The following is a 70,376-nucleotide window of genomic DNA, read 5'->3' as shown; positions in this document are numbered from 1 at the left end:
CCAAAGAAGTCTGATAAAATGCTGCACTCATATTCTAGGAAATTTGAGCTGTTACTGCAGAGGGAACCATCTCACTGCAGCATTGCTACAGGTGTGCTTTCACCAGATATAGCAGGACTCTTGCCTCAAGGTGTAGTACAGGCAATTATATTACACACACACAGACCGTCATGTCACATTAAGCCACAGTTTTAAAACAACTTATGGTTTATCCAGAATGAGAAGGGTGCCAGCACTCACTTCTCAAAATTCAACCTTGTTCCCATGTATCCTAAACAAAGTCAAATGAACCATTGTGTTCATCTAGCCCACTACTGTCTGCACTAACTGGCAGCAGCTCTCTAAGGTTTCAAACAGGGAGTCTCTCCCGCAGAAGGTGGGCAGGAAGAGGAGCCACTAGGAAAGGAGGGATGATAGACTAGGTGGGCCTGGCAACAGGGATCTCCTTAAGTTCTTACTGCTACTGTGGGTGCAGGTAATGATGGATGGTATGGAGGAGGAAGAGCGTTAGCACTACTGCTGGCACTGCTTTAATACCAACATTAAATAATTCAATGGATAGGTGGTAGTAACATTACTAGGAGCATTATCACTACCACAAACAATAATCACAACAATTAGTAGCAGAATTATTACTAAGAGCATTACTGCTACACTAATACAGGCACACACACCCCCCACCTTACACATGACCAACTTGACCGCGTATATGCACAGAGCCAGGAAATAAACAAATAGATGGTGGGACAGAACTGAAGAATTTTTGTGGCTCGCAACAAGACCCTCTCAGGAGCTCAAAAAGGACTTCAGTGAGGGCGGAAGAAACCCCAGAGAGACAAGAAGTGCAGGGGGTACAGTAGTGCGGCCACCGCCACCGCTTTTTCACGTGTCCTCCAGCCTCCAGACAGCCCCAAAGCTTCAACTCTAGTTGAAGAGTATTGCATGGAGAGTGTGTGGGAAAGAGTACTGGAGAGCAGGGGGTGGGGGGGACAGGCAATTAGAGGCTTTTTAGAGGGTACTCCCCCCCCATGTGATTTTCGCTTATGCATACAGGGGTCTAGAACGTAATCCCCGCTTAAGTTGGGGGGGATGCCTGTAACACAAACAGCTATAGGCATACCACAGAAATATTGCAGGTTCTGTCCTAGATTACCGCAATAAAGCAAACATCACAATAAAGCAAGTCACACAAATTTGTTGTTTTCTCAGTGCATATAAAAGTTATACTCACTCTTGGGAAATTATATATAATGAATTTTTTTAAATGTTTAAGATAACATTTGTTAAAAAACTAAAAGCTTTTCTGTTAGGTATTTTAGGACAATTGCCAAAAGAAAAACGGAACCTATTTATGTATGCTACAACAGCGGCAAGAATCTTAATAGCTCAAAACTGGAAGACTGGAGAAGTACCATCAAAAACACAATGGCAAGAAAAGTTGATGAGCTATGCAGAAATAGTAAAGTTAACGGACAAATTGCGTGAAAAGGACAATAGTGACTTTGAAAAAGAATGGGAACCTTTTACAATACATTTGCAGAAACAGCAAGAAGAAATTATTATTATTATTATTAATTATTAATTATCAATTATTATTATTATTATTATTATTATTATTATTATTATTATTATTATTTATATACCGCCCTATACCTGGAGGTCTCAGGGCGGTTCGCAAAAAAGATCAGAATATATAAAATCAAAATAAAATAACCCAATACAGTGGTACCTCGCAAGACGAATGCCTCGCAAGACAAAAAACTCGCTAGACGAAAGGGTTTTTTGTTTTTTGAGCTGCTTCGCAAGACGATTTTCCCTATGGGCTTGCTTCGCAAGACGGAAACGTCTTGCAAGTTTGTTTCCTTTTTCTTAACACCGTAATACAGTTGCGACTTGACTTCGAGGAGCAACTCATAGAACGCGGTGTGGTAGCCTTTTTTTGAGGTTTTTAAAGACTTTGGTGATTTTTGAAGCTTTTCCAAAACTTTCCCGACACCGTGCTTCGCAAGACGAAAAAAATCGCAAGATGACAAAACTCGCGGAACGAATTAATTTCGTCTTGCGGGGCACCACTGTAATAACCCCCATCAATCACTATGTCATTGTTTATGTATTATTCTTATTATTCATCTGGTATTTTAGTTGGTTACTCTTAGTCTCTCTCTCTCTCTCTCTCTCTCTCTCTCACACACACACACACACACACACACACACACACACACCCTACACTCTGTTTCTGTTTATTACATTACTATACCGTCCTTCACCTGGCAGATCTCAGGGCGGTTCACAGCATAAAAACACAAAATACACAATGAGAATGAGAATAAAACCAAGCAAGCAACCAACCAACCGCTCCCCTTCCCTCAGGTAGACTGCCTCTGCCCACGGAGGCTCCCTCCCTCCCTCATTCTGACATGACTCAACAGACCTTCAGTTTCTGAGCAGCACAATTCAATCGTCGTTGGCTGGATTTAAATAAACATTTACAACTTTATTTACAGAGAATAAGAAGTTTAACAATTTGACAACATATTACAGTATACAAACAGCAGAATGTATCATTTGATGTAACAAACCAGAAATGGTAATTGAGAAAAGTCAACAGGGAGGGGGGAAATTGGAAAATGTATGTTTAGTAATGTCATTGGATATTTGGTATGAGAAAAGATACTTAATAAAAATTATTTTTATATATATATATATATATATATATATATATATATATATATATGTTCACTATACTGAGGTCCAGCGATTCTCAACATTTTTGAGTCCATGGCTCCCTTGCAGATTCCCTGTAGGAACCACTTACACTGGGGTTCCATTACAAGACACACGTAAGTGGGGATTCCTCATTCCGCCCGCCGCCCCCACCCCCCCAGCACATTCAGTCCCACCCCCTTTTTGCACCATTGCTGCTAATATTACCCAAGTACAGGCTCTGGAGTAAACTAAATGCCTTATAGATGCCTCCATCTCTGCCCCATTTTTATGAGCTGAAAAAACTGAGGTAAAGGAATAATGATCAAACCTACCAAGAGGGCTGGGGCAACCTCAGAGCTTCAAATTCACCACTCAGCTATGAAGCTCCCTGGCTGCAAACTTGGGGACCAGTCACTGCCTCTCAGCCAGACCTACGTGACAAGGTTGATGTGCAGACAGAATAGGGAGGTGGGCAGAAAGAACCACGTACACCACTTTGGAGCTCCCTGTAGAAAAGATGGGATATCATTGTGATAACACACACAATAGCCCTAAACACAACCAAGCAGGAAGTTTTCCTGCACATTCCCCTTTCAAATCAACAGGAACCCAAGCAACGCTGCTGCTCTGCAAAGTGCAATAAAATGACGTATACCAGTACTAGTAGTTCCTTAGCAGCCTCATTATGAAAATTGGATTTTATTCAACAGTAGTTCTATCCAAGAGTAGGACCACTGGGATTAATGGACATAGAATCATAGAACTGTAGTTGGAAGGGACACCAAGGATCATCTAGTCCAATTCCCTGCAATGCATAAATCACAGCTCACAAATCCCAGGCAGATAAGTCATCAGTAGTGTGATCCTATGTATATGTAGTCCAAAGGAAGCTTCATGTACCATCAAAAGAACAATGGCAAGAAAAGTTGATGAATTATGCAGAGTTAGCAAAGTTAACGGACAAACTGCATGTAAAGGACAGCAGTGATTTTTAAAAAGAATGGGAACATTTTACAATATATTTGCAGAAACAACAAAAAAATGGACTTGTTGGCAGGATTTAAATAAACATTTACAATCTTATTTACAGAGAACAAGTCAATAGGGAGGGGGGAAATTGGAAAATGAAAGTTTAGTTAGGATACTGGATATTTGTTATGAGAAAAAAATCAATAAAAATTATTTAAAAAACAAAGTAAGCTTTATGGTGTGGAACAGACTATCTGGGAAGGTGGTGGACTCTCCTTTGTTGGAGGTTTTTAAACAGAAGTTGTATGGCCTTCCAACTCCGAATCCAATTTTATGATTCTATTATTTCCTCTCAGCCTAACCTACCTTACAGTACTGTTGTGAGAATAAAGGGAGGGGAGGACAACATAGACCTCAGCATGAAAGGACCCAGTAGGACTCCATGATTCTGTTTCCACATGGTCCAACTTTTCTTCCTAATTGTCCAATATTCAATTGGGTGAGGGGTTATAATTCTCTAATTTCCCTCTTTCTTTTGGGGTCCCTCAAGGATTCATTGCCAGTCCTCAGCTCTCCTCCCTCCACAACCTGTGCCTGCGGGACTTCATCAAACCCAACCCAGGGAACCCCCCTCCACGCTGCTGAATCCCCTTCCTCTGCAAGGAAAGGGCAGGGGAGCCACTGCGCACTCTGCATATGATTAACTTAGGCCCATTCACGGCAATGGGTCTGCTCTGAGCAGATCCTCGTGGGATGCAACCCACTATTACTATTGGGGGCTCTACTTAACAGCCCCCTCTTAAAGCATGCCGGCATCCATGACCTCATCGCCATACCTGTGCCACCACCGGGAGCGTTATTACTTCTGGAGGCGCCAAGCAGCAGCCTCACCGGGAGCATCGCCACGCGTGTGGTGGCACTCACTACCCAGCATTCTCGCGAGGGACATCCTCGCCATCGGTGGCACTACTTAGAAGAGTAGCCCGAGCATCGTGGCCACCGGGAAGCCTAACCGTGGTGGCCCATAAGGAGCAGCGGCAGGAAGGACGGCGGGAGAAGCGTGCAGGGGCGCCAGCGTGCATCTCCCCACCCCGAAGGAATCGCTACTGGGCTCCAGCAGGAGAAGCTCTCTCCCCCCCCGCGCGTGCGCTTTTCCCGCGAGGAATGGGCGGAGGGTGCGGGCCCAGACTCTACCCCCGCTTCCCCAGCCCCCTTCCCCGGCCCCCTCCTCTCCTCAGCGACCCGGTTCCTCTCTCCGCGAACGAGGCGTAGGTGCCGCCGCCGCCGCTTTTCTCCTCACGAGTCGAACTCACCTTAAGGCGCGGCTAGATGCGCCGCTTTCTCCGCCGCCGCCGCCGCCGCCTTCACCTCAGCGCTCGGCGGGAGAAGCAGCAGCAGCAGCAGAAGCCGCGGCAGCAACTCTCTCTTGAGGAGGAGGGCCTCGCGCAGGCGCACTAAACGGACCCGGCTGGGAAAAAGCGACGCACCACTCACGGCACCCGCGCTGGCTGCAGCTCGAGGGAAAGAGACGGTAGCAGCGGCGGCGGCGGCAGCGGCAGCCCAAGCGCATGCGCTCTACGCACCTACCACGGGCCGGCTTTGCCGCGATGACATTATCAGACTACAATTCCCATCGACCCGCCCCTTACGCGCAGCGACCAAGGCGTGAAGGGAGTTGCAGTCCAGGGAGGGAGGCCCCACCCTTAAAGGTATAGTGTCCGCAAAGGGACAATGATCTTCTTCTTTTTTTCCAAAAACGGACGAAGCCCACCTTAAAAAGGGGCGGGGATAAGAAGGGCGAGGAGAGCAGGATGCCCTGAGCGCGCCTGCTACGGAGCGCCGAGAGGAACCAAAAAAGGCAGGCGGCGTGGATGGGAACGCGGACGCCAAACGCCTTAAAGGGGAGCGACGTCTTTGTTCGCCGCCTGAATGTGCGAATGGGTTGGAAGCAGGCAAAAAAAAAAAAAAAAAGACACGTGTCGGTCCTTCTCAGGGCAGGGGCTGAATTAGAAGCGACGAGGCTTGTATAACTGAGCGAGGCAGAAGAAGTTTTCCTTACCTTTATATATTGCATAAAGTATTCATTATTTTGCATCAGTGTTAGAGTTAAAATTTCACACCCACACCTAACCATTTGTATGCTATGAATGAGTGAGTGAGTGAATGAATAAATGAATAAATAAATGCATTCCTGCACCTCAAGATAATAGTTCATGTATGTGATGTTGTAGTAGACTGTAGCCCAGAGATTGGGGTGGTGTGCATGCCACAATATTATCCTGCTTTGCATACAATTATTGTCTTCCAGCAGCATCTTAAAAAGCAGAGACATCACCTTACCAACAAAGGTCCGTATAGTTAAAGCTATGGTTTTCCCAGTAGTGATGTATGGAAGTGAGAGCTGGACCATCAAGAAGGCTGATCGCCAAAGAATTGATGCTTTTGAATTATGGTGCTGGAGGAGACTCTTGAGAGTCCCATGGACTGCAAGAAGATCAAACGTATCCATTCTGAAGGAAATCAGCCCTGAGTGCTCACTGGAAGGATAGATCCTGAAGCTGAGGCTCCAATACGTTGGCCACCTCATGAGAAGAGAAGACTCCCTGGAAAAGATCCTGATGCTGGGAAAGATGGAGGGCACAAGGAGAAGGGGACGACAGAGGACGAGATGGTTGGACAGTGTTCTCGAAGCTACAAACATGAGTCTGACCAAGCTGTGGGAGGCAGTGGAAGACAGGAGTGCCTGGCGTGCTCTGGTCCATGGGGTCACGAAGAGTCGGACACGACTAAACGACTAAACAACAAATTGTCTTCCAGAATGACTCACATCAATTAAAGACACAGGGAGAGAAGTTTTTTTTACACATGTATAGAACCTGAGCCTACGATGGAGGGGCTCATAGCATTAGCATCCAAAGAGGGTCTTGCTTCTCCCATAGCCACAAACTGGTATACCCAGACAAAGATCAGGCTGTGTCTCCCACATGGCTTATTTGGTTCTAGCTTCTGGCTCACACACCTCAGCCCAGGCTTTTGTCTTTCTAACTACCTCTGGCACAGAGCCACTTCCTTTGTTACCTTAATGACCCATACTTTAAGGGCCTTTACATACCAAGAATTATGGTGCTGGAGGAGACTCTTGAGAGTCCCATGGACTGCAAGAAGATCAAACCTATCCATTCTTAAGGAAATCAGCCCTGAGTGCTCGCTGGAAGGACAGATCGTGAAGCTGAGGCTCCAATACTTTGGCCACCTCATGAGACGAGAAGACTCCCTGGAAAAGACCCTGATGCTGGGAAAGATGGAGGGCACAAGGAGAAGGGGACGACAGAGGACGAGATGGTTGGACAGTGTTCTCGAAGCTACAAACATGAGTCTGACCAAACTGCGGGAGGCAGTGGAAGACAGGAGTGCCTGGCATGCTCTGGTCCATGGGGTCACGAAGAGTCGGACACGACTAAACAACTAAACAACAACACATACCAAGAAACTTGACAGCAATTGAATCCTTGTTGGATCCAGGAATTAAGGGACTCAAGCATACAACCTACCCTCCCACAAACTCACATTAAGGTTGTTTGAGCTGTCCAGGGTTGCTTTTGCTATCTGTCAGAACATCAGATTTATGCAACCAAAGGAAATTTAAAGCCCTAACTTTTCTAAATTGTATGGCAACCTTATTTTGTTATATGCATCAAGAAGATCATGTTTATAATCCCCTTCAATCTCATGGTAATATGTGGACATTTTTTTATTTATTTTTTGGAGTGAATAATTTGATTTGATTTTCAAGCAACATACTGTAGTGATGTGTTGTGAATAATGTTTCGTATATATATCTGCAGAGACAAACAACAGACTGTGGATATTTCATCACATCCCTCCTGGCTGCTGTAGGAAAATGGACGCTGGACTATATGGTCTACTCTGGTCAGGTAGTTCTGAAGTAACATATTACTGCTTGAAGCATTGCAGTGCTACAGAGGCAAAGTAGTGATGGTTGTGCGAACAGAAAATGGTCAAATGGCACATGAAGACGACAACAAAGCCACATACACAACAGGCAACAGCTGTTTATCTCTCCTCATTCACTGTCCCAGACTTCTTGGGATCCTCCTGATTAGCCTCCCTGGTCCTTTTCTCGACAGGAACCCACATTTATGCAATTAAGTGTCTCATTAATTTTCCAGACACCTGCAGTTATTTACTCCAGGCACCACTAGACCTTGAGTTTTTTATGTCCCCCTGGGAAACATCCCTCTCTCTGCTTTGGCATCAAGACTCAGAAAGGATGATCTGTATGTATGCTGCAACATCCCTGACCAATAACATCTTCCCTAGAAGATGGAGCAATCTTGTTTTCTGCTCCTCTGGAGGGGAAGACCTGTACCCATGGATTCAAATGATAAAAAATGGAGATTCCGAGTAAACATTAGGAATAACTTTTCTGATGGTAAGATTTATTCTGGTGGGAAGAGCTGTTCAACCTTGTAATGGACTACCTTGGAAGGTGGTGCACTCCTCTTCACTGGTTTTTAAGCAGAGGTTGGATTGGCATCTGCCAGAGATTCTCTGGCTGTGATTCCTGCATTGCAGGGGGATGGACTAGATGATTCTCTGGGAATCCCATCCAATGCTACAGTTCTATGAGTTTATGAATCCATCCTTCCCAAAACACGTCATGAACCAAAATATAGCCGTCCTTCAAAAATTTACACCTCCCCATGTTTTGCAATGCAATTCTCTGGCTATGTCATGTGCCTGCCCTCCCCAGGTGCATATATATATATATATCAAAATCCACACAGTGAAAATAACATATGCAAATATTAAGGTAAATTGCTTGCAAAAAGTTGCACATTAGGTGTATGCATGAACAGGCAGCTGACTTTTTGCGAAGACGTTTTTTTAATGCAAGTTGATGTGGAAATGTGCAAACTGGAAAAATTAGGGAGAAGAACTGAAATTGAAAGGGCTATCCATCTCCTACAGAATAATATAAGGAAGACGTTTACCTGGTCAGAGGAATTTCTCGTACAATTTTTTTAAAACACATAAATATCAACATAGAATAATATAATTGCAGAGTACTGGCAAGCCAGGTGTCCCCCTTAGTTTTGTCTGGCAGGTTCTTCCTGTGTAAGGGAAGAACCTGGCATTTGTCCTTATTAAAATTCATTTTGCTAGTTTGGGCCCAGTTCTCCAATCTGTTAGGATCATCTTGAATCCCGATTGTGTCTTCAGTGGCATTGGATACCCCTGGCACAAGCCAGCACTAACTCCACCCTGGCTAGCTCAGCCCAGCTTTGACTTCACCATTCCAGCTAGGTGATCCAATTCAGCTGCAGGTGCTGCCAGTAACTGCTGAATCAGGGCTTCAGTCCTGTAAGGAGGCATTTAGTTTCATGGATGTCTGTACAGTATTATTATTTTTTTAATTAATGGTGTAATTTTTATGTTCTAAACATTGTACGTTGTCTCATTGTTGTGGGATAACCAGCCTCATATAAACAACATAGGTAAAGGTAAAGGGACCCCTGATCATTAGGTCCAGTCGTGACCGACTCTGGGGTTGTGGCGCTCATCTCGCTTTATTGACCGAGGGAGCCGGCATACAGCTTCCGGGTCACGAGGCCAGCATGACTAAGCCGCTTCTGGCAAACCAGAGCAGCACACGGGAACGCCGTTTACCTTCCCGCCGGAGCGGTAGCTATTTATCTACTTGCACTTTGACGTGCTTTTGAACTGCTAGGTTGGCAGGAGCAGGGACTGAGCAAAAGGAGCTCACCCCGTCGCGGGGATTCGAACCACTGACCTTCTGATCGGCAAGTCCTAGGCTCTGTGATTTAACCCACAGTGCCATCTGTGTCCCATAACCAACATACTTAAGTCTAATTAATGCATGAATTGGTTAATACCACAGAGTAAGCTGTCCTGCCAGGCTTAGCTATGTCACTTCCTTTACCTTGGGAACAAACAGGTAAGCAGTCCTATTGTCCCCCTCCCCCAGTCTACCTGAGAAACCCAGCTGATTTCAGCTTATTGCTCTAGCTCAATCACATGGCTCTCACCAGCCACTCTTGTGTTCTGACCTATACCAATAAATTAAGAATGTTTACCACTTTGTAACAAAGCTAAGTTTTCCAGTTTCTGCAACTTTCTGACAGGTGTATGCAGTGCTATTCTTATAGAAAAAGAGCTGCCGGAATTCACCATGAACACCTTCCTCATTAACTTAAGAGTAGCAATGGCGCCTACCTGAGAGGTGCGAGAACTGAGCACTTTCATCAAAATAAAATAAAGAATTCTAATTGTTGGAACACCCTTTAGCCATTTCTTGGAATCTTTCTTAGTCACAAACAATTGAAATGTGCCTTTCGTTTTGCTTTCAGTTTTTAATGCTGATGTCTTCTCCCCCCCCCCTTTTTTTTAAATTTTTTACCATCAACCAAAACACAAACAGTGAAATCTCCCAGGCGGCTGATACATTGCATATACATAATCAATAATAACATATAATCAACCATATGTACAATTTTATATATGTTAACACTCCTTCATCCACAAGGTTTATTTAACTTTTAACATTTTAATTGCCCCAAATTGTTCAAACCTACCAAAATAATTCATTATCTTCTCAAACCAATCCTCCTCTTTCTCACTGACCTTAAACCCTTTCATTCTGTGGATCTTCACAGTTAGATATTCTAAAATTATAATATTATCCAGTTTTTTCCTCCATTGGTTCACCCCTAGCTCTTCTGCATTTTTCCAATTACTCGCTATAACCTGTCTGGCTGCAGTTACCATCAATTTTACTCATTTACATTCCTCTTTTGTTTTTAACTCAGTGCTACTCAGACTAATAAGAACCATTAATTTAGATATTCCCACCTTCCTACCCACAATTCCCGATATTTCTATACCAATCTGTTTCCAAAATTCATTAACTAATGGACAATCCCACCACATATGACTGTATATTCCCATCACTCCACATTTCCTCCAACAATTCTTACTTCCAGATTTTGTAATATGATATAACTCCTGCCAACCTAGCAGTTCAAAAGCACATCGAAGTGCAAGTAGGTAAATAGGTACCACTTTGGCGGGAAGGTAAATGGTGTTTCCGTGCACTGCTCTGGTTCGCCAGAAGCGGCTTAGTCATGCTGGCCTCATGACCCGGAAGCTGTACACCGGCTCCCTCGGCCAATAAAGCGAGATGAGCGCCGCAACCCCAGAGTCATCCGCAACTGGACCTAATGGTCGGGGGTTTCTTTACCTTTACTTATAACCTTATAGGTGTATAATATCATTTTTGTACCAACTTCAACCCATTCCTGGATTATCCTAGAGGTTGCAACAAAGAGTGGTTGCTGAAAGATTCTTTCCCATTCTTCATCTAAAATCTGTTCCTGAATTTCTAACTTCCAGTATTCTTTCAAACTTTCCTTTGGTGATTTCTCCTTGTCTAATAACACCTTATACAATTTTGAAACTATTTTGGCCCTGTCTGTCTTATATCCTTTCACTAATTCTTCGAAGGGTGTAATAATTCTTCTACCACATTTTTTAACTTCTTCTGTGATAATCTCTTCTTAATCCAGAAGTTAACTCTTACTCCAGATGCAAATTTCAACCAGCGGACATATCACCACAGTCATGATTTATAACAGTCTCAAAAGTAATTGGAGAAAGGAAGGCTTTGCCGCTTTGAATAAACATTCACAAACTTTTTATTGATAATAATCAGCTAAATAGTTTGAGGATCTATACAACTGTGTAACATGCAGAAAACAGCTTTTTAGAGAAATCAAAGACTGGAACTGAGGGAGTCGGGTGGGGTGGGGTTCTGTGGGGGGAGGGAGGAAAAATGGGGGGGGAAATAAGGATATGTTTCTGGATAATATGTTTTGTTTTAATTTTGAATAAAAAAGTTATTAAAAAAAAGAGAAAGGAAGGCTTTGTTGACCATATACCCTAAGGGCTGACATTAAGGACTATTATGTGTTTGGGCAACAGGAAGATTCCTTGGCTCTATGTCACTCGCCCCCATTGGGTTCCCCGAAGCTTCTTGGTCTCCCAGCACGGAAAGCCACTTTTCCAGAGCATCAGAGCTTGATCTCTTGTTCCCTCTGCTTTTCCAGAGCAAATATGATCGCCAAGATTTATGGCTTGGCTATCATTAATCATGACATAATTATCTCTGTCAACAACCTGTTGACAGGTGTCTAGTCCACCATCTTTCTTTCCAAATGTCTGTAAGGAACTTTGAATGGGGAAATATTGAAACTCACTTAGAAGGGCATATTGTAAAGCCCTAACAGTTTATAATTCCATGCTTCACTTTGCTGCATATTTTGACTCTTTCAATCTTTGTTGGGGTTCTCTCACCAAAAAGCACTTGCCCCAAACTTGGACCTTAGCACCCGGTAATTCACACACACACACCAACAGCTATTTCATAACATGGCACTATATAACTACAGAAATACTTTAATATAAAATGAGTTGTCTGAGAAATAAATGAAAATGGCTAATCTTATTCAGGTAAGAGTTTGCAAACAGAACTGATTGCTTTGAGGAAAATAAAAATGACCTTTTCCTTTATATATTGATACAATAAAGCCCACGAACACTTAACTCCATATACTTTGATGGGAATACTTTGTTATTTATTTTATTTAGCCAGTTTCATTTAAAAAAACTTTTCTTTATTTTTCTTATGGATATGATTGTCGTGTGTAGTTTTTGTTTGTTTCTGTATGATTGAAATATCCAGCAAAACACACTTAATAAATAAAACAAGCATGCAGTGTTCTGCATTTATAATATTTCTGGCCTATCAGGAATGCACATACCCTTTGGAAATCATACAAATGCAAATTGTTGTTGTTGTTAATAAAAAACATTAGTAATAACAACTGGTAATAATAATATCAATCAGTTTGTAAGCTTTTAGGAGAAAAATATATGTGCTGTGTTCTGCATTTACAATATGTATGATCGAGCCAGGAATGCTGACTCCTTTGGACATGATTCAAATGCAAACCAGTAATAATAATATCAGTAATAATAATATCAGTAATAATAGTACTATTAACAATATTTTCTACCAGCCTTAAGTCTTCAGGAATCAATAAATGTGTTTTGGATTTAGTATATCGCCGGCCAGCCAGGAATATGCCAGATACCTTTGGAAATTATTCAAATGCAAATCCGCAACGATAATTAAGTCAGGAATAATAACAGCGCTACTACTACAAATTATTACCGGTTGGTAAGTCTTTAGGAAGCAAAAACGAGAAAGTCTGAAAGAGAAGAGCTGTATCACGCCCCTCGCGCCTTTTCCTAGTCTAAAAAAGCAAAATGAGGCGGGAGATGTATTTGCATGGAGGAAGACCCGGGCGGTAGACTTTCTCCTCTTGGAAATGCCTGCCCCCCCTGGACACCCCCTCCTCAAAAAAGAAATAATGGGGAAACACATTTTTGCACCTCCCCCCACCCATGTTGCTCCTGTATTTGTGTGTACACATACAGACGCATGTGAAACCTTCGTAAGCTTGATCCTCCTCCGCTTTCTGGTCCATACCGGGGGGGGGGGAGAGAAAAAAGGAGGGCGCAAAGAAAGAAAGGAGCCAGTGCTCCAGGCTGGGATTTGTAGTCTTGGCCGGGGCGGAGCACCTTTCCCAAGCTGGTCCAGCAAACTACGTTACCCAGCGCCCCCCGCGGCGGGGACGCATGAGCAGAGCGCCTGGCTAGCTCTGAAAAGACTCTCTCTCTGTAGCTCGTAGCACATCAATTCTTTACTTGCTTTGGAGAGAACTAGAAAAAAAAGGTGGTGGTAGTGGAAGGAGGGGGGAATCAGTCGAGCCCTACCGGCAGCAGCCAGAGGAGGTGGTGGTGGAGGAGGAGGAGGAGAAGGAAGAAAAAGCCCGGCCGGCCCGAGTAAGCAAGCTAGACGCGCTTCTGGGGGGGGGCTTCTTTGGTTTGGTGGTGGTGGAGAAGGAGAAGAAGAAGAAGAAGAAGAGAGCAGGCCGCGGAGGGCGGAGGCAAAATCGCGCACACAAAGGCTCCTTTCCCTTCTCCAAGCGCGCCGCTCCGGCGTTTCCTTTTTGCGCTTCCTCTGCTGGCAACAGTGTAACAAAAGGGCGAGCGCGCGGCTGCCCTGCCGCAAACGCAAGGAGGGCTCCGTGCGCCCTCGTTCTGCGCCGGACTCCCTCCCTCCTTGCCCGCCATCTTTCGAAGCGGGGAGAAGGGCGAGCGATCCCGCTTTCCTCCGGCCCGCGCTCGCACAAAGGAACGGCGGGCGGGGAGAAGCTCGCCTCTCCACCAGCCCAGGCCCCCCGTGCGCCCGCCGCTTGCCTTGCTGCCGCTGCTGCGCGCCTGGCTCCGCTCGGCTGGAAGCAGCGCCGCTTCCTCGTCCAGGCGGCTTCAGCGAGCGCCTTGGTTTGTCTCCTGTCGCGTCGCGCTCTGTTTCCTCGCTTTTCTCTCGGGGTGTGTTGTGTTTGTTTGTTTTTTAATTTTCCTGTGTGGTAGTCACTTTAGAAAACTCAGAAAAGATTCCGGGGGGGGGGGCTTTTCTCTTCTTCCTTAAAAACCCTGTTGCATATGGAGATCTCTTTTAGGGGCGATTGCAGTTGGTTGTGTGGTTGATTGGTTTGTTTATTGCATGTATATCCCATCTCTCCTCCAAGGAGCTCATGGTGGCTTACATACCCGTGACCCCATCTCCAAATTTTATCCCCAGCAGCAAACCTGTGAGATAGGTTGGGTTGAGACTGGTTGGCCACAAGGTCATGCCCACCCGGTGAGCTTTATGGCTGAGTGGGGAATTTGAACCCTGGTTTTCACATGCCCAAACCCAACACCCTAAGCACTATGCCAGACTGGCTCTCAATATGGCTCCATTACTCCCCATCACCAGCTTGGGCTCTGCACTCTCAATTCCACAGTCAAAAGGTCCAAGGACCCGATTTTGATGTGTGTTGTACCTGCTGATTTAGACCTGTTTGCCTGGTAGGTAATCAGCTGATTTTATTGGGACCCCCAATCCTAACTATGTCTATATTATGGAAGTCTGTTCTCTTGCCTTCAGTGTGGCTTATTCCAGTGGAATTGTGGTTAGGATTGCAGGCCAACTCCTTAAAAAAAGAGACATGGACAGGGATGCTGCCTCAAGCACTCTGCCCATGTTCTGGGGCAGCATCAAGGAGACTTAAGACTTGTTGGATTTACTTGGTTGTTGTTTATAATCGCTTCCAAAATAAGAATTTCAAACTGAGGAGCAGGCCGCCTCTGAACATATTCAGATCTCAAGGATTTGTTTTCTGTACCAGAACTGAACTAATTTTGCAATCCTTTTGCATAAAAAAATTCACTCCTGGCTCTTCATTTCATTTCAGTAGCCTTTTTTTTGGGGGGGGGGGGAATCCTTGTTTTGTTGCTATTGTAAAATAACTAGGAGTTGGAAACACCTTGGTCCACTGAAGATTGCATGGATATCTAACAGTAGATCCCAATTAACTTGGGATCCTGTGGCTCAGTGCGTATATCACCTGCTTTGCATGCAGAAATGCTCAGCTTCAATCTCTCATGGCATCTCCAGGTAGAGCTGGGAGAGCCTCCCTGTCTGAAACTCTGGAGTCACTGCCAGTCAGTGTAGGCAGTACTGAGCTAGACTATCCCTTTATTAGAACCAGGAGGTCTGGAACCTTATTTTATTTTGGAGAAAAGGCTACATCTGCTTTGCATGCACAGAATAATAGAAATGCAGAATTGGAAGTCCCAGGTCAGGCTGGGAAATACCCCTATCCCTACCTGGAGAGCCTATGCCCGTTAGTGTAAAAAATACTAAGCTAAATGGGACCATACTAAGGTATTCCTGTTTAATTTATGCAGAACCACAAGGACTAGACATTTTTAGGAAAAGGGCCATGGTTCAGTGGTAGAGCATCTGTCTTGCACATAGAAGATTCCAGGTACAGTCCCCCACAGCTTCTCCTGGAAGAGGTGGGAGAGTCTCGCTGTCTGTAACCCTGGAGAACTGCTGCCAGTCACTGTGGGCACTATTGAGCTAGATGGACCAAAGACCTGACTCTGTGTATAAAGCAGCTTTCATATTTCCCTCCCTCTGCCCACTCCAGCTGCATTCAACTTTATCAGACCCACAACCCACCATGAACACAATTCTGCACTGGGGGACCCATTTCTTAGTTTATTTCCCATATATAATTGTGGTGGTAGTGCTGCTGTTGCAAGCCACCATTGATCAAGTTGCAAGGTGGAAGTTGCCTATGACCTGCCAGTTGAAGCCTGATGCCCTAGAGCAGTGTTGTTTTGTTTTGAACACATGTTGTTCCAGAGTTTAGGTATGGCAAATGTTGTGTCCTCTTCCTTGGATAAGGAGAGCCCGCCTGACGCACTTGTAGCATTCTTGTGGAAGCCTGGTTGTGATATCTAGTTCCAGTTCAAGGCCAATAAGATTGTGTTGCCGGTTACATTGATCTCATTGGGGTGTCATCTCTGCCCAGAGTCTCTGTTGACTTAAACTGAATGGTTGTGCTTATTAATTGTGTGATCCATTGCTGGAAACCATAGGAGGGGAAAGTGCTCTTGTGCTTGGGTCCTGCTTGCAGGCTTTGCATTGGGGCATCTGGTTGCCCTCTGTGAGAACAGAATGCTGGACTAGGTGGGCCCCCTTTGGCATGATCCAGCAAGTTCTTATGTTCTTCCTTATTCCTGGAGGCAGGATGCCTCTGGTTGTCACTTGCTGGGAATCACAAGTGAGGAGAGTTGCTCTTGCGCTAGGGTCCTGCTTATGTGCTTCCAGATCTGGTTGGCCACTCTGAGAAGAGGATGCTGGACTTTGATGAGCCCCCTTTGGTCTGGAGGCTTGTCTTGGGCATGCAGGTTTTGTTGTCTCTGTATGCAAGGTGATGGGGAACAGCGATTGGAAAGTGTCATTGTATTTATGTCCTGCTCATGAGCATCCCATTTTGGGAATCTGGTTGGCCGCAGTGGAAACAGGGTGCTTAACTAGATTAGCCCCTTCGGCCTGATCCAGTAGGCTCTTCTTATGTTCTTACTTTGCATCTAAGCAAGTGTGTTTAGGATTGCAGGCTTATTGGGGGTGAGAATCCCCTGCAGAAATCCATTAATGACAAATTCAACAACTTTGTGTCAGAATTTGGGGTCTGTGAGAGGGGGAGATGGTGGTCATGATGAGGGGGTATGGAGACAGTGGTCAATAATACTAGGAACAGTTCATTATCCTTAGAATCATAGAATTGTAGAGTTGGAAGGGATCATAAAGGCCATCTAGTTCAACCACCTGCAATGTGGGGCTTGAAACAAGAACTTTGAGATTAATAATCTCATGCTCTACTGACTGAGCTATCCCTTCCAAGCCAAGCTTATAGCACCTGGTATTCCTGGTATTCCATCCAAGTACTAACCAGTCCTGACCCTGCTGGTGTGTTCAGGGTGGTATCCGTATATATATATATCAGTGGGGGTCCTCTTTTGTATATCCCAACCAGTGTTCAAAATCAGCCATGCGCCAGGCACATTTTGCACCTAACTATTTCCCACTTGTGACCAAGTGAGGTTGCCTGGGTGCCAGGAAGGTGCTTGATATCTCCACCATCTGGAGGTGCGTTTCTGAGGATCATTGGATCTTGACTGTTTTCACACATTAATACTACATCCTGTGGAATTCTATCAGTTACATTTTATCTGCACAATCAGAATAAATTTCAGGAACCAAAATGCTTTTTCTGTGCAGCCTAAGCAGGAGCAGTGAACAATTATAGCTAATTGTTGAAGCTTGTCTTCACTTACCCCACTCCACTGCCCTGCTCACAGTTGTGAAAAATATTCATATGTTATGAATGGACTGTGTCATCATTTAGAAAAAGAGCTAGGAATGGTCCATGTATGTGAAGTGTTCCTGGATAATGTGACTTTTCTTTAAGTTCTCAAAGTTCTTAGCCTAGCTCAGGGTTGTCATCTGAACTAGCCAGATGTTTAACTGATAATCAAATATGTTAGTGCATCATTTGAAAAGTAAGACTTTAGAGTCATCTTGCCCAAAAATGACAACTAGACATTCTGTCTTGGCAACTGAAGCTTTGGTTTAAGGAGACATTTGGCCGCTACCTTATACACCTGAGTTTCTAACACTGCAACCAGGCACTGGGAAACAAACTGCCAGAAGGAGTCATTCCTAAAAGAAGTACAGTACCAGTTCCTGGGTACCGCAGGAGGGGAGAGTACTCTTGTGCTCAAATCCCATTTGTGGGTTTCCCATAATGAGCATCTGGTTGGCTACTGTGAGGACAGGATGCTGGACTAAGATGGATCATTGTTTTGATCCAGCAGGCTCTTCTTATGCTCTTAAGCAGGTTGAAACTTTGTGTTGGGTCTAAATCAGCCTTTCCCAAGCTGTCACCTTCCAGATGTTTGGGACCACAATTGCCATCAGCCCCAGCCTGTACAGCTCTTTAATGCTGGGGCTGATGGAAGCATGGCTGTTCCAGTTGAGGACTGATGGGGATTGTCAGGGAGGGCACTGATTGAACATAAAAAGAAGAGCCTTATTGAATCAGGCCAATCACCATCTAGTCTAATATGCCTTTTGCAGTAAGGTGACCAGAATTGCTTACAATTCCTGGACTAAGTTAGCTGAATTTAAGCTGCCATCAAGGGTTTAAATTAAGTCACTGCTAGCTTGCTTTTGACCTCTTCAGCCTTGTCTATTTCAGTGGGATCTGAGTTCTACTCACTTAGTCTGAATCCAAGACATTGTGCACTTCCAAGGGTGTTGTGTTCATTGAAATACAGTTATGGACTCCGCTAGTATAGGTTCTTGGTGTTTACTGGGAAGCTTATTTCGCTGATTGATGGTTCCCCAAGACTTGCACCCAAATAAGGCTACAGTTCTATATTCACATAGAATTAAGTTCCATTTAACTTAGAGGCATGTACTTGCAAGTAAATATGCACTGTGCCAGGCTCTTTGTGGACAGGTGGCCTCAGCTTCCTCTGACACCTTCCTGCCTTCCTCCTTTCAAAGAGAAGAAATTCACAGAGGATATCAAGGGGTACCATTGCTAGCCATGATGGCCAGGCTCTGACTCCATGATTAGAGGCAGTAATGCTTCTGAATACTTGTTTATGGAAACTGCAGAATGGGAGAGTGCTCTTGGACTCTGGTCCTGATTGATGGTTTAGGGCACCTGGTTGGCCACTGTGAGGACAGGATGCTGGAGGAGATGGGTAACTTTTGGCTAGATCTAGCAAACTCTGCTTAGGTTCTTAGAACGTAATAAGAGCCTGGCTGCTGGATTGGACCAAAAGCTTAATAATAATAATAATAATAATAATAATGAATGCCCTTTTACATGCATTTCAAGGCAATTTGCAAACACACCATAAAAACAATAAAGAGCTAGTTTTAAAAACGGCACTAAAGAAAACCCAACTAAAGACGTTGGGGGAGCAATCACAAATAGCAGCTACCGAGGTTGCAAAGCCAGGGCCAGTCTTCCCAAGTCCTTAGCACATGCAAGAGCACAAGACCAAGCAGATGGCTCTGGGGGATGTGAGCTCAAAAGTTTCTTGGCCAAGTGGGGATTTGAACCCTGCTGCTGGCATTCGCTGGTACTTTGTTTATGTGAGATGCTTTGGGTAAAGGGTAGCTTATGATAAATACTTTTAATTACAACATAATGTTAGTCATACTTGGAGTAGACACACAAAAATTTATGGCCATGAGTAACTTGTTTCCATTAACTTCAGTGGGCTCTACTCTGAGTAGAATTTACTTGGGCACCACCCAAATAAATCCAATTTGATCTACACTTATGATTTAGATGTGATCTTATTTGGGCTGCTCACCATTACAGATTCAACATTTTATAGTTGGTTTTCAAATAAGTAATTGGTTGATATGATTGAGCACATCTCTCTCCCCATTGCCTTATATATAAGCTCTCTCAATTGCTTTGATTTCTGGAACTGGCACTGTTAAAGATGCCATGTAATACCCATTCCATGTCATTAAGAAATTCATCTTCTAGTGTGATGGCACCTACACTTTGGAACTCCCTGCCTAATGACAGGTGCCCTCACTACACTTTTTGGTGCCTGCTCAAAACAGTTTTGTATAGATAAGCCTACACAGGTATCTAGAAGGCTAGTGAATTTTTAGGTTGTTTGCTGGTTTTATTATTATTGTTATTTCATGTTTTAATTTTTTTTTTAAAGTGTTTTAGTATTCTTGCAAACTGCTTTGAGGTTTTTTAAACAAGTAAGCAGTACAGTATATAAGATTGTATGAAATAATAATACATTGTTGGCATGTTCTTACTTTTAGCTGTTAGTAGTCTAGGAGTTATATTGGCGTGTTCCGAGTCTGATCCATGTTAATGTCTTGCCCAATATATATATATCCACCTAGCTTTCTTTCAATGTTGTGAATTTGTGCTGGCTGTGCTCAGTATGTGTTTCAGGATGGTAAGAAAAACGTAGTAGATTGGATTCTTTCTCTACACTTGGGTGGTTAGAACACATTTTTAAAAACCTCTTTGTAGTGTAGTAAATACAGAAGGTTGATGCAGTGTTAGAAGCTCAGATATATAAGCTAGGCACCAATATAGCTCCTTAAACCAATGTAATAGTCACCAAAACGGAATGCCTAGTTGTGATTTTTGGGCCAGACGGATCGAAAATCCTATTCTTCAATAGAATGTTTTAGCTCCTGAAATTCATTCTAGTTGTGCAGATAAAATATGGATAGAATTTTATAGGAGGTGTTGCTAGTGTGTGAAAACAGTCAAGATCCAATAATCCCCAGGCATGCACCTCCAGATGGTAGATGCACCAGGTGTCATCCTGGCACTCAGGCATCTTCAGTTGGTCACAAGTGGCTGAAAGCAAGGTGCAAAATGCTCCTGGCTACTTTTGAATGCTGGGTTGATGTCTGATTTTACAGAAGTCACAGAGGAGCTCATTCCCCACTCTATTTCCTGCCACTGCATCATCATTGTAAGGAGTCAAGATGTAATTCCAGTCTCTGAGCAAAGCAAATTTCCTCCCAGTCCTTCTCCAGAAATAGGCTTTTGTGCCATCAGTTGCTATGAACAAGGCCAGTTCTAAGGATTGCCCCATAAATGTGATTGCCCTGCCAGTTGTGCTCTTGTATGTACAAAGAGCGGTGGTGTGGCTTAGGGTGCAGCCTTGGGCTGGCCCTGGCTTTGCAGGCTTAGTAGTCAGCTATTTGTGATTGCCCCACAAGCTTCTCCCTTGTATGCAAGAAAGGACTCGTGGTGGGGAACCGTCCTCCTTCTCCTCCTCCTCCTTCTCCTTCCATGTCATAGAACTGGAGGGCCTAATGAGATTTGGCTCCTTGTGATCAAAAGATCGAGCACTCCACGATGTGTCTTCCCTCCGCCCTTTTCTAGAAATCATCGACTGATGTTTTGCTGTCCTCTCCCTGCTCTCCAGGCTGCATGGCTGGTCCCTGGGAATGGGATGCCCATCCCATCCAGGGATCGTAGAAAGACAACGATTCCTTCCCGAGGACCTGCTGCGGCTGCCTTGAACGCCAGCAAGTCGAGGAGGAGGCAGGAGAAAGATGTCTGCTGCCACCTCAGCCATCCAGGCTCCCCAAGGCCCTGCGAACCCACCTCCCCCAGAAGTCACCAACTCAGCCAAGCCTGGGCGGAAGACCAACCAACTTCAGTACATGCAGAATGTGGTGGTGAAGACTCTGTGGAAACACCAGTTCGCCTGGCCTTTCTACCAACCTGTTGATGCAATTAAATTGAATTTACCAGTGAGTAATGTTTCTTATTTCTGAGGTGTTTCCCCACTTATTTAAAGGCTCCGACAAGGCGTCATCTGTTGTCATGAGGAATCGTAGAACCCATTGCAATGCAGAAATCACAGCTATACAATTCCCAAAAGATGGTCTTCCAACCTCTGTTTAAAAACCTCCAACAAGCGAGAGTCCCCAATCTTCCAAGTTCCATTGCCAAGCAGTTACCGTCAGAAAATTCTTCATATTGTTTAGTCAGAATATCCTTTATTGTCATTTGAATCCTTTGGTTCAGGTCCTCCCCTCCCAGAGCAGCAGAAAAGAAGCTTGCTCAGTCTTCCATAGGACAGCTCCTTAGATAAAGGCGTTTCAGAGCAAGGTGTCACCAGTACGCTGATGACACACGCAACTTTACTTCTCCCTGACATCTGAATCAGGAGAGAATGTGAAAGCTTTGGACCTGTGTCTGGATGCAGTAGTGGACTGGATGAGGGCCAGTAAACTGTGTTAGATTCCTGCGAAGGCAGAGGTTCTTAAGGTGGGTGGGTCCCATGTCTGGAGATAGGGCAACCCCACCCAGAACAGGTAACTTACCTATCTCTGAAGGAGCAAGTGCGTAGTTTGGGGGTACTCCTGGATACATTGTTTTCACTAGAGGCCCAGGTGTCCTCTGTGGCTAGAAGTGCCTTCTACCAGCTTCATCTGGTTTGCTAATCACAACCATTCCTGGACACTTGGACAGGGATACCCTGGCCACTGTAGTCCATGCATAATCTTGAGCCTGGATCGCTGTAATGTGCTCTTTGTGGAGCGGCCTTGGGCTTGGTTTGGAAGCTCCACCTGGTGAAGAATGCAGCATCCAGATTACTAAGGAGAGAGTCTGGTTGAGAACATGGGACAACCTGCTCTGGCTCCCCATCTACTACCAAGCCTGGTTCAAGGTCCTTGTATTAATTTACAAAGCCCTGAGTAACTGAGGTCCTGGGCACCTCAGGGAGTGCCAGAACCCTTGTATCCCAAGTCCATCGCTGAGATTCTCTGCAGGAACATAATTTCCTGAGTTGGTGAGACTGATTTGGCAGCAAGAAGAAACTAAGTCTCTAGGGTCATCGACCCAATCCTGTGGAACTGCCTGCCACTTCCATCTTAACCTTTAAATGCCTCCTGAAAACTTTTCTGTTCCCTCAGACTTACACAGGAAATCAATACATCTTTTCCACAATAGTTCACTGATTTTTTTAAATCTTAACTTTTTATATGGCTTTATGTATAATGGTTGTAAACTGCTCTGATTTTTGTTGTTGTTATAAAATTGGGATATATAAATATGCTTATAAATAAAATATGCCATCATCCCTGGTCATTTGCCACGCTTGCTGTGGTTTACAGGAGATGGAGATGTATTTACTTAAATAAAAATTAATACACCTCCAATACCTGTAATTTCATAATGTAATGTAATTTTATTTCATAAAATTTATACCCTACTGGAGTGTAAAAAAGAAAGAAAAAGAAAATGCCTCAAAACAGTTTACGAAAAGAATTAAAAATATTAATTCTGTAATGAACAACATCTGGAGGGTCATGAATTTTCTATCCCCCCCCCCATTATACTTAACCATGGTTTGTTTCTTGTAACTATCGCCAAATGCTGCATATGATGGTGGGAAACTTCCTTCAGCATGTGGGCTGCATTCCTGTGATCTGCCTTTCGGAGGCCACAAGCCTTCACCCTGGCTGGCTTTCTGCCACTGGTGTGTGACTTCTTGAAAGGTTCCCTATAGGTCCCTCTAGCTGAAACGGTCCTGCCCCTCCCCAAATAATTAATAAACGAGATTTCCCTCCTCCCAACAGGATTACCACAGAATAATTAAAAACCCGATGGATATGGGGACTATCAAGAAACGGCTAGAGCACAACTATTACTGGAGTGCCAGCGAATGTATGCAAGATTTCAACACCATGTTTACAAATTGCTACATCTACAATAAGGTAAAGGATCTGGACCCGGGGGCTGAGATGTATGTTGTCGGGTGTTGTGTCCTTTTAGTATTATGAGGAAGTCCAGACTATGAAACAAGCCGGACGAGAACTTTAGTGCAAGTGGTGTAAGTCTTACTCTGAAGATAACCAAACACTATTAAAAACACCTAACTGTGCCTACAGTGTGGCAGTGTGGGCCTGCAAAAATGGCTCATTTTGCAGCTCACATTGTGTCCTCTAGTAACCAGCTGGTGGAGTTATTTTGGAGGGTCTCAGGGTTACTGACTCCCACTGTAGAGGAGAGACCTCTGGAGCCCTTGAAGACCTGCTGTGATCAACTGGCTACACACTTTTGAGGATAAAATCACTCAGCTTTATATAATAATAATAATAATAATAATAATAATAATAATAATAATAATAATAATAATAATTTATTATTTATACCCCGCCTATCTGGCTGGGTTTCCCCAGGCACTCTGGGCGGCTTCCAACTGAATATTAAAAACAATACAGCATCAGACATTAAAAACTTCCCTAAAGAGGGCTGCCTTCAGTTGTCTTTTAAAAGTAAAATAGTTGTTTATTGCCTTGACATCTGCTGGGAGGGCGTTCCACAGGGCAGGATCATGACTCTGTGCTTGTTGCAGCTCTGGAGGGATCATGACTCTGTGCTTGATGCAGCTCTGGTTGAAGTACGCATTCCTGCCATGAAGGATGTTTTATGGGATCAGTTTCTCCTCATGCAATCAGCTGATGTGGACGAGATGCTGGTGGCAATGCGTCTGACCACATGCAACCTTGACCCCTGTTCCTCCTGGCTTGTTAGATCTAGCATAGTGGGACTGACTGGTTGGGTCCAGAGTGTGATTAATGCTTTGCTGCATGAGTGGGTTCCTACTGACATCAGGCAGGCACCTTTGATCAGCAGCCTTAGCGCTGTTACAGGTGCCACATAATACTTGTTCCATGTTTGTAAGAATATTTTAGTGTGGCAGCACCTATACTTCTTGCCTATTGATATCGGACGGACACCTTCGCTGTACTTGTTGCAGCACCTGCTAAGAGCTATATTGTTTAGATAAGTTTACCCAGATGTTTTAGAAGATTGGTGCAAATTCTGATCCATTTTTAAAATTCTTTTGAAAGTTTTAAATCCTTGCTGTTAATTTTTCTAAGTGATGATCTTAATTATCTTTTTCTTTCTTTGCAAACCACTTTGAGGTCTTTCCCCACCACACTCAAGTGGTGTATGAATGTTATGAAGCAAACAAATAAATAGATGTGAGGTATCAAGCCTTCCTGTGTGTCCTCCCCATGACCTCCTGCTTTCTCCCACCCCGTCTCCAGCCCACCGATGACATCGTTCTCATGGCCCAAGCCTTGGAGAAGATCTTTCTTCAAAAAGTCGCTCAGATGCCACAGGAAGAGGTTGAGCTCTTGCCTCCAGTTCCGAAAGGCAAAGCGCGGAAGATGGCTAGCAGCGGGCACAGCACAGGTTGGGATGGCATCTGTCATAGAACCATAGAATTGTAGAGTTGGATGCATCCTCTAGCGTCATCTAGTCCAATCCTTCCAATGCAGGAATCACAGCTTAAGAATCCCTGGCAGGTGGACTGTAGAGTTAGAAGTAACCCAGATGGTCATCTAGTCCAATCCCCTGAAAGGCAAGTGGATTATTTATGGATGAAGCAAATAAGGAAAGGGGTGCAGCTCAGTGACAGAGTGTCTGCTTTGCATCCAGAAGGTCCCAAGTTCAATCTCCTGACAGCAGCTTGTAGGACTGCAGAAGTATCCCTCTTTGAAACCCTGGAGAGTGGCTGCCAGTCAGTGTAGACACTATTGAGTTGGATGGACCAAATGTCAGACTCGTATAAGGCATCTTCCTGTGCTCCTATTGAACACAGCACTTTATTCAGAACCACGAGGACTAGAATCTTAATCTTTAGGGGGAGGGCCTTAGATCAGGGATGGAGTGTTTGCTTGGCATGCAGGAAGTCCCAGGTTAAGCTGCCAGTGGCATCTCCAGGTAGGGCTTGAAGAGAACTTTGGCTAGAGAGCTGCTGCCTGTCAGTGTAGACCGTGCTGCGCTAGATGGACTAGTGTTCTGACTCAGTGGAAGGCAGCTTCCTATGTTCCTATCTAATGAACCCCTGTATTCAGAACCGTGAGGACTAGAATTTTGTTCTCAGAAACATTAAGGGCTAGCAATTTTTTTCTTGCAACACTTTCCAAGTTACAGAGAAGGAGGTAAGGTTCAGGTAGAGGATTTTAATTATTTAGAGCTTTTCTATGGCTCTCTTCACTCAAAAAGGCTCACAGGAGTGGCTTAAAACAAGACAAGTCCCTCATAGGCTTACAGCTTTTTAAAAACAAAACAAAAACACCATAAAAACAACCCATGAGGGAAAAGGGAGATGGATGGGAAGAGGAACAGTAAACTTAAATAATATTATTCTTAAATAATAGCTGTTTTCATGATTCAGAAATAGTTCAGGGGTAGGGCTGTGTGATACCTGATTTTCAATAGGACAATATATCACCAGCTAAACATTATGATATTTCAGTATATCACAATGCTTGAAATAAGGCTGGAACTATGTAGAGGTGAATGTGGTAATCCCCTGGCAACTGCTCCTCCCTACAGGTCTAACTCTAAAATTGATAGATTTTTATTTACCTTTAACATATTGTTAAAACTGTTATATTATAGTACTACTGTACTGATAATGTTTAAATTGGCACATTTTCTCTAAAATTAAAGCTGTAGAAGTAATTCAGTAGCATAGATATCAAAGGTAAGGTGAGAGAATGTTTTCTAAAAACATTGTTTCTACGAAACAAGAAAAAAAGCCAATTCACAATCACTGTCACACTTTTAGATATTCAAATATATTTCACTACTGAGTCTTCGTTGAATGTATGCATCCCACAACACCAGTTATTAGATTGTTTGTTAATTTTATTTTCTAAACCAGCCCAAAATAGAGCGAATGAAATGGATAAATTTTAACAGAATAAAAAAATTGCTAAACAAATTTTATATTTTTAGTGCCAGGGGAATCTGCATTTCTTTTATAATCCAGACCAAACCAGAAAGAATGGATAGAGTTTTACAGAATAAAAAAAGATTAAACTCTCTCTCTCTCTCTCTCTCTCTCTATATATATATGCAGGGAAAATTTGATGCATTTAATTATATGAAAATTTACTCATTGATAGCGTGCTTTAACAGTAACGTTACAGATTTCTGGAGAATATATTAATGTTAATAACTTAATAATAAATGTGTGAGAAAGCAAAGGGGTAAGAGGAGAATCGAGAAGAGTTCCAGGGTAAGGAGGAGGGTCTGGAGGAGAAAATGAGGAGCATAATGAGGGAGACAGAGACAATTTTGCGTGCGTACACACACACACACACACACACACACACAGAGAGAGAGAGAGAGAGAGAGAGACAGAGAGAGAGAGAGAGAGAGACAGAGAATACATGCAGATGGGGAAAAGAGGGAAGTGGCCAGAGCAGCGTGTTTTTCTTTCTTTTAATCTGAAGCAACTACGGAACATGTTCTTCAGCAGTTTCTTTGGGACAGGGGAGGTGGTGGAGGGGGGTGGGAGAGCTACTTTAAAGTTAAGAAGAGGAGCTGCTGCCTGCTAGCAGAAAGAGGCTAAGTTAATTTTTATATATACAATGGTACCTCAGGTTACAGACGCTTCAAGTTACAGGCGCTTCAGGTTACAGACTCTGCTAACCCAGAAATAGTACCTCAGGTTAAGAACTTTGCTTCAGGATAAGAACAGAAATCATGCAGCGGCGGCAACAGGAGGCCCCATTAGCTAAAGCGGTACCTCAGGTTAAGAACAGTTTCAGGTTAAGAATGGACCTCCAGAACAAATTAAGTTCTTAACCTGAGGTACCACTGTATAAAAAACTGCTCTGCGTATTCATAAAAACAAAACGCGCACAAACACAGGAGATGGAGAGGGAGGGACACACACACACACACACACGGCAATCGCACACCCACAACCAATAAGCACAGCAGGGGGAAGAAGGAAACGGCTCTAATGCCACAGCAGCGTGTTGTTCTTTCTTTTAATCTGAAGCAACTACGAGGCGTGTTTATCTGCAGCTTGCTTTGGACAGGGGAAGCGGGGGTGGCGGGGAGGGGAAGAGCTACTTTAGAGTAAAGTTAAGACGACCTGCCGCCTGCCAACAGAGAGAGGCTGGGTTAATTAAAACAACAACAACACAAGGTGTTCTGCTGCTTCTCAGAAACGAAACGCACACACAAACATGGGAGTGGGGAGGGAGGGAGACATACACACAGACAATCGCACACCCACAACAAGCATAACAGGGGGAAGAGGGAAGCGGCTCTTACGCTAGAGCAGTGTGTTTTTCTTTTTACTACTCCCCCAGTTTATATTATTACGTGAGAACAGGAGGAGAAAGGGGGCTCCAGATTCAGCAAGAGCCTGGCATCTCTGAGGGAGGGAAGTTCCTGCTCGCAGGTTGTTGAGCTCCACCTGCTCAGGAGACAGAGCACTCAGGCAGAGTTAGAGTTAGGAAAGGTCAGAGTTAGGCTGCATGCACCTGTGCACACACATGATATCTCCAATAACGATTTTTGCCTGCCGCTGAGGAGGCAGGCAGGGGAGACGGCGAGCTAAGGCAGAGAGTTTACCCTGCAGTGCACACAAAGTTTCTAAGTGAGCGATTTTTGCGTCAGCCTGCTGCTGCTGCTGCGACAGGAAGCACAGAAAAGCAGCTGAGGCAGAGTTAGCAATAACAATGGCTGCAACAGGACAGGAAGCAGCGTTGGCTTCCCGGTTTTTGTAATATCATGCTTTTTGACTATTGCACACAAGCACACACACGACTCAAGATAAATTGCCAGGTAATTTTTAAAAAAATGGTTATCACAATTTGCTCTTAATATTGATTATAAGACAATATATTGATATTTCGTGTGGCCCTATTCAGGGGTAGGAAACGGCTGTTGGAGCTTGCTCTTTGGCAAAGCTAATGGAACAAGACGTTGCAGAAGACCTTGCAGTCATGAAAGAAGCGGCACACAAGGAAGAAGGGACGGGGAGGGGGGAGGGGAAATAAGAAAAAAGCAGCAATCTCGGGCACCGTTTCTTAAACAGTATTTATCATCATGACCAGCTGGGGTAGAATGTTTCTGATTGAGCTGGCCTTCATCCCCAAAAGAACCGGGGAGGGGTTTGCTACTTTGACCCTTTTCTCTCTTGTTTTTCTTTTAAAAAAAAACAACAACCAGGAGCTCAGCACCCAGCAGCCTTATCTTCCGTGTCTCCATCAGCCCCCTTCCAGAATGTCCCTCCCTCCGTGTCGCAGACGCCAGTCATCGCTGCCACGCCCGTGCCAACCATCACCGCGAACATCTCCCCCATTGCTGCGGCCCCTGCTGCTGTGCCCCCACTGCCTCCCCCTCCTGCTGCCACTCCCATCATGCCTGTGGTAACTGCTATGTCACCTATTGTCAAGGTAAGCAAAAGAAAATAAACCCAACCCACAGGAATCATAGAGTAGGAAGTACCTTTTATCATACAGTATGTGGTGGACATGTAAAATGGCTAAGAGCATCTGGGAGATGATACATAATGAATTGAAAATAAAAATGTTTAAAAGGAAATTTGTAAAAAGACTGGAAGTTTTCTTTTAGGTATAATTGATGCAGATATACCTAGATATCAGGAAAATCTCCTATGCAACTACAGCAGCCTGACTGGTATATGCTCAGAAATGGAAGGAGGGCACAATACCAACAAAGGAATGGCAGATAATATTGATAGAATATGTAGAAATGGCTAATTTGACTAGTAGACTAAGAGACCAGGACGAGAAAGACTGGAAAAGATTTGCAACATACTTGAAAAATTACTGTAAACTAAAATGTTAGCAGTGTTAGAATAAATTCAGCAGTATGAAGTATATTGAAATAAAACTGAAAAAGAGAGATTCAGGTAGGTTGCCGTGTTGGTGTGACGCAGTCGAAATAAATAAATTAAAAAATTGTCCAGTAGCACCTTAGAGACCAACGTAAGTTTGCTCTGGGTAAAGTGATAAATACGGATGATTTCCAGAGAAGCTGAGGGAAGTTCAAAAAGAGATAATTTGTTAAAACTTGGATAAAAATGTATAATTGTATTGGAAAATTAATAAAAATTTATTTGCCAAAAAAAAAAAAAAAAGTTTGCTCTGGGTATAAGCTGAAGAAGTGTGCATGCACACCAAAGCTTATACCCAGAACAAACTTAGTTGGTGCTACTGGACAATTTTTTTTATTTTATTTTTTATTTTCAAAAAGAGAGAATACGGAATAATTAGAATTTGGAGTGGCAGTGGGTTAATAAAATGAAGCATGGAAGGTGGCGGAAAGGAAAATCGATGATAAATGTATGGTTTGTATTTTGGTTAAATGTCATTGTGCAAACTATGTAAAATTGAAAATGATAATTTAAAAAGAAAAAAAGAGTTGCAAGTGGGGATTGAACCTGAGACCCTCCTACATACACTACCAGTGATCCAAAGCCCATCCAAAGCAAGATTCTAGTCCTCATAGTTCTGAATAAAGGGCCCATGCATTCATCATTTATTATTTGTAGCCTCTCCTTTTAAAAAAATTGTGTGTGTTTTCCTTTGAATTTCAGAAAAAGGGAGTGAAGCGGAAAGCGGACACAACCACCCCAACCACATCAGCCATCACAGCCAGTCGGAGTGAGTCGCCCACCCCGCTGCTGGACTCCAAGCAGGCAAAGGTGGTGGCCCGCCGGGAGAGCGGGGGCCGGCCCATCAAGCCGCCCAAGAAAGACCTGGAGGATGGGGAGGTGCCCCAGCACGCAGGGAAGAAGGGGAAGCTCTCTGAACACCTCAAGTACTGTGACAGCATCCTCAAGGAGATGCTCTCCAAGAAGCACGCAGCATATGCTTGGCCCTTCTACAAGCCAGTGGATGCTGAGGCTCTGGAGCTGCACGACTACCATGACATCATCAAGCACCCGATGGATCTCAGTACTGTGAAAGTATGTCCCCTGTTAGTCTTGATTCATTGTGTTGATAGCCCACCTTTTCCTCCTCCCTTTTCACAGCAATCCTGTAAGGTAGGTTAGGTCAGGCTGAGAGAGGCAGTGGCTGTGAGCCAAGGTCACACCCAGTGAGCTTCATGGCTGAGTGGGAGGATTTGAAGTTCCTAGGCCAACAATCTAACCGCTATATCACTTTTTTAAAAGGCATTTAAAATTTTTCATAATGAAAAATAGGGGTAAGTTAAAAGGAGACTAGGAATTGTTTGCATGCCTGGATAGGCTTGTCCAAACAAAAAGGTTTTAAGCAAGCACTAGATAGGGTGTAGTGAAGGCACCTCCCTGCTGTCAATAGGCAGGGCATTCTACAGTGCAAGTTTGAGTTCTTAAAAGCGCAGAGTGGGCATTATGTGGCACATGTGACAGTGCCAGTTCTATGGACTGAAGCAGTCAAGTGCTTATATATGACCAAGGCAATCTCACTGGTAAACTGGTCCCAAGTTGTTAAGGGCTTAATACACTAACCATAACAGCTTGAACTCGTCCCAGTTGCAAATCCTACTGATTATATTTATTATTCAATTCATGCCAGCCATCCCCCCCCCCCCCAAGGAGCTCAGGGCAGTAAACAGTATACAGTTTAAAATTAAAACAATAACACTGGAGCCTTTAAAAACCATTATAATTAAAAACAGTTACAATTTAAAATGTCTTAAATCCAATGATTTTGGGGTTGCCAGGAACAGTCTTCTTCAGCCACCACAAGCTTGAGTTAAGGGGGTCATACGTCAATGTTTTCAAACCCCTCTTGAAAGTTAATACAGTGGTGCCCCACAAGACGAATGCCTCGCAAGACGAAAAACTCGCTAGACGAAAGAGTTTTCCGTTTTTTTGAGTCATTCCGCAAGACGAATTTCCCTATGGGCTTGCTTCACAAGACGAAACGTCTTGCGAGTTCTTGCGAGTTTGTTTCCTTTTTCTTAAAGCCGCTAAGCCGTTAATAGCCGCTAAGCCGTTAATAGCCGCTAAGCCACTAATAGCCGTGCTTCGCAAGACAAAAAAACCTGCAAGACGAAGAGACTCGCGGAACGGATTAATTTCCTCTTGCGAGGCACCACTGTAATGTTGGGACAAGTGCTTCTCACTATGGCGGGCTTTCCTCAACCAGGAAGCCACCACAGAGAAGACCCTGTCACGGTTCAAAACTAACCAGGCAGCACCCAGGGACTACCATCAGAGGCAGCTGCCAGGCTGATGCTGGCATTGGATGAGGGGGAGTTGTGGCCTGGTCCATCAACAGTGGACTTCTTTTTGCTGCTCCTCCAATGCTTGCTGGAAGATTTCTGATCTATAATCATATAATTTTAGGGTTCAGGGGTCAAGGGTAATCTAGTCCAACCCCCTGAATTGCAGGAATCACAGCTCAAGAATCCCTGATGGATGACCATTCAACTTCTGTTTTAAAATCTCCAGTGAAGGAGAGTCCACCACCTTCACAACATACATGAGCAAAACTCAAATCCCACATGACATACTCTCAGCTGTATCATTTTATTCCTGTAGCATTTCTAAGCATCAAAAGTGCTTGTAAATAATTGTTTTGTTCTCTGCAGTGACTATAGTAGTTTGTTGATGGTTTCCAGCCCTGCCCCAGATTAAACTCTGCCTTAAAAATAAATAAAAAACTTTCTGCATATGTGAATTCAAGTTGCTTAGGGCTTTTTCGACCTGTTACCCAACTTTCCCTCTCCCTGTTCTTCCTTCCCTCCCGACTTTCTTGTATTTGCAGAAAAAAATGGACGTTCGGGATTATCAAGATGCCCAGAGCTTTGCGGCGGACATCCGGTTAATGTTCTCTAATTGTTATAAGTACAACCCTCCAGACCATGAAGTCGTGGCTATGGCCAGGAAGCTTCAGGTAAAGTGATGGACAAAATGGAACCAGAACAGAGACTCAAAAACTGATATGAGAAATAAATAATTTCCTTGTTAAAGGTGCCTATGAGGCCTAATTCCCCTTGCCTGCCTCCAAAATAATGCATTTCTGTCCCTGATTTGGCCTGTCCCAGGGAAGTGACTCAGGCAGAGAAGCGACAAGCAGCCTCCTCATAGGAGCAGAGTCGATCATTTATGCACATCTGCATTGGGGACACTTTTAGAGCAGAGGTGGTCAAGTAAGCCCCGCTGGTGGGCCAGAACTTTTTCTCCTCTCCTCCCATTGGGCAAAATTGTGACAGGTGGGTGAGGATGCCGGCCTGTCAGTCACCTGATGTCACGGTGATATTGGGTGACCTCGTGGGGGTTTTTCGGGGGGGGGGTTGCCTGAGCAGTTGCGGGAGGTGGGGGGAATCATGCAGGCAAAGGCAGAGGTCTTTACAAGCACTGATAATCAAGTGGATGCCTCTGGTTAGCTGACAGGTGAGGCATTTTTAGACCATTTTAAAGTTTTTAAATAACACAATAAAAACTGCTACAAAAAATACAAACAGAATAAGTAGAATATGGAGTCCTCTCTTAAGAGTAATTTTTAGCCCTTACCACCTAAAGGGGACAGTAGCTCATTCCCAGCTCTCACCTGGAATCTTTCCTTTCTCCTCCCAGCATTTGACCCTGAAAGAGTGAGATTTCCATGTACATTAAAAATATGATTATTTAAAACATTCAGTCCATGCTAACACCCATCTTCTCTATTTTCTGTTAAACAATATTTCTTTTAAGTCAAGGTGACTCAGAATCAATCATTTATTTTCCCCACAAAAAGCCTAAGATAGGTTCCTGAATTGTTATTATTGGTACCTGTCAACCATATTTTTTTCTTTAATATTAACTTTACCTCCATTAATTCCCACCAGCATTATTCCATATCAGCTGACAGTAAATTCTTCTGTCTGTGTCCATTTTAAATCTATCCAGTGTGGTCACATATTGGGATAATATTCTATATTTTTCTTACTATATATCCATTAGTCCATGTCTTGTATGTTCAAATTCCATTTCCTGTTGTGTTTCCATTTTCCTGTTGTATTTATGATAGCATCCCAATCTGCTCTTCTAGGACCTTTGATTTTTTTTTTTGTTTTTCCAAGTCTTTTTCCATAGAGAATAGCATAAATTTAGCAGCAGCATTCTCTGAATTCACTCCAAATTGACTGCAGAATATACTTTGTCTGCTAGAACTGAAGAAAGGCCAGGAATGAAGTTTTTCCCAGTGCTTCCCCCCCTCTCAAATCCATCAATGCCATATCCAGACAATTCTCCATATCACTATTTGTGATTTTATCTTCTCCTCCAAATCCTTGTATGGAAGGCATTTCAATTTCAGCATCTGCTTCCTGTAATTTAGCTATTTATCATCCAGTCCTGCTAGCTTTTCATCTATTTGGTTTGAAGCACAGAATTGGAGAGTTGGAAGGAGCCCTCAAGGGGCATCTAGTCCCATCCCCTGCAGTGTAGAAATAACAGCTAAATGTGAGAGGATTCTGCAACTAGACTGCATCAAAGCAGATTATGCCCAGCTGGCAATATATGTCCCATCTTTTTTGGGGGGGGGGGGTGACTCAGCAATGATGCTCTTGTGTTTCACATCCTTGCCTTTGTTCCAAATTGTTTATTTTTTTGAATGGGAGGTTGGGGAACACTGCTTCCAAGGAGAAAGTGGGTAGAGGGGGTGGGGAAACTCATTGTCATGGAAAGTGGTGATGGCCACCAATCTTAAATGGCTTTAAAAGAGGAATAGACAAATTCATGGAAGAGATAAGGCTGTCAATGGCTGCTAGCTATGGATGCTTTAGCTGAGATTCTTTGCATTGTAGTGGGTTGGACTTGATGATCCTTGGGGTCCCTTCCAACTCTACAGTTCTGTGATTCTTTGATTCTATGGCTGTGCTCTTTCTCTATGGTCGGAGGCAATGATATTTTTGAATACCAGTTGCTGGGAACCACAGAAGGAAAGAGGGCTCTTGTGCTTGGACTCTACTTGCATGCTTCCCTTTGGAGCATCTGGGTGGCCATTGTAAGAACAGGATGCTGAACTGGATGTGGCCAGTGGCTTATCTTATGTTCCTAGAAGGGTTGTGGGCTCTCTCTGCCCCCTCTACAAACCTCTCTCTTTCATATGCCCTCTCTCTCCGCACGCAGGACGTCTTTGAGATGAGGTTTGCCAAGATGCCGGATGAGCCGGCAGAGCCCCTGGCCCAGCCCCCACAGACGGCACCGGTTGTCAGCAAAAGCATGGAAAGCAGCCATAGCAGCGAGGAGAGCTCCTCCGACTCGGACAGCTCAGACTCTGAAGAGGAAAGAGCCACACGGCTGGCTGAGCTGCAGGAGCAGGTGAGAGGTGGCCCCATGCCAAAAGTCCTCTTCCACACCATACACAGTTAACCTGTGGAACTCAGTCCTGCAAGGCAGTGATGGCCACCAACTTGGATGGCTTTGGAAGAGGATTGGACAGGTTAAGGGAGGAGAAGGCTATCAATCGCTATTAGGCATGATGGCTTTGGTCTACCTCCACTGTCAGAGGCAATGATGCTTCTGAATGCTAGTAGCTAGGAATCACAAGCGGGGAGAGTTGTTGTTACTCTCAGGTCTTGCCTGCGGGCTTCCCTTTGGGGCATCTGGTTGGCCACTATCAGAACAGGATGCTGGACTAGGTGGGCCACTGGCCTGATCCAGGATGGCTCTTCTTATGTTCTTACGGTCCTTTAAAAACAAACAAACGTTGAGATCTCATTCCCAGTGGGTTCCAGGCCAAGCTCCAATAAAAGCCCCTCTACATGTGAGCTTGCTTGACATTTTGGTATCTATGAAATATGTCTGTGAAAAAACCTAGTGTTCAGCCAGCACACATATGGTTCTAGAAGTCTTCAGTTTGAGAACCACCTCAGCAAAATAACTTATTTTGGAGTATAAGTCACTTAGTCTCAGTTGGGCTGATCTGTAAATTAGAGCTACACTTGCCTCTGAAGAATTTAAATGATCATTTACTTGTTTGAAACAAGGTCCTGCTTTTTAGTGTTTATAAAGTAAACTGCAATGTGGCTAATATTCAGAGGCTTTAAAAAAAAAATAATCCCAAAATATTCCAAACAGTTTTGGCTTACTAGGAACCTTTCTTTCTTTTTTAAAAAATTGGGTGCCTGAAGGCATACAATGTGTGGTTCTTATAATGCAAAAAATACATTATGAAAAAAGAATTGCGAGTGGGGGAAATGCTGCTGGCCCTTGCGTTTTCATGCACTTTGAGTGGCCTGGAGGGCTAGAAAGTTGGCCCTTTTAAAAGGAAAGAGAGGAAAAAATGAAAAGATTCTCAGGATTCCTTGGGAGACCAGAGTGTAATTTTTTGTGTGTTCATGTGGCAAATGCAGATTGCGGGATCCCCTACCCTTCCCCCCCCCTTCCTACCAAATGGATTCGCACTCAGGATGCACGATTAGCTTCCTCGCCTGTCTTCTTGTTCACACAGGACTGTTCCCGATCATTGAGGCAGTGCTACAAGGTCAATGACTCCCGAGACTGGAATGGATGGAATGTATTTGTTTATTTTAATTTTAATTTTAAAATTTTCATTTTCTTATTGCTGTCCGGATATGTCAAGTTGTGTAGCATTAGCATAGCTATATATATATATATATAAAATATCCTATCTATAAGCTGTGTTGCTGTGTTGCATGTGAGATAATTTTTCCGTCCTGCTGATCCAGTAAAGCTCTGGGCTTCAGCTGGCAAGGTGGGATTCTGCAGGTGTTTTGATAATAAATTTGTTTTAAAATAAATTGGGGATGAAAGGGGAAAGAGAGAGGGTGACAAGAGGTCAAGAGCTTTGAGTTCTGATCCTTTTAACAGTCATGGAGGACGGGAATTTTAAAAGCACCTGGATCTGGTCAATGATGAGAGAATGCTTAAAGCAGCACTGGAGAACATCAGTGGCCCATTAGCTGTTTGCTGGACTAAAACTCCCATCAACCCCTGACTATTGGCCAAGATGGCTGGGGCTGATAGTAGTTGAAGTCCAACAAGAAATGGAGGACCACGGGTTCCCCACCCTTTATCCAAGGAGAGGGATTCCACTCTCACATGAGGGAATGTCTCTTCTATATAGAGGCATCCTTCCACCTCTTGCATGCAGTAGTGGAATACTCCTCCTTAGATCAGGGATGGGGGCCTGGGGGCCCTCCAGATGTTGTTGGACCACAATTCCCATCTGACCATTGTCAGTGTGGCTGGCGGGGGTTGATGGGAGCTGGAAGTCCAGCGTCATCTAGAGGGCACCACATGTTTCTTACACCTGGTTTAGATAAGAATTGAGCTAGGTGGCCCGCTATAGACTATTTTGTTACAACAGTTTATATTCTAGAGGGCTTTTTTGAGTTTTGTTGCTCTTGGCATGGCAGGAGAGTAGGAAAAAATGAGATTGTGAGCCCCCAAGGGCAGGGCCTCATCACTGCTTTTAACTGATGCTTATCTTAGGAGTTTTGTTAAAGGATCTGATGATGATTTAGACAAAGTCCCATATTTCAGTCCTCCTCCATTGGGCGGGGGGTGGGGGGAACCTATTGGCAGTACATTCTCTTCCACAGCCAGTGCTGCTGAGTCCATAGAGTGTTTGCAATCCAAAGCGATAACCCAGTGCTCCCACCAGATTTCCTGAGAATCCCACTTTTTTCTTTTTTTTTTAATGATGGGCAAATTTCTAGTCCTCGTGATAATTCTTTTAAAGGTGATGTCTCTGCTTCTTCCTGGGGTGGAGGTGGGACACACAGTGATATTGCTGAACCAAGTCTTATTTGTGTTTTAACACTTTTAAAAGGGATCCCTTGCTCTGTTTTTGTTCCATTTTTATTTTAGGACTATTTATTTTTGTGTGTGTGGTTTTTTTTAAAAAAAATACGAAGTTCCATTCTCACTCAATCCTTAGTGCCTGGGGCAAGTTAAAAATGCAGGGATAGAAAAAACAAAAATGACATTAGAAGGGACCCTATTCTGAATGTTGATGTGTTCATCCATCAGTTGATGGCCAAGCAAGGAAATGCTTGGGACTGGATGTTCACAGACCTCTGGGGGGAAAGACAGCCCCACAAGTGGGTAGGGGAGGCTGCCCGTAAGGGCATCTCTTCTGCTTTGAAGATTGGGGTTCCCAAACCTTGGTCTGTGGACTACCAGTAGACCATGAGCTTCATTCAGGTGGTCTGTGGTGTGTTTGTAAGCTTGTGGTTGAACATGGGAAAGAGCCCATCAGTCATTGTACTGAGAGAGGCTTTTATTTCTTTAGACGCAATGATGGCCAATCAAACCTTCCCACCCACTACCCCCAAAATAAAATAGGAATTTAAAAAGATATCTTCCTATATGCAGTATGGAGAAATGCAAGGTGCCATTATGCTCTGCAGTTTGCATGGCCGCCAGTAGGGGGCAGTGTCAACTACAGCATGAAGAACAGGTGAGCTATTTTAACAGGGAAGGGAAGCACTGCAAAGCACCTACTCCCTACACTGAAAAGGCATGCAACAAGGCTTAGGGGGAGGGGAGGCTCTTCACACAGAAGCTGAGCAAGCTCTTGTGTGAAGCAACACCCCCCCCCCCCAATTAAACACAGCTAGAGTCAGGTTTAATGGAAGGCAGAGTGGTCCTTCATAAAGTGGTTTAACAAGCTGCTTTCTATTAACACCTCCCCCCTCCATTAAATGTGCCTGCAGTGAGGCTTAACATAGAAGGGAGAGGAGTTTCACACAGCTGTTAAGCAAGCCACTCTGTGAATTGCCACCCCCTCCTTTAAAAGGGGTGGGGCTTAGGGCAAGTTGTGGGGGGGGGGGGAGTGTGGATAGGTGAGGTGTAAAGGGAAGAGAGGTTGGTCAGGTATCGCGGATTGCCAAAAGGGGTAGATGGGGTTAGCAAGTAAAGTGAACATGCGCGGTAGCTGTATTGGCGCACAGCTGGGGAAGGTGACAGCAGGGGTGGCAACTCCTAGTACATTATAAAATGAAATTACAAGTTACCAAAAAAAAGCTTGGCTAAACAATTTTTAGCAGGCACCAAACGCAGTGTGTCTTCCTCACTCCCCTGGTGTCAATGCATTGGGAATATATCAGACAGGCAAAGCTGGGCTTCTTGCTTTCCCACCCTACGTCTGCAGGGTTGTTTGAGAACTGACACCTCCATGGGGAGGGGACCACATCTGGTGCCTCTTTGAGGGTTGTTGTTGTTTTTTTTACAGTCAAGTGGTATACAAATATTATGCAATCAATCAATTGGGAGAGGGGGGTATGAAGCCACTGCTATCCATGCAGTTGTAGCCCAGATCATGGCAGGCACATATAGAGCCACCACACATGGGGTGGTGGAGGGGCTAGTTTTTGGTTCTCGCCAATGGTATTTTGCCAGGAGCACTGCTTGGTGGTAGCCCCTGTAAGATCCTGCAGAAGGTGCAGCCAGTGGTGAGATGATTTGTAGATTTGAGAGAACATTGGCAAATATCCCTCAGCCACCAGGAAAGTAAGATAAAGGTAAAAGGGAGAGAATTTCACCCAAATTTGATAGTTGTTGAATGTGATTTCTTTTCTCATTAATTGATGGAGAATGATCAAGGTGGGGTGGGAAATGCAGGAGGGATCCCCCCGGCACAATTTTAGAGTGGCTCATTCCCTCCAAGGGAGCTGGCTCTGGAGCAATATGGCCACCTTAAGCTTTTACTCTTCCATCTTCCCCTGCCAGTTGAAGGCTGTCCACGAGCAACTTGCTGCTCTCTCGCAAGCCCCCGTGAACAAGCCAAAGAAGAAGAAGGAGAAGAAGGAAAAAGAAAAAAAAAAGAAAGACAAGGAAAAAGAGAAGGAGAAAGAGAAGCACAAGGCAAAGGCTGAGGAGGAGAAGAAGGTGAAGGTCACTCAGCCGGTGAAGCAGGCCCAGCAGAAAAAGCCACCGGCCAAGAAGGCCAACAGCACCACCACCGCAAACAGGTAAAGGGGAGATGTGTAGTGGTCTGGGGTCACTGTTTCTGCAGCATGGTCCCTGTCTCCGATGTTACGGCCTAGGACCCTCGTACCTATGGGACCTCCTCTCCTGGTATGCCCCACGGAGGACCTTAAGGTCCATAAATAGCAACACCCTAGTGGTCCCGGGCCCTAAGGAAGTTAGATTAGCCTCAACCAGAGCCAGGGCCTTTTCAACACTGGCTCCGGCCTGGTGGAACGCTCTGCCTCATGAGACCAGGGCCCTGCGGGATCTGATTTCTTTCCGCAGGGCCTGTAAGACAGAGTTGTTCCACCTGGCCTTTGGCTTAGAATCAATTTGATTCCCTTCCCCTCTTTTCCCCCCTTTCTCCTCCTGTGAAGAGGCTGCATCCTAATGTTTTAATGTTGTAACTTAATCTTTTAAATTGTATTTTAATCAACTTGTTTTTATTATTGGTTGTTAGCTGCCCTGTGCCCGGTCTTGGCTAGGGAAGACTGGGTATAAATAAAAATTTATTATTATTATTAAAGCCACCCAATCGGCATTGAATGGGGGCTTTTTAAGTCACTGAAATGTGGGAATTAAACTCTAGTTCCCATTTACAGAGTTACGCAGAAGAGAGCCCAGGTCGTCTGACCCTTTCATTAGTTCCCTTTCCCTCCTATTAAAAAAATATGCAAGACACTCCCTGTTTAAAGCTTAAATAACAAACAACTTTTACTCAGTGTGCTTGCACTTGTTAGATTAAATATACAAGGCAGGCAGATGTTACTTCCATTACTAATACATATTACACCTAAGACAACAAAAGACCGCTGCAGACTGACCTAACCCTGAGGTAGACAGCAGCATAACGGAACATACCTGCTGCTCCAACTGTGAAGACTGTTAATAACTGCCATAACTGAACCAACGGAAAATAACTGCCTCGGCCTGTGACATCACAGAGTTCTATAGCCCTTTGTGAGCGTTAACCCTTTTACTTAGCAATTTGGATGCTTCATCCCACGAAAAAAGAAGCTTCCTCCTGCTCTGTGCTGACTGGAACTAATCTGAAGGAAAGGAGGAGTTGGTCACAGAGGATCAGCTCCCAAGTTTGCATGGGAAAGCCCCCCTGAGGAGGAGGTGGTTTTGGGGGGATTTTTTAAAAAAAAATTATTTTAAAAATTTCTTGCGTTACAAAAGTACGGGTGTTGTCTCTATTTCCATAGAGTCTTTTCTACAAATCAGTTATGTTCAGTGTGAGACATTGATGTTGTACACAGTATAAAATTGGGAGGAGAAGAAAGAGGAGGGGAGGGGGTGGTAAACATAACATTATTTTACTTAAGTGTATAAAAAGTGAGGTTTTGGTATTGGCGTGACTTGGGCCACCTGCTCCTTATAGCACTGCAGCTCCAGCCCTTTGTAATTACTTGCCACATTGTGTGTGTGTGTGTGTGTGTGTGTGTGTGTGTGTGTGTGTGTGTAAGTTTCCCCAAAGTGTGTGACCCATTTGTTTTATGGAATATTAATAGCACATTTGCAGAAATTGTTTAAGGGGGCTGAAACCAATGCTAGCCCTACTCCGTGTAGATTCACTGAAATTGATGGCCATGATGAACTTGGGTACAATAATTTCAGTGTGTCTACTCTGAGTAGAAATTAGTTGGGTACTGCTCCTCATGTTTGGTGCTTGTAGAAATGTTTTCACTGGAAGTGGAAAGCGAGAGGGTTTGGTGAGTAACACAAGCAGGGAAGGCAGCCCCTAGTTATTCCCTGCTCGTGTTGCTCACCAAACCCTTTCTCTTTCCATTTCGCCACAAACCTCCCTCCCCTCACAGTGGGGAGCAAATTAACTTTGCAGGCAATAATAGCAAAGTAACTTTGCAGGCAGCCGAAAAAAGGCGGGAAACAGGTTCCTGTGGCCTATGATTCGGATGAGGAGGAAGAGGGACTCCCCATGACCTACGATGAGAAGCGCCAACTCAGCTTGGATATCAACCGCTTGCCGGGGGAGAAGCTGGGCCGGGTGGTACACATCATCCAGTCAAGAGAGCCCTCACTCCGGGACTCCAACCCCGATGAAATTGAGATAGATTTCGAAACCTTGAAGCCTACCACGTTACGGGAGCTGGAGAGATACGTCAAATCCTGTTTGCAGAAGAAGCAACGGAAGCCATTCTGTAAGTGGAGGGAGCCTTCCAGGAGCCATCCTGAAATGAGCAGGGCCATATCTTAATTATTTTTATCTACCTATATATTGCATTCATATCCCACCTTTCCCTCCAAGGAATTCAAAAAAGCATACATGAGTCTCTTCCCCCTCCTCATTTAATCCCACTCATTTAATTCCCACAACAACCCAGTGAGGTAGGCTAAGCAACAACTGGTCCCAAAGGTTGTAAACAATGAACTTCTTTTATTTTTAGGGGGTGGCCCACTTCTCAGTGCCAGAGGCTATGCTTGCATGCAGAAGGTCCTGGGTTCATTAGAGATGCCATTCAGGTTTAAACCTGGGACCTTCTGCATGCAAAGCAGATGCCCTGCTACTCAGCTATGGCTTTTCCTCTAAACATGGCATGATTCTAATCCTCATAGTTCTGAGGAAAGGGCTGGATTATTTAATAGGAACATAGGAAGCTGTTTTATACCGAGTCAGACCCTTGGTCCATCCGGCTGAGGGACATCTATGCTGACTGGCAGAAGCTCTTTCCCCAGCCTTACATGGAGATGTCACTGGGCATTCAACAAAGCAGGTGCTCTACGATCTAAGGCCCTTCCCTCACTCACAGTGGCATAACATGGGTTGTCAGCACCCAGGACAAGGTCCAAAACCCATCTCTCTTCCTCCATCTCCTCTGTGTTTGCCTTGACCTTCCCCACCAGCCTGTCAAAAGAAGCTTCCTTCAAGGCTGTTCCCCCAGGGCAACTGCCCCAATTGTCCCCCACACTACTCCACTTCTCAGGTTTTGGAGTTGGGGAGATGCAATTGCATAACCCACAAGAGGCCATCTGACCCTCCCCCATCCAGCATCTCTTGGGAGTCATTGGCATGAGGATGCAAAAGACAATGGTTGCTGACTCTTCCTTCTCTCTCCACATGTCACCAATTGTGCCTTTCTCCACCGCAGCTGCAAGTGGGAAGAAGCAGGTGGCAAAGTCGAAGGAGGAGATTGCTCAGGAAAAGAAGAAGGAGCTGGAGAAGAGGCTTCAGGATGTCAGCGGGCAGTTGAACAACAACAAGAAGCCTGCGAAAAAAGGTGAACAAAACCTCCTCCCTTCCTGTATGCATTTACTAACTGCATCTGATTCCCTGTTTTGTCCTCACAACTTTGTGAGGTAGGTTAGGCTGAGAAGAAGGGGCAGGAGAGTGTGACCGCCCCAGTAGACTTCATGACCAAATGGAGGATTTGAACCCATGCCTTCTTGGTCCTAGCCTCTGACACTCCTGATTCCTGCATTGCAGGGGGTTGGACAAAATGATCCTTTGGGGCTTGCAGTTCTGTGATTCTAACCACTATACTGTGTTGGCCATTGTGAACCTGCAGCCTTCCCTATGCAAAGCTTTGCATGCAGGACCACCTCTCCTAATATCAACCATCCTGGCCATTGTGCACATTATCTGAAGCCCTTCTTCACGTGCCTCCTCCACAAGCGAACTGGAGGGTGGCAACACAAGAACAGACCTTTTCTGTGGTGGCTCCCCATTTGTGTGATGCTCTCCCCAGAGGCACTCGCCTGGCGCCTTCACTGTCTATATTTAAGCACCAGATAAAAGCATTCCTCTTCTCCCATGCCTTTGACTAATTAAACAATCTATGGACTTTTAAACTGAGGAGGGGGATGTTATTGTTTGTAACTATGGGTTTTTGTTCATTTGTTTTTATATTTTAAACCACCCTGTGATACTTGGATGAAGGGCTGTATAGAAATAATAATAATAATAATAATAATAATAATAATAATAATAATAATAATAATAATAATAATAATAATAAATGATGTCCAAGTACATAGGAAGATGCTGTTGGATCATGCCAAAGGGAGCCCATCTAGTTTTGTATGCTGTTTTCACAGTGACCACCCAAATGCTACAACTGGAAGCCAGTAGGTAGGATCTGAGCAACAGCAACTCTCTCCACTTGTGATTCCAAATAATTGGCATTCCAAAGCATAACTGACAGTGGTGGAAGAGCATAGCCATCTTGGCTGGTTGCCATTCATAGTCTTCTCCATGAATTTGTCCAACCCTCTTTTGAAGTCATTGAGGTTGGTGGCCATTACTGCCTCCTGCTGGAGTGAGTTAACTATGTCCAGAATTAGACTTCATCACTCCTGGGGATTTTTATTTAGGGACCTAACAGGGAAGGAGGTTTTGTTTTGGCTGCATTCACACAACAGTTTATTCCACTTTAATGATGTTCCCCAACCAATTACAGTTGAGCTTCCACATGGTGTAAGAGCCAGTTTCGTAAATCTAGAGGAACATAGTACATATTTAGCACTCATTTCTGTGATGCCAGAAAAAATCCATTTGCAGCCTCCTTAACCCAGAAAATCATGGGAGCAAAGAGATAAAATGTGGGGCAGTTACACCAACCATACAGTTCTCTTCTGCCATTTTCATAGGGAGAATAATGGGGGAACAGAAGTGTGCATGTGCAGAAAGGGTGGAGGAGTAGCACTGATGCCCAGTGACATTTGTCATTCCACAACTGGTACGAATGAAATTTAGCACAACGTTCCAGTATATTGGTTTAAAAAGCTACAGTGTCATAACTTAGAGGGTAGCTGGAGGTTTTTAAGCAGAGGTTTGATAGCCATCTGTCATGGATGCTTTAGTTGGTATTCCTGCATTGCAGGGAGTTGGACTAGATGACCCTTGTGGCCCCTTCCAACTCTACGATTCTTTGAGTCTATGATCCTTCTAATGCAACAGGTACTGCAATGTGAAACGAGTGTTAGAATATGGGACAGAAGCACTAGTGTTTTCATCCGGGATCCTAATTCAACGTTCCACACGTCTGAATGCACTATTTTTAGCCTAGAGAAGTTGAATCTTAAATATCCAGGCTGAAGATTGCTTTCACCTAAAATGCTATTTCTTTTCTCATTTCTTTTGCTAGAAAAATCTGGCTCCACCCTTTCTGGAGGCCCCTCTCGCCTGAGCAGTAGCAGCTCCTCGGAATCGGGGAGTAGCAGCTCAAGCTCCACTTCGGACAGTAGCGATTCAGAATAAAGCAACAGACCCTTAAACGCTCCCGGACAGCGAATGGACGTCTCACAGGCACTTGCCCCGGAAAGTTCTGCAGCGTCCCCTTTTGCTTCTTCCTCGTTACTATATTTTTTTAAAAAACAAACCAGCCTGCTTTCTTGCAACAGGACCAGCTCTGCATCTCATTCCACCCCTCTACTTTTAATTTTTCTTTTAATTCAGTGTTATAAAACCTTCCAGAATTTAATTTCCTCCCCCTACTTTCCCCACCCAGCTTTTATTAGGTTGCAAGATCTTTTTGGGGTGTGTGTGTGGCTAGACTTTTTAAGGCAAGAACTTTCCCTTGCATATAAGGTCTCTAAACTTTTTTTAAAAATCAAATCATTGAGACGTCTTTTGGTGACCAACAGCAAGAGATGTGGGAACTGGAGAGATGAGTAAAAAAAATGTTTGCGAGATGTAATATTAAAAAAGGGGGGTGTTTTTGGTAACTTTTCTCTCTTACTCTTCCCTCCTCCCCCATGGAAATTCCTTTTTAATACAGCCCAAGGCTCAGCTCAGTGCTGCTGCTGATGCGGAGTGGGGAACTTTATAAATGGGGTGGGGTGGTGGGGAGGAGAACCTCTCTGTAAAACGGTACTGTATCTGAAAGACGTTAGCTTTTGAAGTAGTTGATTGTATTTGTTGCTAGCACTAGTATTCCTAACCTCCAAGGGGCCCAATCCACCATGGAATGCTCCTGGGCATGCCCCCTTCTCTCAAATGAGAGGGAGGTGTACAAAATGCACCTCTCCCATTTGTTTTGGTGGGGTGGGAGTACAGAGACCATGAGCAGACCTTCCTTGTGGATTGGGCCCTGCGTCTACATGTGTGCTGAAGAGCATCATTATATATATATATATATAAATATATTATATATATATGAGGGAAGGAGGAGAAGAAAGCTCACGTACTGTGGATTGTTTTAAAAATGTACCTTTTTAGATATTTCTTTTAAACTTTTTTTTAAGTAAAAAAAATTGATACTAGAGATTTGTGCTTCTGTTATGAGAGGTTGGCTGACCTATTAAAGCTAGCAGATGAAATTGTTGAAACTCAAAAAACAAAAAACTGATTTGGCTACAGGATGGGAAAAGGAGAGGTTGTTGTCGCTCTGGGTGTGTGCATAGAGGAGGTTGAGAGGCATACAATACACATCACAAGCATTAGCTTTAAAAAAAAGTCTGGGAATGGTCCAATCCCATTGTGCACACCTAGAGCGCAGGAAGAACGTCACTGATGTAGAACTCTGGGTGAACCCAATGACCTTTTCTCGGCAATCTGCAAACCTTGGTTGGTGCTGGTGCTGGGGGTAGTAGTCCTTTCCAGTTTTGCTTGCTGTTGTTAAGGCTCTGTGAAGTATTGGTTTGCATCCAACCAAATTCCCCTCAAAAGTAGACCCACTGAAATGAATGGATCTAAGTTGGTTGGGTACCCCTTACTTTCACTTGGTCTGCTCTAAGCAGCACCACATTCACATCATACATTTAAAGTGCTATGAGACCACTTTAAACAGTCATGGCTTCCCACAAAACATCCTGGAAACTGTGGTTTGTTCAGGTTGCTAAGAGTTGTTAGGAGACTCCTCATCCCCTTCCAGAGCTGCAATTTTCAGAGTGGTTTAACAATCAATCCCTCTTCACAGGTAACTGCAAACCATAGTTTTGGGGAAGGAATTGGGGGCTTGGGGTATAAGCACCATGAACAAACTAATTCCCAGAATTCTTTGAGGGAAGCCATGGTGGTTGAAAGTAGCACTATAGTGCTTTAAATATGTGGTGTGAATGTGGCCTAGGACTAGCAATTGGATACACCCCTTGATTTAACATTTGTACAATATTCTGTAGCGATGGCTTTTAAAAAACGAAACCCTCTCACCCTGGTCAGTCTGTTACTTGGGACCTTTTCTATGTGATGTCATTCAGTCTCTTTGCCCTAGGTCCACATCATCCTTTTGTTGAGGTAGGAAGTACCGTGGTACCTCTGGTTACGTACGTAATTCGTTCTGGAGGTCCGTTCTTAACCTGAAGCACCACTTTAGCTAATGGGGCCTTCTGCTGCCGCCACGCCGCCGGAGCACAATTTTTGTTCTCATCCTGAAGCAAAGTTCTTAACCCGAGCTACTATTTCTGGGTTAGCAGAGTCTGTAACCTGAAGTGTGTGTAACCTGAAGCATATGTAACCTGAGGTATCACTGTATTCACATTAGCCAGTGAGGCATGGGGCACCACTGTCCAGTTTTTGTGAGGTCCAGACTTTTGAGAGGTCCGGACAACATATGGAAGCCATCTGCATCCTGAGTAGCTGTTGTGGTGTTCCTCCATGAGGAATGTTTGGAGAGCTTCTAACAACACAAACCCTACTGGATCAGACCAATGGCCCATCTAGTACAGTATCCTGTCCTCATGGTGGCACCTGGGCTTAGGTGATGTGATGCCTTCTGGAGGTGACTGGACTCCAAACTCCCATGGCCTCCAGCTAGTGTGACCAACAGCCAAGGATGCTGGGAGCTGGTGTTCACCAGCATTTGAAGGGCACCATGTTGACTGCAGGAGGCAGTCCTTGGTTGCTGAGAAGTTGTTAAGAGCTACAATTCCCAGGGTGCTTAAACAATCAGTACCTCTTCTCGGGGATGCCCATATGCTACTGGGCTAAATTCAAGGTTATTGCATTAATTTACAGGGCCGTTAATAATCTGGGCCAGGGTAACTTGATCACCTTGAATCCCTTATATCGCTGCCCAATTACTGAGCTCTTCAAGGGAGTTGGTAATCCCCTGTGACTTGGATGCATGGCTCATGTCAACCAGGAGCCATGTTGCGTTCAGTGTTGTGGCCCCAGATTTGTGGAACTCCATTCCAGTTGAGGTCAGACAGACCCTCTCTCCCTGTTGATCTTAAAGTTCCTAATGAAAACTTTTTTTATTATTATTCCAGCAGCTATTTCAATTTTATAGTTTTAACTGATATTTTTTTAAGAAAATATATTGTATCTTTGTTAAGAGACTCATTGTAGTGGAGTGGTATATAAATTGTTTAAATAAACATAAATTGTGATATTGTGATAGGAATAGGGGGTTTCCTAACAACTCCCAGCACCCTCAACAAAGAACAGTGTCCAGGATTCTTTGGGGAAAACTATGCCTGCTTAAAGCGGTATCTTAGCGCTTTAAATTTATGTGGTCTATGTTAGGTCCTATCTACACCATACACTTAAAGCATTACGATACAACATTAAACAGTCATGGCTTCTTCCTACAAAGAATCCTGGGAAGTGTGGCTTGTTCAGGGTGCTGAGAATTTCTAGAGACCCCTATACCCCTCACAGAGCTACAATTTCCAGAATTCCCTGTGAAGAGGGATTGACTGTTAAACCACTCTGGGCACTGTACGTCTGGAAGGAGGAATAGAAGGATTTCCTAACAACTCTCAGCACCCTCAGCAAACAACAGTTCCTGGGATTATTTGTGGGAAGCTATGCCTGTTTAAAATGGTTATATAAGAGTGTGCTGTAAATGTATAGTGAGGATGTGGTTAACCATAGAGCCAATTGCTTAACTTAAGGGCACATTCTTGGCTTAGCGGGTCACTGAGGTGCATAGTTGAGACCCAAGCAAAGCCCCCCAAATAGGAAATGAATTGGGGGGAGGGTGAATCTCTCTTGATTCCTTTTTAAACCCTTTTTTTCTAACAGTGGAAAGAAGCTCTTAAGACTGGAAAGCTACTTCTGTGTTGTGAAAGTGCAGGTTTCCCAAATAAACCTTTTACCTCAAAGGAAGGGGGAGGGGGGGTACACTGGGGTGTGTGTGGGGGTGGGGAGAGATAACAACACTTTTGTAAGATTCATCAATTTTTCTAGAAACTATTTTCTCCAGTCTGGATCCCTGCACTTTTTTCAAAAGACACACTCCATAATTAACTGTCCCTTGTTTTGTTTTTGTCTTCTTGTATATACAAGTAACTTTATTTATTAACACCAATGGTCACTTAAAAAACAAACTATCCTGCATTTTGAAGAGTGACAGAAGAAGAAGAAAAATGCAGATTTGTCTTGGTATTTTTTTTTAAGAAAGAAAAACAAAGTTCTAAAGAATTGGGAGTACTTTTAATTTAAATGTATTTGACTTTAACCAACAGGTGCTATGGCTCTTTGATAGTTTCCTGTGCTGGGTGCTTAATTCCTTATTTGTGTATTCAGGGGTTTTTTCCCCCCAGGGATGCGTTTAGGGTGGGGATTTGTTTGCTTTCTTTTTTTGTACAGACTTTGGACTTGACAGGTATTAGTACCTTCCAGATAAAAGCATGATTTATTTGTATATTCCTAGTTACCCCCCTTTCCAGGTCAGTCTCTGTATCTTTAATTGTTTTAAAAGTAGAACAGTTTGGAAAAAAATAATAATAAAGGAACAAAGACCTGATTTATTTATGTATTTTTTGAAGCAAATGCCACTTCTGTAATACACACGTTTGTAAAGCCTTGGGGGTGGGGGGTGGGCAAATGTGTGATGATCACAACTCTGTTTTCAATTTATTGTGCAGCAGAGTTAATAAAAGTTGTAGGATTGGAAGTTGCAATGCAGAAATCACAACTAAAGAAACCATGACAGATGGTCATTCAATCATTGCTTAAATTCCTCCAAGGAAGGAGAGTCCACCACCTTCAAAGGGAGTCTGTTCCACCATCAAACAGCTCTTACTGCCAGAAATCTCCTTGCAACTTGAAGCTATTGGTTTGGGTCCTAACCTCCAGAGCAGGAAAAAACAAGCTTGCTCCATCTTCCATCATTTCTCCTCTTCTTTGGGCTAAAAACACCCAACTCTTGTAACCATTCCTCACAAGTTAACCTAAGGTTTCTTTGGGGTTGCGAGACCAATCCTTTTTTAAAGCCATTGATGTTGGTCGCCATCACTGCCTCCTGTGGGTGTGAATTCCATAATTTAACCAGGTGCTGCATGAAGGAGGACTTTTTAAAAATCTGTCTTTAATCTACAAAAGGACCACATCTGGCAGCACAGCAGAGGTCCCAAGCTGCCCCAATCTTTACCAAGGTCTACAGAGGAAGGAGGAAGCTTGGGAGAGAAGTAAAATCAAATCTGGGCAGATGAGATTTTGCTGTTTTTTATGCCAAGTTAGGTCCATCAGTTTCCACTCGACCACCCAAGGCAACCAAGATCTTGCTTGCCCTTCATCAGCTAACTCCCACCCCCACCGCACCATGGCAATGCTAAGCTCCAACCCATCTCACTAGGCTTTGCTCCTCAGTTCTTCACATCTCGGTGACTTGGATCTAAAAGGGTTTAGGTTATACTTCCAGTTCCCACATCTCAGCAGTAGGGTCCAAGAAGCTGCCTCTGCAGGGTTGCCAGACCTCCAGCTCTCATCTGAAGCCTCCTTTTTCTGAGCCATAGGTGGCCGGTGGAGGTATTGAATCTTCAGGTGGGAGGGGAGCCTGGGAGGACCTGGGTACAAATTATAGCATAGACACTATGCAGTGTGTGTCCACCTCCCCACGTCTCTCCCCATTAACCATCTGCAGGACCTTCTGGGGTGGCATCACCCTAGGCTTCAGGTTGGGGCCTTGAAATCTCAGCATCTGGGATTCTCTAGACCTGGCAGCTGTTGGTTTCAATGACTGGTGGCAGCAATGCTTCTGCATACCAGTTGCTGGAAACCACAAGGATAGGGGACTGCTCCTTGTGTTCAAATCCTGCTTGTGGACTTCTCATGACCACTTTGGGAACAAAATGGACTAGATGGGCCACTGGCCTGATCCAGCAGGCTCTTATTTTCTTATATTGTTCCAGTCCTGTGGTTCATTTTATCCTGTTCCTCAAAGCTCAGAATGGTGTAGGTAGCTGTATTTTTGCCCCCCTCCACCAGTTGTGTCCTATCAACTACCCTGTGAGGTAGGTTGCATCTTGCAGAGCTACATCTTTCCCCCTAAAATAAAGTAATATTCTAGTCCTTGTAGTTCTAAATAACTAGTCTGAATTAAATAGGAGCATAGGAAGCTGCTTTATGCAGAGCTCAGACCCTTGGTCCATTTAGGTCAGTACAGTCTACACTGACTGGCAGCAGTGGTGCTCTTGAGATTTTAGGCAAGGGGCATTCCCAGCTATCCTTGGAAATGGCATTCGGGATTGGGACCTTCTCCATACAAAGCAGGTGCTCTGCCACTGAGCTGCATCCCCTCCCCTAAATTTAAGTCAGGGTCTGCAGGGGGGTGGAGGCCTAGAGAACCTGATTAACCAAAGTGTGTGACATGGAACATTTGAAAGCTGTAGAGCTGGAAAGAACCTCAAGGGTCACTACAGCTGCTCCTCTTGCGCCCTACCCAAGAGGCAATAGGAACTCCCAGAATGCCATAATTCCGGTGCCTGTCCAAGCTAAATTGAACTGACAATCTCTGCAAAACAGACTTTGCATTTGGCAGTCAGAGTGTGTCCACACAAAGAAGCAATAATTTGCTGCAGCCACTGACACAGGTATCCCTTCTTCATTTTTAATACTGCAAGTGATGAACAAAAGGCATTTGGCTGCAGAGAGAAGTGTACATCTTTAAAAGAGGTTTTTTTAAAACAAAACTTCTGAACTGTTCCCAGCCACTTCCATCCCCAAGACCTAGCGTAGTTCTGTTAGCACATCAACAAGTTAACACAGCAGCAATTTGACAGTCCTGGCCCTAGAAAGCAAAGTCCAAGCTTGCATTCATGCCTGCTTCAGTGTGAGAGGATGAATGGGACAAACTCGTGTCCATGAGAGATAACCTATTCACTTCAATTGCCTGCCTCCCTTAGCAAAAGAGAAGTGCTCATGCAGGTGGGTTATCATATTATTTTCCAGATCCTGCTTGTTTTAGAAGGAGACAGCTATGTGGACATTTAGCAGGCGAAGCTGGCATGGAAATGGGTGGTGGTGGAATGCCTCCTGTTTATAAGCAGCCAGGGGTAAAGGTGTGTTAGAGCAGGTGTTTTGAACTGCACTTCCTACCTCCCCAAAATGGCCCCTATGTGACTCCTCTCCAGAACAGATGATTGGGAATAAATCTTTGCCTACATCAGCACCACTTAAAACAGATAGGGAGATTGTGGCTCTCAATGGTGATGTCAGGTGAATGGTACAGGGTAACATCTGGAAGACCCCGGGCTCCCCACCTTCAAATTCCATCTGTAATGGAGAGTCCTGGGTGGGATAGGGGTGGGTGAGGGAGGACGAGACATTCACTGTTGTCTATCAGGAACAGCCTTTCGCAGAGTAGCAGCAAATGAAATTTCAAAATTGATTTGGACAGATTCAACGAATGTAGGCAAACCTGAGGCCCCTGAAAATCCATTTCCCAAATTGCTTCGGGAACACCATCCAAAAATGCAGTAGAAGATAAATAGAGCTACAACATAAAAATAAAACTTTTTTTTTTAAAGGAAAACCACTTTCTGGGTCCATTTTGGTTAGCCTAGAGATTGGGCTCGCTTGCTCACTCTTAGCTCTTGAAATCACATCACGCTGCAAAACCTGGATTGTCCAGTATCCCTGGGGATGTCCGCTTTGTTCTTATCCCGCACCAAGATCGCCTGGTTGCCATATTGTGAGTACCACATGCTGTGGCTCCTGTTCAGGTACGTTCCTGGTGGCAGAGACTCAAGTTGTTGCTGCTGCTGCTGCCAAATCAGCAAAGAGGCATCCCTGTACCGGAGACGAGCATAAGTCTCGGACAAAGCTTTCTCGGCCAGGGGTGGCCGTCCACTCATCCCCACGGCTACCACCTGTTCACAAAATATGAAGGAAGCCTTGTTGCCATTGTCTTCTGGCTGTGGCTCAGGGCTTATAGGGGAGGTGTTCTGGGCTAGGAGAGAAATGCTGCCAGACACAGCAAGTGCAGGAGGCGTAAGGGCGGCCTGTGGTCACAACAGGAATCACTCCAGCTATGGACACATCATCAGAAGGCGCTTGATTCAAAGGGCAAAAAACAGGCTCCACCCAAGTCTATTAGGCTCCTGCAATCCAGTTCTGCCCTGGAAATTCTCACGAGTCCATATAACGCAGAAGGGTTAAAGGTTACTCAGAACCATGAGGACCTTCATCTTAATCTTAAGGAGAGGGCTGTACCAAGATGGTAGAGTCCTGATACAAGAGACAGCCCATTCTCAAGAGTCCTTTTGCACCTTCCCTTGCATCTCTTCCTTGCTGTGACCTCTTTCAGCCCCCCTCACCCACCTCTGCTTCCTAATCTTGTCTACCTTTTGAACTCACCTGCCCCAGTTTATTGCTTCTTCAGGGACTGGAGAACAAGGAGCCATCAGGACTATTCTGGGAAATAGAGGAGTATGGGTGATGTTCTTTTTCAAGTCAAATGGGGAGGGATTTGATGATTGATTCTTGAACTTGACTAAAGGACAGTTTGGTATTCTCTTGCTTGCTCAGAGGATGGAAGTCAAGCTGAGTGTAGATGACACATGTGTTTCCATGGAGAGAGAGTGCCAGAATGCTGGATGCTGGGACCATCTCCAGAACTGGTTGTGGACTTTTTCTACTCATTGCCAACTGGGCTGGGATCAAATCCAAGTCACTTCTCTTTGATAAGGAAGAATCTGCAGAACAATCAGAGATAGTTAGGATACGAGAATGCAGGAGCATAGCAGAGATTGATAAAAAGCATTCCAGGTTTTTGGCATATGAACATAAGCTGCCTCCTAATGAGTCAAACCACAGGTCCATCTAGCTTAGTACTGTCAACACTGACTGGCAGCAGCTCACCATAGTTTTAGGCAGGGGACATTTTCAGGGCAAAACTGGATTGTAGAAGCCTCAGCACTAATAGACTCAGATGGTCCTGGTTGCTTTGCTCTTTGAGTCAGACTACTGGTCCCGCTAGCTTAGTATTGTCTACACAGGCTGAGAGTAGTTCCTCAGGTTTCAGGGGCAGGCCTTTTTGGAAGTGCTGGGGACTGAACCTGGTACATTTTGCATGGAGAACGACTGTTCTACAACGGAGCCACAGGCTTCCCTCCAAGCACAGTTATAGCCTAGCAGTAGAGCACAAGTTTTGTACACGAAAGGTCCTGGGTCCACTCCCCAGAGGCATCTCCATGTAGGTCTGGGGCGGAAAAGACTGCCAGTACTGAGTTGTTTGTTTTGCTTAATTAACAAACTCTACAGACTTGCTTATTCAGCCAATCGATAAATCTCTGAAGTGGTTTACACACAGCAGTCTGAAATATTTATAAGAAACACAGATAAAACTAACAAACTTTAAGAACAAGGAGACAACAACAAATTATCAAAACAGAGATAAAGTCAACAGATTTTAAAAACAAATGCTAATTATCAAAACATAGATAAAGTCAACAGATTTCAAAAACAAACACTCATGACAAAACAACATGTTTGGCTTGACTCGGCTAAGCAAAAAGCTTGGGGGAAAGTGCCTTGTTTTAAGACGCCTGAGTTTCTTTCCTAGAGGACTTACAAGGAGGATGCTTTTTTAACATGTACTTTGATAAGAACATAAGAAGCTCTTGCTGGATCAAGGCAAAGGGGGTCCACTGTCAAAACAGCATCCTGTTCTCACAGTGGCCAACCAGATGCCCCAATGAGAAGACCACAAGCAAGAACTGAGAAGAACAGCAGCAACTCTCCATCAACTGGCGTGCAGAAGCAGCCTGCCTCTGATACTGGAAGAAAGACCATAAGAAATGCCCTGCTGTTGGATCGGACCAATGGCCCATCTACTCCACCATCCTGTTCCCACAACAGCCAACCAGATTCCTTAATGGGAAAACCGCTAGCAGCACCCAAGTGGAACAGCAACTTTCCCCATTTTTACCAATCCATCTCCTTTATTGGCATGCAGAGCATATGAAAGTACAGTGGTACCTTGGTTTACGAATTTAATCTGTTCCAGAAGCCAGTTCTTAAACCGAAAGCGTTTTTAAACAGAGGCGTGCTTTCCCTAATGAGGCCCCCTGCTGCAGATGTCCTTCCACTGTTCAGATTCTGTTCTTAGACCGAGGTAAAGTTCGCAAACCGGGACACTACTTTTGCTTTTGTGGAGTTTGTAAACCAAGTAGTTCGTAAACAGGTACAGTGGTACCTCGGGTTAAGTACTTAATTTGTTCCGGAGGTCTGTTCTTAACCTGAAACTGTTCTTAACCTGAAGCACCACTTTAGCTAAAGGGGCATCCTGCTGCCGCCACACCGCCAGAGCATGATTTCTGTTCTCATCCTGAAGCAAAGTTCTTAACCCGAGGTACTTTTTCTGGGTTAGCGGAGTCTGTAACCTGAAGCATATGTAACCTGAGGTACCACTGTATAGAAGTCAAAGCATAAAACTGGAGTTGTTCATAACGCTAGTCCTGCTGACAGCAGAGACCCACACTGCAATAGGTGGATTTTGATGCTTTTGCTGTCGACCACAGCAAACTATGGCAAGTTCTTAAAGAAATGGGAGTGACTGGTCACCTCATCTGTCTCCTGAAAAATCTCTATGTGGGACAAGAAGCTACAGTTAGAACTGGATATGGAACAACTGATTGCTTCAAAATTGGGAAAGGAGTACGGCAAGGCTGTATATTGTCTCCCTGCTTATTTAACTTATATGCAGAATTCATCATGCGAAAGCCTGGACTGGATGAATCCCAAGCCAGAATTAAGATTGCCAGAAGAAATATCAACAACCTCAGATATGCAGATGACACAACCTTGATGGCAGAAAGTGAGGAGGAATTAAAGAACCTTTTAATGTGGGTGAAAGAGGAGAGTGCAAAATATGGTCTGAAGCTCAACATCAAAAAAACTAAGATTGGGGCCACTGGTCCCATCACCTCCTGGCAAATAGAAGGGGAAGAAATGGAGGCAGTGAGATATTTTACTTTATTGGGCTCCATGATCACTGCAGATGGTGACAGCAGTCACGAAATTAAAAGATGCCTGCTTCTTGGGAGAAAAGTGATGACAAACCTAGACAACATCTTAAAAACAGAGACATCACCTTGCTGACAAAGGTCCGTATAGTTAAAACTATGATTTTCCCAGTAGTGATGTATGGAAGTGAGAGCTGGACCATAAAGAAGGCTGATCGCTGAAGAATTGATGCTTTTGAATTATGATGCTGGAGGAGACCCTTGAGAGTCCCATGGACTGCAAGAAGATCAAACCGATCCATTCTTAAGGAAATCAGCCCTGAGTGCTCACTGGAAGGACAGAACCTGAAGCTGAGGCGCCAATACTTTGGCCACCTCATGAGAAGAGAAGACTCCCTGGAAAAGACCCTGATGTTGGGAAAGATGGAGGGCACAAGGAGAAGGGGACGACAGAGGACGAGATGGTTGGACAGTGTTCTCGAAGCTACCAGCATGAGTTTGACCAAACTGTGGGAGGCAGTGGAAGACAGGAGTGCCTGGCGTGCTCTGGTCCATGGGGTCACGAAGAGTCGGACACGACTAAACGACTAAACAACAACAACAAAGGACGTCCCTGCAAACAACCCTAAAGCTGGGAAGAGGCGGGCAGGGGGTGCAGAAAGAGAGACGTCGTTCAGCCCCCTTCTTCCATCTTCCTGTCCTTGCTGACGCGCTTAAGGGTCCCCGACTGCGGTCACTCACCTACCTCCCGGCCTCCGTCGGGGCGTACAGCCGCGGCCAGGCTGCAGGGCCCGGCGCCTCTTCGTCCTGCTCCTCCTGCGCGTTCTTGGCGTCCCCGTTTGTCTCTACGCTACGGAGGAGGAGGTGGCAGCGTCGACGGGCGGCGCTCCGAGCCTCTCCGCCCACTCCTGGCAGAGGGAGGAGGAGGGAGAGGCTGGCTGGCAGAGCCGCCTGAGCCCGCCCCCGTCTACCGCGGCTTCAGAGCTAGTTCCGCCCGCGTGCCCTAGCCCACCCTGGCCAGGAGCCCTGGGGGCCGCACTGCAGGTCCCGGAGGGCCACAAGGAACGGGGCGCGGCCAGAGGAGGAGTTGGGCACCTGCGTCTTCCGCGGGGGGGGGGGGGGTCTTTGCAATGCTAAAATCTGCAACAAAGAACTCTCACCTCCCCAGCTCAAACCGCAGTTTCCCCCGATCCGGTGGGGAAGAAGGCCTGACAGTTCAGCCGTTGCGATGCCCATTAAGCTTTGCAGAGTTGAGCTGCCGGGAAGGTTCCACCCCTTATGTAAGATGCTGTAGCGCTGCTGAGTTCTCGTCCCTTTCACCAAATGAGGATGCTGTCAAGTAAAGAGCCCCTGGAAAAGATCCAGTTTTATTAAGAGATCTTATGCACCGAATAAGCGCCAAACAAGGTCGGGACACCATGGATTCTTTTGTAAACATGCCGTTGAAGCATTTCTCCAATGCTTTGTGGTGTGAAAAAGTAAAAATAAAAGCCCATAATGTCAATAAAAGAGAGAATGTAACAATTCAAGAAAACCCGGAGGATTTATACTCTGTGTGTGTGTGTGTGTGTGTGTGTGTGTGTGTGTGTGTGTTCGTTTAGTTTTTTTAAAAAAATTAAGAGCTTGTTTCAGCTGAATCCATCCAGGGAGTTTCTTCCATAACAAGACCAATCACTCAGTATTGTCCACACAGCTCTTCTGAATTTCAGGCTGTGTGTGTGTGTGTGTGTGTGTGTGTGTGTGTGTGCCTTTTGCCAGCCCCATTGAATATGCTGCTGGGGACTGAACCTGGGACCTTCTGCATGCAAAGCGCAGAATCATAGAATTGTAGAACTATAAGGGACCCCAACTGTCACCTAGCCCAACCCCCTACAATACAGGAATCACAGCTAAGGAACCTCTGAAAAGTGGCCACCCAACTTCTGCTTAAAAACTTCCAATGAAGGAGCATCCAACACCTCTTATCGTCGGAAAGTTATCAGAATCTCCTTTCTTGCAGTTTGTATCAATTGGTTCAGGTCCTTCTCTCCAGAGCAGCAGGAAATAAGCTTCCTCCATCTTCTATGTGATTGTGACAGCCCTTTAGCTATATGAAGATGGCTCTTCTCCCAGTTTCCTCTTTTTAGGCTCGATGACATGAGGATGCTAAAAGTATCTTAACAACAACAGCAGCAGAAACAATTCCCTCTAGCAAGAATGCTTCAAATAACGAGAGATAGAAAAAGTACCAAGAAGACGGAACAATACCTGCTAGCCACCAACAAGGGGCAGCAGATCTGTTCTCTACACAAATCTACACAGATGCCCACCTTTGCCAGCTTGGTGCCTTCGGGAGGGACCAATAGGATTTGAAGTCCAAAACATCTGGAAACACCAGCTTGGCAAAGTCTGCTACAATTCATTAAAGACAAAGTGGCTTCTCCCAAATAATTCTGGAGTGTGGTTTATTGAGCGTGCTGAGAGTTGTTAGGAGACACTCCCCCCCATCTCCTCCCAGTTCTACAATTCCAAAGTAGTTGAACAATCAAATCGCTCTTCCCAGAGAACTCAGGGAATTGTAGCTCTGAGAGGGGAATAGAAGAAGAAGAGGAGGAGGAGGAGTTTAGACACAATATCCCGCCTTTCACTCCCCTTAAGGAGTCTCAAAGCGGCTAACAACCTCCTTTCCCTTCCTCCCCCACAACAAACACTCTGTGAGGTGAGTGAGGCTGAGAGACTTCAGAGAAGTGTGACTAGCCCAAGGTGACCCAGCAGCTGCATGTGGAGGAGCGGGGAAGCGAACCCAGTTCTCCAGATTACGAGTCCACCATTCTTAATCACTACACCATGCTGGCTCCCATGGTGTCCTAGAGGGGTGTCCTAGCAACTCTTGGCACCATTAACCAATTATAGCTCCCAGGATTAGTGGGGGAAAGAAGCTATTTAAAGCTGGTTTTGACCTATAAAGCATTAAACAGCTCAGGACTGCAATACCTCAAAGATTGCCTCTCCCCATATGAAATGACCTGGACCCTGAAACCATAATTTGAGGCCCTTCTTCGTATGCCTCCGCTGTGAGAGGTTCAGAAGGTGGCAACACAGGAAAGGGTCTTTTCTATGGTGGCTCTCAGGAAGGCTCACCTGGCACCTTCATTATACATTATTAGGCGCCAGGCAAAAGCTTTCCTCTATAACCAGGCCTTTGGCATTTAACTGTAACCTTTTTAAAGTATGCAGGATTTTAAAATGTATTTATTTTTCCATTTGGTTTTAATGTACCTCTGTGTGGTTTATTGCCATCTGTTTGTTTGGTTGTAAGTCACTTTGGGTTGGCCTGGCCAAGGTAACATGACTAACAAATTAAATAAAACAACAACAGCAACCGCAACAACAGCATGGTATCCAATGCTATTTTTCTAGAAAAAGATGTGATGGAACTCACCATGAATGCCTCTCTTATTCTCTTATAATGGCAATGGCACCCACCTGAGAGGTGCGAGAACAGAGTTTTCCGCCAGAAAAAAAAGTGCTGGTGGTATAAAAGTTTTGTGTAGGTTATGGGAGTTATTTATACCATAGAATGCATTATTATTTATGCTTTAAACATGCTGTACATTGCTTGGAGACATTTGGGTAACAAGCAGTTAAGAAGTCTAATAAATAATATATAATAATAGTCAGTGCTATTTTTCCTCCCTCTTTCTGTTAGTATGACAATGGCACTCACCTGAGAGGTGCTGGAACCCACCTGTAAGGTGCTGGGACTGAGTTCTGGCAAGTTCCCCTTGAAAAAAAACGCCTTGGTAATAATAATAATCCAAATGCCACAGTTGTGTACCTTCAGGAGTTTGCTAATGGTGGGAGGTGTGAGAAGGAAAAGCAGGTGGAACTTATATTTGCACAGGAATCTACATTTCAACCATGCAAATTTCAGAACATTCTGAACACCTGCCCACTTCTCTCTGTCTTCCATCCATCCCACAGCTTCCATTATCAACAGCTACTAACTATCATAATTATGCTCTGCCTCCACAGCTCCTGAATCCCAGTTGCTGGTAACCACAGGAGGGGAAAGAGCTCTTGTGCTCCTGCTTTCAGGTTTCCCATAATGGGCATCAGGCTGGCCACTGTGAGAACAGGAGGCTGGACTAGATGGCCACTGGCTTGATTCAGCAGAACTATTCTTCATATCTTACATTCAAGCAAGCAAGCAAGCAGCAGAATCACATTTCCAGATGCAGGCAAGAATGGGGCCAGTAAAAGTTGTGGTCTGGGGAGATTATTCCCCCCCCTGTTTTATTAAATTTGCTTAGTAACGTAACATTATTATATATATTCTATATATATTCTATATATATTAATGTTATGTAGTTAGGCATTGTAGTATGAATGAATTTTGTTCTGTATTCTTTGTTTTATAGAATGTCTGGGGCAGTGGCGTAGCGTGGGTTGTCAGCACCCGGGGCAAGGCAAGTAATTTGCGCCCCCTAACCCATGGATTTGCACCCCCTAACCCGTGGATTTGCGCCCCCTAACCTGTGGATTTGCCCTAACCCCAGATGTTGCGCCTGGTGCGGCCGGCCCCCCCTGCACCCCCCACGCTATGCCACTGGTCTGGGGAGATTCTTGAGAGACAGAAAACGAGGCCTGGAGGGTTGCATCTGGCCCCTGAACCTGAGAATCTGAACACCTGGGGTAGGGATTCCCACAGCATTTTGTGAATTCACTCATGGGAATAGCTTGTTGGTCTCTCTTTAATGTGATGCTGGAAGATCCATCAGGGAAAGACTTGAGACAATCTTGAGAGGAAATCAATATGTTGAGGCTGCTGGTGCCAATGCAGCCTGAGTTTGGACGAGAGAGAGAGAGAGAGAGAGAGAGAGAGAGAGAGAGAGAGAGAGAGAGACTTTGCCAGAGTCTCATCCAGTTGCTTTAGAAAGCTTTTTATAAACAGTCATTATGTCTACAGCACAGCAGGGAGTTATTCACAGCTTGCTGCCTTACCTGTATGTGAACACAAATATGCCGAATCAATTGGCAGGGTCTGAAAAGCTGCAAACATCCCTTTTCAAGGCAGAACCAGGGAAATGCAGCTGTAGCAATAATTGTTCCTATAATAATAGAATTGTAGAGTTGGAGGTAACCCCAAGGGTCATCTAGTCCAACCCCCTGCAACGCAGGAATCTCAACTAAAGCATCCATGATAGGTGACCATCCAACCTCTGCTTAAAAACCCCCCAACTTGAATCCATTTGTTCATGTCATATCCTTCAGAGCAGCAGAAAACAAGCTTGCTCTGTCTTCCATGTGACAGCCTTTTATATATTTGAAGGCAGCTATCACATCTTCTCTCAGTCTCCTCTTTACCAGCCTAAGCATACCCAGTTCCCTCAACCAGAGTCATAAGGTTTGGTTTCCAGACCCTTCATCATTTTGGTTGCCTCTTCTGCACATGTTCCAGCTTGTCAATATCCTCCTTAAATCGTGGCACCCAGAACTGGATATAGTACTCCAGGTGTGGTCTGACCAAAGCAGAATAGAAAGGTATTTTTACTTCCCTTGATCAGCACACTATGCTTTTGTTGATGCAGCCTAAAATAGCATTTGTGAGTTTTTTTTTGCTGCTGCATCACATTGTTGACTCATGTTAAGCTTGTGGTCTACTAAGACCCCTAAGTCCTTTTCACAAGTACCAATCTTATATTGGTGCAGCTGGTTTTTCCTGCCTAATGGTAGAACCTTACATTTGTCACTGTAGAAATTCATTTTGTTAGTTTGGGCCCAGTTCTCCAATCTGTTAAGGTCATATTGAATCCCAATTGTGTCTTCAGCAGTATTGGTTACCCCTCCCTGTTTCATACAATCTGCAAATTGGATGAGCATCCCCTCAATTCCTTCATCCAAGTCATTTATAAAGATGTTGAACAACAATGGGTCCAGGACATAACTCTGGGCACAAATCCACCTAACTATCACCTTGTCCAGCCCACATTTTACCAGCTTCTCCACAAGAATATTATGGGGGACTTTGTCAAAAGCCTTACTGATATCAAGATACTCTATATCCACAGCATCCCCCTGATCCACCAAGCTTGTAACTCTATAAAAAAAACACAAATGAGATTCGTCTGGCATAACTAGTTTTTGATAAACTCATGCTGGGTCTTAATAATCACAGCATCCTTTTCTAAGTACTCCCAGACAGACTGTTGAATTTCCTGTTCTATGACCTTTCCTGGCAATGATGTCAAGCTCACCGGTTGGTAGTTACCTGGGACTTCTATTTTCTCCTTTTTGAGGATGAGGGCAACATCTGCCCACCTCCAATCTGCAGGGATCCCACCTGTTCTCCAATAATGGTCAAATATTATAGACAGGGGTTCTGAGATTACATCTGCAAGCTTCTTTAGTAGCCCTGGTTGCAGCTCATCAGGCTCTGGAGATTTGAATTCATTTAAAGTAGCTAGATGCATCAGACCAGCAATGCACAGACTTTTAATAACAACAATAATAAATCTGTTGCTTTTCAGCTCCAAAGGGGTCCTGGCACAGATTAGAGCTATAAATGATAAAACATAGTCACAATCTATAGAGATGCGATACAAAAGGGAAAACTGACTGGGAGGGTATAGGGCTGGAAACATTCTTAGTTACAAAGAGAGCTAAAGCAATCTCCCTTTCTGAACTAAAACTGGAGACATACTGTCAGAGCATGCCAAGTAAGAATTGCAGCTCACACACGATCAGGATTGCTGATCTAGGGGTGCCTCATGACTGGAAGAAAGTTGCCTAGAAGAGCGGACACTCATGCAGAGACTCAATGGGAAGTCTCTTCTGCAGGTACATAATTCTACACCTCTGGAAGGGGACTGAGTGAACCAGGCAGATGCCCACAATGCACAGGTGTAGTGGAGTGACCTGACTAGAAGGAGGCAAAGTGAGAGGAGGGGCAAGCAGCCTCACAGCACCCAGGAGCATTTAATGGGGAATTTATGCCACTGGAGAAACAATATTCAGGTTTGAGCACACCAATGGGATGCTCTTTGAGTATTTGTGATGACCTCTGTAACTCCTTGTCAGGTGATGGTGTGTGGAGGGAAAGATGGAGGTGAAGTTTAAGATGTAGCGATGGTCACCAATCCGGATGACTTTAAAGGGGGCTTAGATGAATTTGTGGAGGGTAAGGCTGCCAATGGCCACTAGCCACGATGGCTTTGTTTTGCTTTCACAGTTGGAGGCAGTATATGCTTCTGAATATCGTTTCCGGGAATCACAAGCAGGGAGGATGCAGCTGGAAAGGAGGAGCGATCAGGATGCAGTTCCTCCTCCCTCTGTGCTGGGGGAGAAACAAGCACAAGCGTGCAAGTGGATTCCTATGGGGCTGGAGCCAGGTTGGGCGCTTACCGTCGTGTTTATACCCTGGAAGAAAATGAGCGAGTATTTAAGAAAGAAAGAAAAATGTTGTTATATCTTTCTCTTCCTTTCTTTTATTGGTACGGCATGAGGTGCGTGTGAAGGCGTCATAGCCATACCTGCCAGATCGTACTGTACTGTATTCCGCTGGTGGAGACTGTTCGTTTTCCGAAAAGCTCCTAACTATAAAGTCAACCCACACAGGAATAAAGTTGTCCTTCTTGCTCTGCCTACGCTTCATTCTCAGTTTATTTGGCAGTGTGTCCAGTTAAGCTATTTCCCTAACCACATTTTGATATAACTTACCTGTTTTGAGAACCGTAAGAAACTCGACACATATTTAGTTTCAGTATTTAATCCAAAAGCATGCATTCTTACATTTTTATGGTTCTTACATTTGTAACTACTTTAAAAAAAAATTGTTGAAAGAAAGAGGAAGGAAATGAAAGCTGTGCTCTGGAAACGGGAGAGAGTAGCAAAAATCTGAAAGCGCTCAGGCGCGCGTCCCTAGACAGTCAACCCGGATCCTCAAAGCGCTAGCCGATCCGAGACACGTTAGCCACTTCCTCCTGGAAGTTTACAAAAAAGGGGTTCCTCTCCCCCACTGTACTCCCAGGGCGAGCCTGCAAAGGGTGCCTCTCTCCGCCGTCGGGGCCAAAATTGGAACGCGCCGCCAGGCAGGAGAGAGAACCGGACGCCGCCCCATCTATCTCATCCGGGAAAAGTTCTTGCCTGCGGAGGAGAAGGAGAAAGCAACCCTGAGAGAGAGGCAGCGAAGGCAGGCAGGAAGGAGGAGTCGCGCTTGGCCCCGCCGTCTCCGCTGCGCCCTCCCCCGGCGGCAGGAGTAGGAGGAGCCGTGGCCGGAGCGAGCCGAGAGCCGGGCAGCGCCTCTCCACAAAAGAGGCAGGCGAGGCGAGTGCAAGAGGTGCGCTCCGCGAAGCACTCTTTGTTCCCTGGACGGCGAAGGAAGGAAGCGAAGCGGAGGAGCCTGGAGCTCCCCATTCCGGAGAAGAACACGCTGCCCGGTTCCAGGCTTGGAAGGCGGCCGGATCAGCTTCCTGCCCCAGAGGAGGAGGCAACCAGCCATCCCGGAGAGCCGCGAGGGCTCGGCCCTTATTCCCAAGGCGCCGGTGCGGAGCATGCGAGTCACGGGAGGCGCACCCTGGCCGGACTCCCGGCTCTGAAGCCCCTCCGGGGCGGCTCCCTGGAGCAGCGCTGCCCCATGGCCAAGGCGGCGTCCCGGCCAAGGCGCTGGGAGTAGCGGAGACGAAGCGCCTGTCCCGTCTTCTCCTTTCGCAGGCCTGCCGCTGCGGTTCTTTTTTGCGCTCTCTCTGCCCGGCGCCATGGAGGAGTGGCGGCAGTGCGGGCGCTGGCTGATCGACTGCAAGGTCCTGCCGGCCAACCACCGCGTGGTTTGGCCCTCGGCCGTGGTCTTTGAGCTGGCCCAAGCTCTCCGCGACGGCGTCCTCCTCTGCCAGCTGCTCCACAACCTTTCGCCCGGGTCTATCGACCTAAAAGACATCAATTTCCGGCCCCAGATGTCCCAGGTGAGCGAAAGACGAAAGCCCCTCGGGATTGGGGAGCCGGGAGGTTCGACCCTCGACGGGTGGGGAGAAGAAAGGTGGGAAATCCTCAACGTGGAGGGCAGTTGTCCGGAGACTCGTGTGGTGTGGCAATCACACCTCAGTGGGCTGTCTCGTAGCTGGGAATAAAAGGTTGTGCGTCTCAGTTATGCTCGTAGTAGATCCCTTGCAATGAATGAACATGACTAACTTGTGTCCATTGATGCCAAGGGGTTTGGTCTGAGAGGGAATTAATTGAAAGCAACCCAAATGCTCACACACACACACCCTTTTTATGGGCGCATCCTATTTATGTGTCTTGACTGCTGCCAGCCTTAGTTCCCACCCTTGGGGACACTTCTTTTTGAAATGACTTCTTTTTGAAATGTCCCCTGGTTGAAGCCCCAGCAGGTATGGAGGAGAGCGGCGAGGGGGGGTGAGGCAGGAGTGCTGTTTGACTCAGCCAATGCTACACTGTGGACATTACCCCACAAGGACAGACAGTTGTGTGGGAGTGGGAAGGAAGCCATGGGGGAATGAAGTGGGGTGCAGCCTCCTGATGTCTGAGGAGTCTTTGGTGTAAACACCCTCTTTAAAATGTCTTATGTTCTTGGAGTAAGAAAGCAATAAATAAGGGAACTATGAAACGGGGGGCAAGGAACCCCAAAGTTATACAAAACTTTGGAAATGCAAAGTTAAGTAAATTTGATGGCCGGCTCAAATGAGTTCAATTAATTGGGCAGCCGTTTTGTTTGAAAACAACTATTATTTTTAAGCACTTGTGTTAAAGATACAAGGACGCTCTCTCTCTCTCTCCCCCCCTCCCTCCCTCCCTCTCTCTCACACACAAACACACACACACACACACACACACACACACGAAAAGGGAAAGTGTGCAGTATTTATCTAAAATCAGCCTATACTCCTTTCTTGAGCAGGTTTTTTTTATATATATATATATATATATATATATATATGCATGCAAACGTTCACCAGTCTAATCAATCTGTTACTTGACTATTGCTCTCCTGCAATACCTGAAAGGCTGCCCCATAGAGCAGGGGAAAGTACTTGCTCTCTGCTGCCCCAAGGTGCCATGGAACATAAGTTACAGGAGGGCAGATTTTGGTTGATCATTAGGACTGGCTTTTGAATGATGAGAGAATTTTGATGGAGGGTCTCATTTTGCCTTACCATAAGTCTGCGGACAAACGGCTCCTTTGGCCAGTAAAGCGAGATGAGCGCTGCAACCCCACAGTCATTCGCGACTGGACTTAACTGTCAGGAGTCCTTTACCTTTAAAAAGTCTTCAAGCACAAGCCAGAAAGCATCTGTTGGGGATGCCATACCTGTCTCAAGCACTGGATGCCCTTACAAGAATCCCTACAAAACTCTGAAATTCTGTTTAGTAAGAGTTGTTCAGTTCAGTGACTGGCCTATGTACATGGGACAGATCTTTTATTTAGCTTGGATGCTCTGTGTTTGTTTTTTAAACTTAAAAACAACCTGGTGCTGGTTGTACTGATCTGTGTGCTAACCTACAGTTTATTTCCACATAAAAATATTGATTAACACACTGATGATAGAATTTTTATGGAAATCAGCACTCTGTTTTACTAGCCCTTACCATAAGATCTGTAGCATAACTAATATAACTTGCAGATTTTTTAATGGGGGGTGGGTGGGGTGTTAAGAGATAAGACTGAGAGTGGTGTTTGAGAGATGAGTTTGTGGAGCTTGTGAGATTTGAACCCAGAGCATCATGTTTCCCAGCTCAGTTTCTGACATGCTGTGCCAGATCAGGAGTGGGCAGTTATCAAACTTAGTACTACAACCTCAAGATCTTCTAACCACAGACAGATGCAAAAGACATACAGTCAGAGAACAAGGTGTCTCGGCACATTCTGGGCCCCTCCAACTTATTCTGAGCATTCTTATTATTAATTGCATTTCTATCCCACCTTTTTCTCCTAGCAATGCAAGGTAGTGTGCATGGCTCATTTAATCCCCACAACAACCCTGTGAGGAAGGTTAGGCTGGAGGGCCATGGGTTCCGCAATAGGGCAATAGAGCGCTTTGAGGAGCTTTAAATGTGAAAATCTAGAGTTCCTGATGGATTTTTGTGAGGAGGAACCAGACATAAGACTAGAAAGGTAGGAAACTGAAATTGACCCAGCTAGAAATTTACGATCCAAAAATTAACAGCTGAGTTGGAAAGAGTTTTCTGGACACCGTTGAGGCATTTTTGTGTGTGCAAACAGACCCTCCTGTTTTTAAGAAATATATTAAAACTAGGACAGCATTATCTCATTGCATTCACGTCTCTGCCACTAACAGAAAGTGTCTTGTCTCTTTTGGGATGCTGATCTTGTATTTTTTTTCCTGGAGGGGTTGGGACTCCGCGTTGCCTGGATACTGCTTTGTGCGCAGACAAATTCCCACTGAAGAATTCGAGCTGCAGAGCTCCAAAGCACAGCTGCCCGTTGCGTTCACCCTCTTCCCTCCTTGCAGCCCCAAACCACTGCAGAAGGTTGCATCCATGACTTAAAATCCACAGAACGGGGTTTATGATTAGCTTCTTTGTTTGTTTCAGATGCTTGGCATAGTTTCAGAATCTCCTTGCATTCTTGCGATTAAGCCAGTCACCTCTGGTGAGTTGGAGCCCACAGGTGATTAGGCAAGAGATCTACAGTGGTACCTCGGGTTACATACGCTTCAGCTTACATACATTTCAGGTTACAGACTCCGCTAACCCAGAAACAGTACCTCGGGTTAAGAACTTTGCTTCAGGATGAGAACAGAAATCGTGCAGCAACGGCGCGGCGGCAGCAGGAGGCCCCATTAGCTAAAGTGGTGCTTCAGGTTAAGAGCAGTTTCAGGTTAAGAACGGACCTCCAGAACGAATTAAGTACTTAACCCGAAGTACCACTGTATTGCAAAGTGGCCAAAGAGAACTATGTTACTTCCTTTTATTGTTACTTTTATCTCCAGCTTCGAAAGCAGCCAAGAGCCTTCCCCTGAGTACCAGTTCCTAGCGAATCAAAGAACCAGGAAGTGGACTGCAGCCGTCATTGTTTAGCTGTTTAGATTATTTAGCTGTGATTCCTGCATTGCAGGGGGCTGGACTAGACGACCCTTAGGGACCCTTCCAACTCCACAGTTCTATGATTCAATCAATGATAGTTTACAAACGGGGCAGTGCCTTGGATAAAATCCATTAAGCAAATAAACACTGGACCTTTGCTCAGCTGGAGGGAAGCTCTTCTGTCCTCCTGATTGGTGCTGCAAACTTAAAATTAATCAAAGCAGGGGGTGGGAGCTTTTTTGAGCCAAGGTCCTCATTTCCCTCGTGGACAACATTTCAGGGACTGCTTGCCAGTGATGGGCAGGACCAGAGGCAGAAGTGGGGAGAGCAGTTTATTTATTTATTTTAAAAAAGGTGTCTGACTGCTTCCTCTCTTGTGCATTGCAAGGATTGCACCTTCTGTCAGAGAATCATCTGTGAGGGATTCTTTAGCCATGATTCCTGCACTGCTAGTGTTGGACTGGACCCCTTTGGGTCCCTTCCAACTATTCAGTTCTATGTTTTTCTGTCTCTGAGGTCTAAATCAGGGGTCAGCAAACTTTTTCAGCAGGGGGCTGGTCCACTGTCCCTCAGACCTTGTGGGGGGCTGGACGATATTGGGGGGGGGGGAAATAATGAACGAATTCCTATGCCCCACAAATAACCCAGAGATGCATTTTAAATAAAAGCACACATTCTACTCATGTAAAAACACCAAGCAGGCCCCATAAATAACCCAGAGATGCGTTTTAAATAAAAGCGCCCGTTCTACTCATGTAAAAACACGCTGATTCCCGGCCCGTCCACGGGCCAGATTTAGAAGGCGATTGGGCCAGATCCGGCCCCCGGGCCTTAGTTTGCCTACTCATGGTCTAAAATTGTGCCCAGCCCTGGAAGATATTAAGCTGAATGCTGGATGATTCAGAATAGATAAAGGAAAGCACTTCGAAACTATGGAACTCAGGAGGCAGTGATGACCACCAACTTTGGATGGCTTTAAAAGAGGATTGGACAAAGTCAAGGAGGAGGAGAGGGCTGGCAGGGAAGACCTCTTTGTGCCAACAGGCTTTTGGGAACTGACTGCTTTTAATGAAAGAGCTGGTGCTGTGCTGTTTTTACTGTAATATGTGTGTATAGTTTTACTTTTCACAACGTTTAATTTATATATATTTCTATGTCTTGAATAGTTCTCATTTTTATATGCAAGCAGCCTTGAGTCCCAGCAGGAAAAAAGGGAGGGAATGAATGAATGAATAGAATATGCCAGTCAATGGCTACTAGCCACGATGGCTATGCTCAGTGTCCACAACTGAAGGTACTCAACAATTCTGAATACTGCATGTTGGAAATGGGAGAAAGGGAGAGAGCGGTTGTTTTGGGGTCCTGCTTGTGCATTTCCTATTGGGACACCTTGTTGGTCACAGGATGCTGGACCAGATGGGTCTCCTTTGGTCTGATCCAGCAGCAGGGCTCTTATGTTCTCCTTCCACTGTGAGAGGCAGTCAATGACTCTGAACGCCATTTGCTGGGAATCACAAATGGGGAGAGTTGCTGCTGTTCTTCTTCTCAGGTCTTGCCTGTGGGCTTCTCATTGGGGCATCTGATTGGCCACTCTAAGAAGAGGATGTAGGACTCTGATAGACCTTCCAGCTCTTGTTAGGTCTTCTGATTCTGTCACAGACTGCATATATTTCATTCCGATGAACGATGTCTTTCCTTAGGACTTCTTGTGGTCATTTATGGTGACAGCCAGAATATATATGTATATATATGCCTGGAAGCATTAGTAGGCACATCCTTTCCAAGCCTGTTTAGCCCACATCAGCACATCAAGGCCAGGCTTCTTCATTTCTTCATCATTACTACTTCACTTCCACTCTCCACAATGCTTTCCCAGAGTAAAGTAAGTGCAAGACCCAGGTATGTGCTCCATGGAGCTTACTATCTGTGTTTCAGTGTGGGTGGCTTGTTTTTGAACTTCCAGAGCTGGGAAAATTGGTGTGTGTGTACATGCGTTCCATTTTTTATGTGTGCGGGTGTTTATGGGAATTGGCAAATAATGGCATGTTAGCAGTAGACACACATTATCCCTCCATCTTGTTTAAATTTTGTTTAACCAGAACTGTGGGTCCCTCCCTCTCTGCGTCTCTTCCCCATAACAGATGGCTCTATCTGTGGCTGCTGTTTTTTTAAAAATATACACATGCAGAGAATCAAAGGGTCAGTTTGTTCTTTAGGATTACTGCACATTTTCAAGGAGAAAATTTTATTTATTACCTGTTCTGTCATCTATATTGGCTATCCCCAGACTTGACCTGCCCAGATGCCATTGGATGACAACTCCCACTGGCCCCCAGCTGCACCCCCCTATCTCCGCACATTTGGGTTGAATGATTGCTTGTTCCTGTGTAGACCCGAGGGACCACGGGTCTGCAGGTCAAACCTGGCCTGCCAGGATTTCCCCCATTTGGCCCTCAAGGCCATTTTTCTGCCAGGAATTCTCTTTCATGCACAAATGGAACCTGCTCAGTTTGGCTGTGCTTTGAAGTCCCCAAGTTGGCTGCTAAAAGGAAGGTTATTTCCTGCTTCATCTTAGCCGCTGGTTCAGTATAGAATCAATTGAAGGGCTTGAAAGCCCAACCTGCCCTGACTTGGTTCAGCTTCTTGCCTTCCATTTTCCTCCCTTCTCCCTTCTCCTCCTGTTTCAGATCTAATCCTGCTTCATATATTCTGTATGGGATTTGCACCCCTTGCCCCACTGATCCTACTCCTTTTTGCACCTTGCTGAG

The 70,376-nt window shown here is 44.9% G+C and overlaps 4 protein-coding genes and 1 long non-coding RNA gene across 16 annotated transcripts in view; 2 read left to right on the top strand and 3 right to left on the bottom strand.

Annotated features, from left to right (window-relative positions):
• The window catches only part of WDR5 (WD repeat domain 5), an 18,608-nt gene extending 13,430 nt beyond the window's left edge, over window positions 1-5,178 (bottom strand). The window contains exons 1-2 of one of the 5 annotated variants that reach the window (XM_028715479.2): window positions 4,989-5,178; window positions 3,039-3,212 (exon numbers count right to left, since the gene is read on the bottom strand). The gene's annotated coding sequence lies outside the window, so the exon portion shown is untranslated. Of the gene's footprint in view, window positions 1-3,038; window positions 3,213-4,511; window positions 4,627-4,988 lie in introns of those variants that run through there. The other 4 variants (XM_077922270.1, XM_028715475.2, XM_028715477.2 and 1 more) reach the window with 4 other exon arrangements.
• An 8,241-nt stretch (window positions 5,179-13,419) lies between these two features.
• BRD3 (bromodomain containing 3) lies at window positions 13,420-49,127 on the top strand. Of its 5 annotated transcripts, none has more exons than XM_028715473.2 (13): window positions 13,420-13,623; window positions 21,184-21,514; window positions 23,351-23,488; window positions 24,830-24,977; window positions 28,767-28,993; window positions 30,160-30,531; window positions 32,321-32,449; window positions 34,669-34,860; window positions 35,993-36,025; window positions 39,238-39,479; window positions 41,347-41,639; window positions 42,588-42,716; window positions 44,583-49,127. In XM_028715473.2, the coding sequence occupies exons 2-13, from the start codon at window positions 21,314-21,316 to the stop codon at window positions 44,693-44,695; spliced, it is 2,217 nt and encodes a 738-aa protein (XP_028571306.2). In that variant the 5' UTR covers window positions 13,420-13,623; window positions 21,184-21,313; the 3' UTR covers window positions 44,696-49,127. The 5 variants fall into 5 exon arrangements, with proteins under 5 accessions (XP_028571306.2, XP_028571302.2, XP_028571307.2 ...); XM_028715469.2 differs by having other exon boundaries at window positions 35,993-36,058; XM_028715471.2 differs by lacking the exon at window positions 13,420-13,623 and adding an exon at window positions 13,688-14,124 and having other exon boundaries at window positions 35,993-36,058.
• Window positions 24,972-36,038, bottom strand: LOC114589251 (uncharacterized). Its single transcript, XR_013391288.1, has 4 exons — window positions 35,932-36,038; window positions 35,036-35,229; window positions 33,107-33,141; window positions 24,972-25,139 (listed from the first exon to the last, which is right to left on the bottom strand). It is a non-coding gene; the product is annotated as an uncharacterized LOC114589251 (long non-coding RNA).
• A 2,071-nt stretch (window positions 49,128-51,198) lies between the features above and the next one.
• Window positions 51,199-56,494, bottom strand: BRD3OS (BRD3 opposite strand). Of its 2 annotated transcripts, none has more exons than XM_077922271.1 (2): window positions 56,315-56,494; window positions 51,199-53,298 (listed from the first exon to the last, which is right to left on the bottom strand). In XM_077922271.1, exon 2 carries the CDS (start codon window positions 52,456-52,458, stop codon window positions 52,204-52,206), a length of 255 nt encoding a protein of 84 aa, XP_077778397.1. In that variant the 5' UTR covers window positions 52,459-53,298; window positions 56,315-56,494; the 3' UTR covers window positions 51,199-52,203. The 2 variants fall into 2 exon arrangements, with proteins under 2 accessions (XP_077778397.1, XP_028571276.2); XM_028715443.2 differs by having other exon boundaries at window positions 56,311-56,491.
• A 7,197-nt stretch (window positions 56,495-63,691) lies between these two features.
• Window positions 63,692-70,376, top strand: part of VAV2 (vav guanine nucleotide exchange factor 2) — a 157,215-nt gene continuing 150,530 nt past the window's right edge. The window contains exon 1 of one of the 3 annotated variants that reach the window (XM_077922582.1): window positions 63,692-64,508. In XM_077922582.1, the coding sequence (XP_077778708.1) occupies window positions 64,305-64,508 (204 nt within the window). In that variant the 5' untranslated portion in view covers window positions 63,692-64,304. The remainder of the gene's footprint in view (window positions 64,509-70,376) is intronic. The other 2 variants (XM_028714438.2, XM_028714441.2) reach the window with 2 other exon arrangements.

The sequence above is a fragment of the Podarcis muralis genome, chromosome Z (genome assembly GCF_964188315.1).
Source record: "Podarcis muralis chromosome Z, rPodMur119.hap1.1, whole genome shotgun sequence".
NCBI classification, from domain to species: Eukaryota; Metazoa; Chordata; class Lepidosauria; order Squamata; family Lacertidae; genus Podarcis; species Podarcis muralis.
The sequence above is the reverse complement of the archived record's forward strand: the minus strand, read 5'-3'. Positions and strand labels throughout refer to the sequence as shown.

Excerpts from the sequence above, each read along its gene's own strand:
- BRD3 (XM_028715469.2), top strand. The coding sequence starts at position 21,314 with ATGTCTGCTGCCACCTCAGCCATCCAGGCTCCCCAAGGCCCTGCGAAC. Across the intron at positions 30,532-32,320 it reads TGGATCTCAGTACTGTGAAA|AAAAAAATGGACGTTCGGGA; the intron begins GTATGTCCCCTG and ends TTGTATTTGCAG. Across the intron at positions 41,640-42,587 it reads GAAGCAACGGAAGCCATTCT|CTGCAAGTGGGAAGAAGCAG; the intron begins GTAAGTGGAGGG and ends TCTCCACCGCAG.
- BRD3OS (XM_077922271.1), bottom strand. The coding sequence starts at position 52,458 with ATGAGTGGACGGCCACCCCTGGCCGAGAAAGCTTTGTCCGAGACTTAT.